The 72,089-nt window shown below is 38.9% G+C and overlaps 1 protein-coding gene across 1 annotated transcript; it reads right to left on the bottom strand.

Moving 5' to 3' along the window:
- Nucleotides 1-14,615: 14,615 nt before the first annotated feature.
- Nucleotides 14,616-46,360, bottom strand: OPRM1 (opioid receptor mu 1). The gene is made up of 3 exons (XM_037052918.1): nucleotides 46,037-46,360; nucleotides 15,888-16,240; nucleotides 14,616-15,151 (listed from the first exon to the last, which is right to left on the bottom strand). Exons 1-3 carry the CDS (start codon nucleotides 46,330-46,332, stop codon nucleotides 14,616-14,618), a joined length of 1,185 nt encoding a protein of 394 aa, XP_036908813.1. The 5' UTR covers nucleotides 46,333-46,360.
- Nucleotides 46,361-72,089: the final 25,729 nt, after the last annotated feature.

Here is a 72,089-nt window from a genome sequence, read left to right as displayed (position 1 = left end):
AGCTGCACAAATGGTGCCACGTTGCTCCTTGCTCTCCCATGAACTAGGGGAATAAGAGAATGCTCTGGGTCTTACCAGGTAGGAAATGCAATTGCACCTAGTCTTGAGTCAAAACTGGAACCAGCTGTATGATAACATACCTCTATAGTGAGTAGAAAGATGCAGGCCCACCGTGAAAGGGGAAAGAAGAGAGCTCCAGGGCATTTCGCTCAACAGACTGAAGAACTGTTAGGCCACATGGCTGGTAACGGAGTGGGGAAGGTTCTGCTCTTAGAGGGTAAGGGAGCACCTAGGTTGTCTGACGTTAGGTCCCGTGATGTAAGCCACTGGGTGTATAATTTAATTGGGCAGAATCATTTCTCACAATGAGGTTTGCTATTGTGAATTTCTGTTTTAATGACCACGTCGTGGCTAACCTAAAGAGAGTTTCTTGAGGCCAATAAAATCCCATGAATTCGGTGGAGGAAGCTGTTCAAAGTCTGAGAGCTGACGTTGCTCTAGACTGCATCTATCCTGGATGGAATGACAGCCTGCATATAGTTCTTATCTAGAAAATGACTGATGAGTTTTTAAGATCACCTCCTCTCCCCCCAAAGAGGTTTATTTCACCATCTTTCTTGCTGCAAAGCCCTGTGCTGGGAGCTGTGTTAATTCTGGGCCATTAGATGTCCAGGATAGCACTCCCTAAACTGAACAAAGCTTCTGAAATCTAAGACAAAGCCCAGGACATAAAACCATGAGGCCATGTGGAAATGCCTATTAAAAGAGAGGTTCCCAAAGTAGAGACTAAGATAACGATCACCAAAGATGTGCGGTCCAGATATGAGGCTGCGCTGGGCTCCAAGGAGGCAGGTAGCTGTTCAGACCGATCACGCTCTGTGTGCTGCTGTAGAAGTGATTCCTCCGTGGAGACCAATCTCTTCTAATGCAGAGACCAGAAAGCCAGGTGGCTGCCTCAGAATCTCTCCTGCCTGACCCTGCACTTGAAAGCCTTTAAGGATAAGGGGCACTGGATGAGGTCTCTTCAGAGACCTCTTCAGAGACCTCAGACCTCTCTTCTGAGGTCTCTCCTCCAAGAGATCTCAGAGGTCTTACACCTTACGGAGGACAAAATGGGGTAGGGGAGAAAGATAAGTGTGGGCAATCATAAAGTTTGTCTCTTTTTGATATCCATGCTCAAGTGACTAATATACCAGGCTGTCTTGAAGGGCAAGGACCGCTCATTCATTTAGCCAGACTTGAAACGGAATTAAATAGGAGAGGAAGTGATGGTGACCTTTGGGTGGGGCTGTTTGGACCCCTGTTTCTGTTACTTCTACTGCTCCCGAGGCTTGTTCTATGAATGCCCATAATGCCCAAGGGAGCTGTCCCCAATGTGGAAGAGCTACTCGTAGAGCGGTGAGGATGGGACACAACAGATGGCAATTTGGCTCCAGGTTCTCTCCCAATATAATAGCCCCATGAGGCCAGTGAAAAAAGCTCACAGTCTCTGGAAGCTCGTGGAGGATAATTGCCAACTGCATTCAGCTTTTGCTTCTGCAGTTCTGGCTGTTCCAGACATTGTGACTGTAACTCAATCAATTGCCCATTACGGCATCTGGCATGTGGTCTTGGACTTTGGCCATGTCTTTTTCTTAATCCCTTTGGCTTCCAAAGATCAAGATCCTGGTTCTGACTCAGCTTCCAAAACATAATCACTGTGCAGCCACAGTGATACTTGGGTTCTCCAGCTCTTTGCCACTAACGGGTGGGTCAGAACACTGACCAAGACCCTCTCTTCTTGCAAGTGACTTGGACCTACTGCATTGATGATTTTATGTTGATGAGCCCCAATAAATTTAGCAGATGCTCATAATTCACATGAAGGCCCAGAAGTGCTCGTTAATTCTGATAAGAGTCAGGACCAGCCACCCAAGACAAGTCAACATTTTGGAAGCAATGTGAGTTACCACTCAAACGTGGATCCTATCGACAGTAAAGAAAATATTCTCCGTGCTATGGGTGCCCACTACCAGGAAGGAAGCCTGCACTTCATTGCACCATTCAGGTATTAGAGAAAACATTTGTCCTGCCTATGTATGCGTTTTGTTGAGGTTGCAAAGTTAATCAGAAAATCTGCCAAATTCGAAAGGAGACCTAAGCAGCAGGTGACCCTGCAGGCAGTGCCTCGGGATGTCCCCGCAGCCCAGCTCTGGGACACTTTCAAGAGACGGATTTCTGTAAGTGGGGGTCACCTCCAGGAGGAGTGCCCCTTGGTACCTCCTTAGCATCAATGCCCCCTTCAGCTGAGGAAGGAATACTTTAGACCTGGGGGTGCTAGGAAGGGAACCGATTAACACTACCTTTTTCTCCAAATGCCAGCCCTGCCGCTGATAAAACAATCGCATGCTCCACCGAGAGGGGCCATAGCTCTGCCTGCCACCCTGACCTGCTTCAGGACTCATCGCTTCAATCTGCAGGCTGTGGGGTCAGAGAAGCTCCCATGGGCTTGGCCAGCCCCGAGTGACTCTGCGTGCCTGATGTTATCAAAGGCGGCTCCTAATGGGAGCACAAACACACAGAGGCAGTCTCATTGTAGTTAGGCTCCTACCAATTCATGTGCTTTTCCCTGACATGTGGATGCCCTAGGGTTACACCATGGATGGCTTTCACGGCTATGACTACTTGGTGACTATCCAAATTAATGTCATATCCAAAGTAATGTAAAGGTGATCCAAATTAAGTTTACTGACAAACCCCAAACTGAACATGTCCCCTTCAATTGTACGTTTTCATATGGGCAAGGGTGGGCCACAGGATATCCTCACGGGGGCCACAGCTTGACTCATCTCTGTCCCCTTTGCATTTATTGGCTATAATGCCACCCCTTGGATCACATTCCCTTCGTTAGGTCTCCAGGTAAAAGCGCTGTCGTACCTAAGGGACACATGGATTCCTGTTTCCATACAGCAGTGTGAGCCGTGTTCTCTGGCATCAAAGTTCACATTCGACTGACAGGTCAGGAACCTGTCCGTGACTCTTAGCTACAGTAGCCAGTAAGTCGGAACAAGCCATAGGAGGTCAGTTGGTCAGGTTGAGCTCCCTGATCATACATGGATCATCGACTGGCCTCAGAGTACACTCCGGTTCATTTGGTCACCAACCCCTCCTGTTGTGTTCTAATTAATGCCACCTGTATGGTGGCCCAGTCCATGGATTCCATGAGAAAGGAAGCTAAGAGGCTGTCTGAGATCAGAGCTATCAGTCCTCTCTGGGACTAAGTCACTTGAACCTCGGATCCTGAAGTGTATGGCTAAGGTCAGTACTGCCAGTTAATCTGATCCTGTGGGTGGAGATTCTGTGAATAAAAATTCTAATCAGATATTGATTGAAATAAATGGAACAGATTCATTCCTAGCCCTTGTCAGTATGTCTAGTCCAAATTGCTAATGGGGTGACATAGACACATGCAAGTTGAATTCAGCCAAGAATACGTCCAGCTGACAGGGGAATTATTGGGAGAAGCAGTCCACCATGTGTCCCTGCACATCGCTGCCTACTGAGCTGAAATGCAAAGTCTCACTATCTTTTGATTCTGAGTTCTTTCTATAGTCACACAGTCAATTAGGAACCTTTGCTGCCAGACCCCATGAGGACCTCAGCACGCTCACTTGGTGACTGCCTGCTCCAGCTCCCCGGGGGAGAAGGATAGGTTTGCTTACTGCTTACTGCAAAGGTGGTGAACCCTAAGCTCTGGGCTCTTCCGCAGCAGTACCACCCACGGTCTGCACAGTGGCAATCTGGGCTCATTGTGTCACACCATGGGACAGCCTGGCAAGGGGTCCAGCGCTCTCGTGCTGATGTTGCTGCTGTTTGCTGTGCTATCGGGAGTAAAGTAGTCTCTGGTCCATTGAGTCCTGTTGTTTATGTTGTCATCCTCAGAGTCGTGGCCAGCTGCCTTGCTTGCTTGCTGAGATCTCTTTGGGAGCTTGTAACTCCCTACTGTTTTCTAAAGCTGGGCTTCTTTCCTGACAATAACCACAGCACTGTTATGAGTTTCAGGAAACTTGACATTGGGCACAGATACAATATTTTAATCTACCATCAGTTCCCAGTTTCGTCAACAGTTTTCCAAGCTTTTATTTTTCCAGAAAGTCAACAGACAAATCCCTTGGGGCTATCTCTTAGCCCATTTTGAAAAATAAAGTTTTGCAAAGCTTTCAGGTTCAAAGTAAAGCTTATTTAAAGCACTTTTAATTTCTATCCATACAATGACTGGAGTCTGTTTTCTACCCCTGGAGAGAGTTTAAGAGACTGTCTCTTCCAACTTTACCAATCTATGGTAGGAAGCAGAGGCTTTTAGGGGTGAAGTGACATGCCCAGCTATGCTGGTAGAAGAAAGCTAGCTTAATATTTTTGTTTTCGCTTTTTAGAGCTGCTACTCATTTCCACTTCAATTTTCTCCTTCCTATTTGTGGTGCCATCCAAAGTTGCATGTGAAGCCAGTAACAGTCTTGAGTACTTTTGAAGTCGATCAAGTTTTCAGACAATAACAGGTTTCAAAATTTCATTTGTTGCAGAACCATAAAAGCAGAGCCACACAAAATACTTTTTTGGAGTCGATGACTCAGAGGCGAGGCTCCCCATTTATCTAAATCACAGAGCGCTAGCCCCCCCCCACCCCCACCCCTTCTTCCATGCTCCGTTGATGGAATCAGATGTATTGGGCTGCAGGTATTACAAGAGGTCAGGCTTGAGTAAAGAAGAACTTAAAGAGAGGTAGAATAATGTGGTAGTTCAAAGGATCCAGACTCTATATGCTATATGTTGCCATCTGCTTTTAATATGGGTTTATTTTTTCAATATATCTTTTTATCTTGTACAAGGAAGCTTTGGTGGTTACTTTTGATGTTCCCTGGAAGATGTCAGCCCCGAGAGTCTGCATGGGGAGACCAATCAAACCCAGAAATGAGTCTTAATGTTTGTGTGCGCACTGCCTCTTTGCAGCTATATATATTGTTGCATTTTGTTTTTTAGCTGGTGTTCTCCGACTTATCTGAGCGGAGGCTTATCTCATCTGAGCTGAACGCCGGAACCTGTGTTCCCTGGCTTCCAGTCTGTGCTCTTCCACAAGGGAGCTTGTGATTAATTGTCCAACATTTGGTATGCTTCTCCCAGTCCAGTATACATAGCTTTTAAAAGAAAGCTATTTTTCTCAAGGAAGTTTCATCCCAAACAAAAGAATGTGTCAATTATAAGGCTTATTCTTAGCAATCTATAGTTTAAATCAGTGAAAACCTATCTGAAAGTTACATAGATTTGTCCCCCTTTAGCATTGTAACCAGAAAGTGGCAAGCTTTAAGACAAAAGAGAAAACCCAAACAAAGCACAGCCTGTTCTGTTTTCCTCGATATGCAGTTTCAGTATTTTGATTTATTTAGACTGTACATTTTCAAAGAGCTCAACAATTTTAGAACACCGGTGAATGCCTGGCATTATGGGACGTTACCATTTATTCCAGTACAACACTGAATTTTGAATAGATCTGTGCCCAATGGCGACCAATAGTCTCCAGTGGGTGTTAGGACACTGCTCAGTGAAACCTTCACTCTGTGAGACATTACAAGGTATCCCCTGAAAAACTGGGCCTGTGCTCAGGTAAGTTCGAGAACTTCAGCTTAAAAGTCCCCTCTCACACACGCAGTAGGGCTTTTCAAAGCCTTAAAATACTAATGTAGAGTATCAACATTTGCTAACATTTGTCTAAAGAGCTCTTTTTTTCTATTGTAGATCACATATTAACATTTCACTGCAGTGATGTTCTGTAGGAAGCTGGTAGAACTTGGGAGAAACTAACATGTTATTGGGAGAGTTATCCCCTAGGATTCCCTAAGTATCAAATGTTAACTTCCGAATTCCTATAACATCTCTACCACATGGGCAAAATGCTGATGCTTCAACAGTTGAGGCTTCTAGTGACAAGGAAATCCTCGTATGCCAAAGCTTAGAAAGGTCCTTCTTTGGTTGTGTTGAAATTCTTTTCTTTCCCTGTAACTTCCACCCTTCAGCTGTCATTATTAGAGTCATACTGGATAAGTCCAATTACCTATTTGTAACCCGTTAATTATACAAAGATAATTATTTTGCCCCGAGTTCTCTATTTCCCAGGGTAGACATGTGCACTTACTTCAACCATTTGTCATACTGAGGAATTTTAACTCACTTCATCTTCTTAGTTGCTCATCACTGAACACAACCGAATTTGTTCATTTCATTCCTGAAGTGTGTTTTCTGTAAGAGTGAAGCTAATTTTTCTTTGGCTCTAGACACTAGGCTTCTGTCGATGCTGTAATGGCGACAGTTGAGATGGATCATATCAGATTGTTAATCTATGAAAAAATCTCTGGGATTTTTTGTTCATTTCTGCTGTCATTTATCATTTATATTTCTGTAGTTGGATTTTTGGACTTAGCTTTTTCTCTAGTAATTACTACAGCATAAGACTGGTGCATTATCTTATTATCTAGATTATTCAGTGTTCTTCCACTGACGGGATGTTTCAGATGGCGCTCAAAGTTTGTGAATCTACCCCATTGTGCCATTATATACAGATCGTAATTCGACACAGCAAGGCATTACAGAAATTAACAAAGGCTTGCCAAATCTCTTGTTAAAAATACTATTGATACTAGGTTAATGTGATTTTCCTGTCGGGCAACCCTCTAAGAGAATACAATTAGTTTTGCCGTAACTAGTTCTTCTTAGAGAACTCAGTTGCCTCTTAGAAATTACTACTTATTTTCTAAGTGTTTTCAAAATATATTTTAATAATATGATCTAGGTTCTAAAATCAGCGCAAAGGTAAATATTGTGGGGTTTTTAGTTGCCACAACGTTCCCATTAAAAATAGGACTCTCCCGTACATTTTTAGGACTTCTCCCTTTTTTTGTTTTTGAAGTTATGATTTGTGGTTCGTTTAAAAGTTCTCACTGTTTTAAGATCACCAGGAGATTTGATCTCATTCAGAGCCTCCCAGCATTTTCTAATCATTATCTTCACCTTTATCGGCCTTAATTCTTTCTTAATAATGTTTCAGGACAAAGATCATTTGTTCTGAAAGAGAAACTTGAAATAAAATGACTTTTGAAGAAGTGTGCTCTCCTTTTTGTTTTTTATTAATATTGTCTTATTCTTTGCAATCGATTGGCAGTAGAGAAGGAGACTCTCGTTTGAGAAATCGGTGTGCCATTTCCGAGGAGATTTAAACTAAACTCGGGGCACCTGGGACCCGGTTTCAACTCTCAGGTGCAACTTCATGGATAGCACAGCTAATTTGGATGTTGATGTTTTTCATCTGTTGAACATGGGTGATTGAGTTATATTAGTGGTTGTCAACTGGGTTTTTTGCAACATCTGGAGACATTTTGGCTGTCGCAATGGGAGGTGGGTGGATAGTACTGATAGCGGGTAGAGGCCAGGGATCTACCAACCCTCCCCCAACGACAAAATTTATCTGTCCCAAAATGTCACTAGTGCCAAGATTGACAAGCCTTGAGATAAACCAACCTGAAAATTCCTTTGGCCCCATTATTTCACTTTTTAAAAACTTTTCTTTACAGGAGCTGTAATTCAGTTGCTTGCCGGGGGGCGGGGGGAGGTGGAAAGGGAGGAAATGAAAAAAGTAAATCCATATTAAGTGATTTAGTGATATTGGCTCGTTGCCTGGTGCTGTGCCAGGAGCACTTACACCACATCCATATCCAAACCAAGTGGTAGCTGCTCTAGTCATCGCCGTTCTTACAGACGAGAACACTGAAACACAGAGAGTTTTGGAAACTTGCCCAGGATATTTAGTTGGTCAGTGGTGGAATCTGAATAAATGAGCCACCTAAAATTTTAGGGTTTTATAATACACCTGCTATTCTTATGCAAATATAAACTTTCCCCTTACCTGATGAAATTTCAGGTCCAATGTTCTAAGAACTGTGAATATTTTGCATCTGCTTGATAAATCCAATCACACTACTGGGATTTAAATGTTGATATTTACTTAGAGCGGAGCCATTTGGAAGTTTATCTGTCCCACTGAATTTCTGCGGTAACCATACAATTTCCAGTTGAACTGTATGTTAGTGATACTGTTCACTCCCATCTGCAGCATTTTAAAGTTTTATGTGTGACATGTATCTCTTTGATTTCCAAAGAGTAGCTCAAAGGCAGCGCTTTTTTAAAGTTGATGCCTCGAATTTGAATCAGCCCACATATAACTGTATTTGTTTTTTTCAATCCTATATATTAAAGCTATATAAGGTTTGATAGATTTAGTAGATTTCTAGTATTCCTGGGACTTCTTGTGTCTACGTAGAAAACACCACAGCAGGAAGAATGTAGCTGATTTTGGACAAAAATGTGCTATGGGGGTCAGCTCTTTTGCCTCCTCCCTTCCCTTCCTTCCTTCCTTCCTTCCTTCCTTCTTTCCTTTTTAATAAATACCGTGTTTTATATAGACAAAAGACCTGTAGTATTTTTATGTATTCATTCTTATACTGAAAGGGGTTGTTATTTTAAATTATGATGAAAACTTTTAGCTTATATTTATTGGATATTTGATGACTATTCTATATAGGATAGAAAAATACTGACATCTTCCAAACCACTAAATCCCAATAAATGAGAATTTTAAAATTATAAATCATTATAATATAGCCATTTACCTCTTAAATTTAGCCCAATAGAATGACATCTTATTTTAACTCAGTTTTTCAAGAAAAATATGTTGCTGTATTTTATCAGGTAGTTACATTAACAGAAACAACAAGCACAAGACAATGCTACAGTGATGAGATTAGTCAATCCAATTATTAAAACTCAAACTCCCTAAAAGATCAGAGTATTTAGCCAGGGATGTCTCTAGGCAAGTCACTTTATCAATGTCTTTTGCACAGTTTTGTTACACAGAATAATCTTCTGGTTCAATGGACTGGTGTGAGAGTTGAGAAAATTGAGTCCTTACAAGATGGCAAGGTTTGTTTCATCACGCACTCAGGCAGAGGGTGACAACCAGAACATTCACCCGACTCACTGCCCTGATTTCCTCCGGTGCCACCACCCCACCCAGCTGCTTCCTCTAGTAGGACGGACGTGATTGCAATCATAATCTCAAAGGGCAACCAATAATAACACCAAATGAAACTCTCTGACATTAATAAAAAAAACTGAACTTGTGAAAAAGCAAACACTACCATTCAGTGAGAGTTAATATGACTTTACTGCTGTCAAAAGATTTTAGTTCAAATAATTTGAGCCCATATAATGATCACCAAGATCCTCATTATTAAATTCTAATTCTCCATGCTATTCATGAACCTCTCTGAATGCTTATCTTTACACCCCGACACACAAGGACTCTGTAAATACATCTAACAAACATACATAAAGATGTTACAGCTTTCCCATTGTCAGTAGATAAAGACTGATATTTACTTCTAAGAGTAACCACTGAGAAGAGTGAACAGTAGGCTGGAGGGACAGTGGGACATATCGATTAAGAAACTGAGTCATAAGATCAAATTAAATGGATTCATTCCTCAGCTGCTACATTTTAACTATGATCTTGAGCAAGTTAATTCCTTAAACATTGATTTTCTCAATTGTAGAAATAATCATACTTCATACGATTAGATAAGATATTCTGGGCACAAACTAGTCAATAAATGTCGTTATTAGTAGTCTTAAAGTCGAATGTTTTTCTGGGAATAAACCTATTTCCAATGAAACGAAAATTTTTCCTCCCAGCCAATTTATGAAAACACACCAAGGTCTGCTATATATGAAAGACATTCTTCATTTTAAACCCAGATATACTATAGCATCACACGTGCACAGAGGCATACCCATACTATGCACGCACACATGCACTCATGGCTGGGACCATCTCCTTTTTAAACCATAGGACTAGAGTAGTCATTTTGCTTTTATTAACAAAAGACATATTAATATGGTCAAGCTCTGCGATTTCATGAGCTGTTCTCATTTAGAGTTTTATCATGAGACTTCAGTGCTTCCGTTCTCAAATTAGCTCTTCACAGATGTTTTATAAAAGAAACCCAAGACCCAGCTCTTGAGAGTCGTGTGGTTGACTTCTCTAACAATTAGGCTTCTGCTTTTAGTTTAGCTGGTGATAATACAGTTTTATAGTTAGTACAAATACAAAGTATCTCCTAATGTTTTGACTTGCTGCTTGGATTAAAATATCAAGAAAGGGCTTTAAAACTAGACTTGCCATACTAGTGAGAAGGAGCGAGCAGGAGGTACCACACTGCCAGCTTTCCCACTGATGTACTACCTTCTCCCATGAGACTTACTGCTTCGTATAATAGAAAGTTAAGGCTTTGTCCGAGAGTAACACCATCATTTTAGTAAACACAAAGTCCATTTACAGCAATCAGCTTGATAGGAATGGTTATTCAGATTAGCCACGAAAGTGAGTTTGGTAGTCTTTGGATAAAGCTATAGTTTAACATTTTATTTGAAATACAGACTCTTGGACTTAACTTCCACCTGGTGAACTAGAATTTCTTAGAAAAGTTTTTCAGAACTCCTACTTTCTGGAGCTCATTATAAAGCTTGGGAACCGCTAGATGAGACCGTACCATTTATACTTGAGTGCAAAATGGTATTTTGCATTGTGTGGGAAGGCAGAGGAAAGCTTTGGATTCCTATTAGAAGCTCAGACGTTTACCTGGGTTCTGCCTCTTACTGGTGGTGTGATCTTGTTAACCAGTGAACCTCTCTGAGCATTTAGTTTTCCCTGTTTACCAATCAGGGTGATTACAGGAAGCCAAGGCGGTGGTGCAGGTGAAAACGCTTTATTTTGTATCCCGTGATACAAATGTAAGGTGGCATGATTGTTATGGTCATAGCTAACATGGACTGTAACTAATAATCCAACTAATCTAATAAAGTTGTTTGTTTTCCCATGTAACATTAAACACTATAAATCATAATCTAGGTGTCCAAACAGAACACGCATTATGGAATGTGACTGGGGTGGAAGACAAGCAGTGAAGACAGGTTACAGAGGCCAGCATCTCAGATCGAAGTGTTCTCCGCAAGTGGAGTCCAATAAGGACCACGGTAGGGTGGGCCATGCACAGAGAAGTCCGACTGCACTGAGAGCACATGGACCGTGAAAGCCCATGTGAGAGTCTACTTAGCAAAGAGCCAGTAGCTATGAAGATCATAGCTGAACATAAACCAGGCATGGAGTGCTACAGCTGAAGCAGCGGCTGAGCCCTGAAATACTCCTACAACATGCCGCCATTGTTGCTCACACTTAGCCAAGGCAAGATCTCCTTGGACACTGACAGCAGTTCTTGGCCTCCTCATCAATAGCACCAGTTAAAAATAAAACTGAGACAGCACAAGCACAAATAAACAAGTCTTTGAAAAGTATAACTTCTGATCAGAGGATCAGCCAATAGAAAATACTCACTCCCGTGAGTATTTTCTAGGCCCTTCTGAAGGGTGAGCTTGACGTTGCCAGAACCCTTCATATCTCCTGAAATATTATGAGCTTTCTGGTTATTCATTTCGTCAGCAGATCTTTCTGGTCTGATCTGTAATGTGCCAGACACCGTGCTCGGTGGATACTGGAGACGCAAGAAGGCACATGCGGCTCATGCCCTTGGGAAGTGGTGGCCTGCCTGTCCCATGCGGCATGCACCTCCCTTAGAAGGTTAGCAAAAGTGGCTGCAGTTACTTCTCTCCCTACGTCCGTACCTTTTTGTGACGTGACAGCAGCTTCTACCTCCAACAGGCAGAGTCTGTTTTCTACCCCTTGAATCCCGACCGTGGGCCCCCCATGCAAACACGCTAGAGATCGCCATTCTTGCTGCAGTCATCCTAGACCCGCTAGTTGACAGCACACCTGGCTACGGCTGCTGACCACAGAGTGAGTCCGGCTAAGGCTGGAGACACTGCCCCACCCACTCCAGTCCCAGTTACTGATCTATACAATCTCAAATTCAAAATTGGCACCTTTATGCCCCTAAATTTTGGAATGATTTGTTATGCAGCAAAAGCTAACTGAGTAGCTCTTCACTACGTGATTATGATTCGGGCACGGAATTTTGTCATGTGGCTTATCAAATTACCTTGATAAGTGCCAACTCTCCACTTCACTTTGCGCTGTGTGGACTGGGCCTCAGTGTACAGCTGTCAGAATACAGACACCCTGGGAAGGTTTGATATTGGATCTCTGATCTGCAGAATATGAAGTGGACTAATGTGCTTGAGGTGTGACATATATAGTATAACACATTTCTTGGAGAAAACACAAATACACAAGCAGACCTAAATATTTACAAAAATACAAAATCCAAAGAAGCATTTAAAAAGCTAATGTGAATCCAATTAGCTTGTTTTTTTTTGTTTTTTTTTAGCATGATGGCTCATGCTGTTAAAGAAACACAATGAAAACAACCTGTTTGTCAGATGCCGAATTCGTACAATGAATCAATTAGGTCCTACAGACACAGACATAAAGTCTCCGATTTTTCCTTCAAATAATTTTATTATTTTGATGTATTATTGAAACTACCACCGAAGGCTGATGTATCGTCCCAGATGTCAGTGTAACTGGCTTGATTCTAATGATCACATTAGCGGAGATTAGCGAAAGGATCTTTGATTTATCTTAATTTTCAAATATGTCAGAGTGTCTTTTCCTCTTTTCCTGGCAGCCGCTCCTGTTTGTCCGGCTCTCCCAGCTGGGCGTTTTGGGAAAGCAGCCAATTCCCGGGCTAATGCGTTTCTGCTGTGATCTGACACTGATGTTGCTTCACGGAGGCAGCGATGAAGATAAGCGCTAATTGGATGTATTTTTAAAGCAAACCTTTTAGTTACTTAGAACAGAGCTTCCCCGATTAGCTTCCTTGCTCCTCTCCCTGGCTATGCGGGAACCACACCAATGGGAAAAAGCTGCATTTGGAAGGGAGTCAAAGGCCCGGGGCATCTGAAGGGCCACCAGGCTGAGGTCAGGAGAAACGCTAGCAGCGGGGGCTGGGGGCTGAATTGCCAGGAGAGCAAGGCGAGTGAAGGATGCTGGGAGGATCAGAAGTGACAAGAGGTCCAGGGAACACTACCTACAGCCACGCCCTACAGTGCCGGAAAGCTGGGGGAAGGTGTGGGTAGGACTGAAGGAGAAAGAACCAGCGCTTTATAATGGCCATTCTGTGCTCCAGTGGAAGTATTTTGCTGCAACGCAACAAATTGTAACTTTAGTTTAGAAGTGAGACTTTTAAATTGGATTCTTTAATATAGTGCCCTCAGGTTGAACAAAATCTACTTAAATCCCTGTCCTCTTCACGGTACTCACAAGCTTCTGATAACTGCTGAGAAGGAGAGCTGCTTAGTAACAGGGGAAGGCTCTAAAGCCTTGATGTGGAAAAAAATAGAGAAAAGAAGCAGGGTAGAAATACATTTCTTTCTGGCTTTTATTTCTGAGATGGATTTAGAAGTGAGACAGGATAAGTTAATTTCCCTTTGGTTGGAAGTGGGTCTGCCATCATTATACTTTCTAGGAGAAGCCAGTTCCTTTGTTCATTTCAGCATTATTTAATATCAGGGGTATGAGGATTAATGACCCCGGTGACCCACATTGCATTAGTCCTGTGGTCAATTAGAAAGTGACTCTGGGCTCAGGCTGGGTGGCTGCAGTGGGGGACAACAAGGTGGGGCGTGGTGGAGGGACAGCAGCAGCTAACTCTCCCTTTGCCTCCTGGATTTTGCCTTCCAGTGATTTTTATGGAAACGTCTGCCCCACAGACTTAACCCCTGGTGCTAGGAACTGCATCTAAGCTTCTGACTCAAGAGTTAACCGTACAGGAAGTTTAAATTTGGGTTCTGGGTTATGCAATTATATAAGCTGTGATTTTTGGATGCTAGCATTATTTGAAAATTTACTTAAATTAACATTCATATTTTCTCTTTCCTCCTTTTTTGATATATCATATAGTTACCATATTGTGTGTAAATCTTGAATAATCTTTCATACAGGCTATGCTTTGTACTCTTCTGCGCATAGAAATACACCTTCCAACAAATCATCATCCTCATGTTTTTCTTCTGTTCTTTTTGCTGTAACACCAATTTCTGGGAACAGCTTGTACCCATCACTACAGTCAGCACAGTGCTGACTTTTTCTCTTTGACCATAGAATTGGACCAGGACTGGCATTTGAGAAGTGACCCTTGTCATTTTAGAGTGATATGCATAAACTACATGACATTGAGGAGGGAAATGAGAAGAATTCTGGATCAGGATAACTTCCAAAGTATGCTAAATGTTATTAGTTTTGCAGAGAAGAAAAGGCCATGAAGATAATGATTTTTAGAGGCTTTATAGATTTCTAGCTGGTGTATCTCCACCTCTAAATGTCTACATACAAATAAATAGGGCTCAGTTTATAAATAAAGTGCCTTTCCAACACAGTGATCAAAATTTGCACCCCTCCTCTCTCAGCCCTCACGCTGAACCTCAATCCCTGACTTACTGATTTCTTTCTGATGGATTAAAATCTTGGATTCATACAAAGCTCTATAGTATCATGCCATCACCAGTAGGTATAATTAATTCTAGAAGCTACATACCTGGTGGTTAGTCCTGTCCACTGTATTGGCTGTGGAGGGATGATCTCTAGTGTTCTGACGATTTCGAGTGGAGTTTTGCTGCTCAATGGTGGAGGAAGTTGGGATACAGAACTCTCTGAAGCATCGTTTGAAGTTTTCATCCAGAAATGCATAAAGGACTGGATTCAGGCAGCTGTTTGTGTAACCTAGAGCAATACAGAAGTGCCAGGAAACAGTCTGAAAAGTAGTTTCTGGGATTGTTATCAAGGCTTTAATGATGACATAAATGTGAATGGGAGTCCAGCAGATGATGAACACAGCCACAACCACCAGCACCATCCTGGTGATTCTTCGGAGATTCCTGTCTTTTTCTTTGGAGCCAGAGAGCATACGGACACTCTTGAGGCGTAGTATCATCAGTCCATAGCACACTGTGATGATGAGGACAGGCATGACGAAGGCAAAGATGAAAACACAGATTTTCAGCAGGTTTTCCCAGTACCAGGTCGGGTGAGAGAATGCTAGTGTGCAATCTATGGAACCTAGATGAAAAGAATTATAAGGGAGAATTAGCAGCAACATTTAATTATGTCATTAGGTATTAACATGCCATTTTACTTACTAATTTGTCACCTTGATTTAAGCTAACTTAAGGCTAGTAGTACACAGGCCAAAATATTTGAAGAATCTGTGGGAGAAACTCAGCTCTTTGGTGATCTTCAGGGAGAGTTCGTTTTATTTTTTCTAAATATCTTATTCTGCTGTCCACTTTGACCACATTAAGGTTGCGTTCAGCCAACCTTAAGTTAAAGGCCTCTCATCATAAACTATATACTCACTGCCCGAAGTCTTCAGGACTTCCTAGCTAATGGGTGTTTTCACTTCATTTTGGTGGGGTGGTTTGTCATTCTGATAAGAGGTCTAGAAAGGTAAATTTTCTATGTAGGCAGCCACTTGAAATTGTAAAACAGGTCTCCACTTAATGCTTTTAGGTTTAAGCTCTAATTACTCTGGAAAGAGCTGTATTTTTATTTTCTCATCATCTTGATGAAATGCAGAGAAATCAGGAACCAGTTGATTATATTCTCTTGAAATGTTTACTGGGCTTAAAAGGGAAATTTGAATTTAGAAGTACTCAAAGGCATTTGGCTAGAAAAACAATCATTAAAATCACAGTTTGACTAAGACTTCGGATATCTCCATGAATCCTACTTAGTTTATGAGCTCACTGACACACGGATCTGTCTCCTCAGTTCTCAAGCCCGCAGCGCCCCTCACCATGCCTGTACTTTGTGGTCGCCATGAGCATCACGGGCAGGCCAATGGCCGAGGAGAGGATCCAGTTGCAGACATTGATAATTTTGGCATTGCGGGGAGTGCGGAAATCCAGGGCCTTGACGGGATGGCAGACCGCGATGTAGCGATCAACACTCATGGTACAGAGGGTAAATATGCTGGTGAACATGTTGTAGTAGTCTATGGAGATCACGATCTTGCAGAGGATGGTTCCAAAGGGCCATGTTCCCATGAGGTAATTGACACTCTGGAACGGCAGGGTACTGGTTGCCAGGGCGTCTGCCAGAGCAAGGTTAAAGATGTAGATGTTGGTGGCAGTCTTCATTTTGGTGTATCTAGGAAATGAAGGAAGAGGCCAAGTCAGAAAAAGATAGCAACGTGAAATACAGATCAGCTTCCAGTAATTTTTTTAAAAATCTCGGGATTAGCAGAAAGCATCTGAGATTTGTCATGGATAAGCTCTTTTCTAATACTAGATTGGCTATTTATAGCCATGTGCATATAGGCTAAATATGTAATTTCTCTACCTATAAGTTTTCTTACCTGCAAAATGGGTATGACAATAGGTGCCATACTGATTTATTTATTATGTGTCAGCCACAGGAAGCTCTCAGTCAGGTATCCAGACACTGAGTAATAATTCATTTTGATCCTAAATACATTATATGTATATATATATGCTTAAAATTGTGGAGTAATGTAACTGTAAAAGAACGTCTGGAAAAAGTCCAGCCATTGTTAATATAATGAAAATGGTTTGCACAACATCGATGTAACCTGGCAGCCAAGGAGAGTAGATCAGAATGCACATGTGTGAACAATGATGACTTCACTGTAGTAGTCACTGAGGGCCATAGATGCCATTCAGTGAGCATGTGTACTGTGTGGCTATCACATTCAAAATGCCTGAGTGAGTAGAGCAATGCACCTGTCAAATTTTGCATTAAACTTGAACATTCCTCTGTGGAAACTATTAGGGTGATTCAGAAGGCTGCAGCTATGGGTGACTGGTAGTTGGCAGCTTCATCATGACAACGCACCTGTTCACGCATATCTCATGCAGACTTTTTTTGGTGAAACACAAAATCACCTGGGTGACTGAGCCCCCTTATAGCCCAGATTTGGCGCCCTATGACTTCTGACTTTTTCCAAAACTAAAATTGCCTTTGAAAGGAAAGAGATTTCAGACCATTGATGAGATTTAGGAAAATAAGATGAGGCAGCTCATGGTGATTGGAAGAACTGTGTGAAGCCCCAAGGTGCCTACTTTGAAGGGGGCTAAGGTGTCATTGTCTTATGTGTAATATTTCTTGTATCTTCTTCAATAAATGACTGCACTTTTCATATTATATGGCCAAATACCTTTTAGATAAACCTGTATATGTATGTACGTATATACATATGTGCATACACACACCAACTATTATGGGGGCATAGAGATGAGGCAAAGAAACTAGATGGGTTAAGACAAGGAAAGAAGGAATGCATCCTGGAAGTGCAGATGCACAAGTCTGCCCTTATAGTTGCTAGGTAGAGAGTATCCAAACAAAGGCACAGAGTTAGTTGAAAGGGCATGATGTCTGTTCGGCACAGCTAAAAGGTGAAATCCCAGCAGGGAGTGACAATGAACTTGATCGAGGAGAAATACAGAGGCCAGTTCATGGAAGGACTTGTATGCTGTGGTAAAAGAATTAGGCTTTATCCAATCTATAGTGGGGAAGCAAAATTTTTTATTTTGTATTTATTTTTAATAGCTTTAGTTATTGTATAATTAAAGCATACAATCTGATAAGTTTTGACATACATACACATTTGTGAAACTGTTACCATAATCAAGATTAGGGATTGGCAAAATGTGGCCTACAGACTCAGTTGAATTGCTGCCTGTTCTTGTGAGTAGTTGTATTGGGACACACTTCCACCATTTAATCACTTTCAATCTATAGCTGTTTCAGTGATACAACTGCAAAGGTGAGTAGTTGCAAACATGACCGTGTGATCTGCAATGCCTAAAATAGTTATTATCTTGCTTTTTACAGAAAAAAAAGTCAACTCTTGATCAAGGTCATGAACACATCAATTACCCTCAAAAGTTCCTTGTGAAGCTCTTTAAACTTTCCCTCCTACCCATCCCTGCCTTAAACCCCACCCCCCAATGATCCTTAGACAATTACCGATCTTGATTTGTTTTCTGCCATTATTGATTAGTTTGTATTTTCTAGAATTTTATGTAAATAGAATCACGGAGTATATCTTTGTGTGTTTTATTTTTTGGTCTAATTTCTTTCACTCAGCATAATAATTTTGAGATTCACCCACATCGTTGCATGTATTAATAATTCATTTTAACTGCAGAGTGGTATTTCATTGTGAGAACATGCCATAACTTGTTCATACATTCATTTAACAACTGGAATTGAGTTGGGTCCTGTTTTTAGATATAAATTAGTGGTTGTGAACATTCATGTACCAATGTTTGCTTGAAAAAATGCTTCCTTTCTCTGGGATAAGCCTCTAAGAGTGTTGTATGTGTTTACAGCTGCAGAAATTAGAACTACAACATGCAACGTGTGCCGACAATACTAAGACATTTTACCCAATGGTAGAAGAACACCTTACAAATATATTGTCAGATGTATTTGACATTTCACATCTGTTTACCCTCATTTTCCACTCTCAGTCCACATGGATTGCAATGGGCTCTAATACTGGTTCAGGACATAAAGATGTAAACTGCTCGGGACAACGGGGGATGTTTAGTGATGCTTCAATGTCTCATGTTTCAAACAGAGTCAGTGAGGTTATTTGAGTGCTTCTGGTGAAAAAATGTATTATTTTTCCCACAGGACCTAAACCTTAGATGATGGAAAGTATGCGGTTCTGGAAGGGCCTGTCTGAAAATGGATCCAGCTCCGAGCACGCAGCTTTAACAGAGAGAGAAACCCACAGTGGACGCCAGGTTTTCCTTGGACGTTTTATTTCAAGGTGCAATGAGTTTTATTTAATCTCCAGTTTGTATTTATTGTTTTTCATTCACATAAAATTAAGAGTCTAACCCATTCAGCCCAAGATGTCTGTTGGTTGGAAAAGATGGTGTTAGAGACTCATTTGTTTGGGACCTTAATTCTTCATGCCATTTCTCCAACAATTACTACTTAAGAAAAAACGTTGATTTTGACTTATTTGTGCTAAATCAAGACATACTGAATAAATTACTTGTGTATGGTGATGGGGTTTGAAAATATTTTGTTATTTTACTTTTGAGTTAATTCTGGAATTGCGATGAGCCTATCTCTGTCTAGAAATAAAACTGACCAACAGAGCTTAAAAAAGAGGAAGAACAAATTCTAGAATCCAGTTTGCCAGTTTTGTATCAAGTCAAGCCCTTTGCATGGCTCTACTACCTTTTCTGGGAGTTCACAATGGAGCCAATTAGAATGCACAGAAGACCTCCTCCTTTTGGGCTGATTTTCTGCTTTTGAATGTTTTTGCCAAATGGAGTTTTTCTTCCTTTTGCTAATATAATGGAAGAAGAAAGCTATGTAATTCAGTAAGGATTCAATCAGCACTGTGTTTAGGAAGATACCTGTCTTGCATCTGCTACAACTTTCATGTCCACTTATACTCATGTAAAGAAATTTACATTTTTATGGAGGAAAGCATTCCTTGTAATATCATCTGTTTTTTTAAAGTAAAATGGAAATTTAAAAAAATTAAAATTATGGTTGTTCAATTTATGGTTGTTCAAGTACAGTTGTCTGCCTTTACCCCCCACCACTCCCCCTGCAGCCATCCCCACCTCCCTCTGCTGCTCCACCCCCCTGGTTTTATCTATGTGTCCTTTATAGATGTTCCTGAACGCCCCCCCCCCCATTATCTGCTCCCACCTCCCCTCTGGTTACTGTCAGATTGTTCTTAATTTCTATGTCTCTGGTTATATTGTGCTTGCTTCTGTGTTTTGTTGATTAGGTTCTACTTAAAGGTGAGATCATATGGTATTTGTCCCTTACCACCTGCCATATTTCACTTAGCATAATGTTCTCCTGTTCCACCCTTGCTGTTGCAAAAAGTAGGAGCTCCTTCTTTCTTTCTGCTACATAAAATTTCATTGTGCGAATGTACCACAGTTTTTTGATGCATTCATTTACTGATGAGCACTTAGGTTGCTTTCAGCACTTGGCTATTGTAAATTGTGCTGCTATGAACCTTGGGGTGCGTAAGTTTTTTCGGATTGGTGTTTCGGGGTTCTTAGGATATAATCTTGGCAGTGAAATTGCTGGGTCAAAAAGCAGTTCCATTTTTGTCCTAGCAACAGTAATCAGACAAGAAAAAGAAATAAAAGGCATCCAAATCAGAAAGGAGGAAGCAAAACTATCATTGTTTGCAGATGACACAATAGTGTACATAGAAAATCCTATAGACTCCACCAAAAAACTACTCAACCTAGTAAGTGAATTTGGCAAAATGGCAGGATATAGTCAATATTCAGAAAAAAAGGCATTTTTGTATACCAACAATGACATAGCAGAAGCAGAAATCTGGAATATCATCTTTTAATACCCATGATCAATTGGATAAGTCCAATGAAGTAAAGGCACTTTTCCTAAATTTCAGGTTTTATTTATATTACAAAAGTGATCATGTGAATAACTACCTGAATTTCTCCTTTGTTAGTTATCTACTCTATTTTAATATTCCAGGCAAGTGCACGTGCACGTGCGTGTGCATGTGTGTGTGTGTGTGTGTGTGTAAGAGAGAAAGAGAGAGCTCAAAAGCAATAAAAACAAAAATCAAAATCATTGATATTCTCTTATTAGGTATTAACAAAGAACTGTATATTAGTTTATTCTCTGGTATGTTCTTTACTAGCTCAGTGAACGAGGACATAGAATTTCTAACTTTTCTATAAAATGTTCTAAAACATTTTACTTACATTTATTTCAAAGTAGTTTTGTGTGGTCAATGAACAAATTTATAATGAGCTTATACTAGCAAAAGGCAAGAGTAGCAACTCAGACCTCTTAGTCCTGCCGAGAGAAAAGTAATGATTGTTTACTAGATTTCCTCAAAGGAAAGGACTAAGAAGCTTACGGAAAATCAAACAAAGAAGCACCTCCTTCCAGACGTCAATTGGCTCTTTCTGTCTCTATGACACCAGACTGTAATGACCATCTGAGTCTTTTTGGTTGAGGGTTGCTCTCTCTTTATCTACAGAAGAGATAGCTTACTGAAGTTTATCTACAGAAACTTCATTTTTCTGTTCTCTTTATATTCTCACTTTCTTCCTCCTCCCTGTCCCATTAATGACAACTCATGAGATAGGCATTTTTTAGATAGAGCAAGGAAAAAATCTGCCTTCTTGAAGCTACAAATAAACTTTACTAATAGAAAATGTGAAATGAATAACTGATCATATTTTTATTTTTGCATTTGGTGCTATGAAAACTTAGAGTAAAATGTGTGTCTCCTCCTAATAATTGTGTAGAATTCTAATGCCATTAGAATTTAACACATTTCTGTAGTACTAACTTCTCTGTTAACCTTGTTATTTCTCTTTTGGTTTCCTATTTCCCTTTTTCCTTTCTATTTCTTATATTTTATTTTGTGCCTTTTTGTAAAGCTCTTCAAATTTTCTTTTGGGAAAGATAGTGGAAACCGAGGTGGAGGGTGGGAGAAGAATATGGCTTTATGTCCTGCCATGTGCCATTTCTCTGGGCAGAGAACAGGACGTGAGCAAGAGATGCTTCTCCAAGGCCAAGAGACTTCGCTTAAGCATTTTTAAATTCTGTTTTTTGGAAGTGCTAACTTCCTGCTTAATTTTACTCCTGATCATTTTATTTCAGGGCATGAATAGCATTTATCGTATTAAAAGTTTATATTAAAAATCATGCCTTGCTTTCTTGATTCCTGTGTTCTGCAATAACTAATATTTATGTAGAGACCATGAAATATATTAATTACTATGCTAAACCCTCTAGTGCATTTAAACCATTATTGTAGGATGAAATATTCTCATTCGTGACTTTATATTTTTGTTTGCAGATGTATAGATTATTCATCTCTTTAGACCAAATGACTTCAAAAACAGCACCACAGTATCTATCTCAGGAGCTAGTGCATTTCGTTTTATAGAAAAAAAAATTTTTTATGAAGAATTGATTTGTAGAGCTTAGAAATTAATTGTTTTCAAATTTGAGGGTTCTAAGAGAAAATAAAATGTCTTCTATTTTAAAATCTATACTTTTCTATGTAAAAAATAATCAAGTATGTATTACCACTAACCTCAAATAAAAGTATATCATTTGGTATTTCTTAAATATTGAAAGAATAAAAAAGAAGATGACTTCAAAATATAATAAAATGATTTTGTCAATACTAATAGTAGAAAATTGATTTCTGAAGAAGCTTAAAACTTAGATTATAAATTTTTAGAGGGCATAGTAAAATTATAATTTATTATACATAATACAATGAGTATAAATTTTCATCATTATTTTTGGTGATGATATTGTCCATATAATCACTCACTATAAGTAGAATATAAAGAAAAGCATGAGCATAAAAGTTAAAAGAAGTAAATATAGCACTAAATAATCCATTCAGCATAGAACCCAGCACAAGATGAACTCAGGCAAATGCTTGTTGAAGGCAATTTAAGGGTGGAGGTAGGGTTTGGGCGATTTTATATTTTTGTGGTAAAATGAAACAAACTTTTTGAAAGGAAATCACAAGCTCTTGAAGTAAAAGTGAACAGGGAGTATTCCTTTTTCTCTGGTCAATTTGTTGTTCAATTAAAAAGAACTCTGGTGACAGGTCACAAACTATTAGAAGTCGGGTCTGAAAGGCGCTTTTAGGACCACACTGTTTGATAGCCCTGCTTCAGAGTGAGAGGACCTCAGGGACAGAGGGAGGCACACACGTCTGTGATCCCCCCCAGAAACACCTGGCCCACGATCAGCCCAGACAAGATAAGCATGCAAAGCTTTTTCATCTTCTTTTCAAAGATGGCCATCCTGGGGCTACTAGAAGTCCTGAGACTTCTTTTAATATTGAATGGTATAACAGAATCATACTTTTTAATAAGAGAGCTGAGTTTATTCCATTTCTTTTGCTTTTTAACAATCCACTGTTTAAAACGATCAATTCTAGGTAGTTAACTCACCATTGGTCTGTTAAGTTCTTTGAGTACCTTTCCAACTTTCTTTTTTAAAAAAAGATTTTATTTATTTATTTTTAGAGAGAGGGGAAGGGAGGGAAAAAGAAAGGGAGAGAAACATTGATGTGTGAGTGAAACATTGATTTGCTCTCTTGCGCATGCCCCTGACCAGGGACACTTGGCTTGCAAATCAGGCATGTGCCTTGACTGGGAATCAAACTGGTGACCTTTTGGTTTGTGGCTCAATCCACTGAGCCACATTAGCCAGTGCTACCTTGCCAACTTTCTTTTGAACATCTGCACCTGCTATTGGCTTCTCAAATGCAGTACTTCTCAAAGTGCGGTTTTTCTTTGCCATTCACCACCACCGCTGCCGTCACCACAGTCAGTAACAGCAAAATAATCAGTCACAATTGTTGGAGGTAGGATTCGAGCTCAGGTTATTTGGGTCCTTAGCTGCAATGCTTTGCTAGTTAATAACCATCTCTTATTATTCCTAATTGCATTTTCTTGTTTCATGGAATACTCTCTTTCATTCCTCTGAAGATGTTAAGTAAAAGTCATTTTAAAGTTTTTGTGTAATTGCTTTTTAATTGTTTCCCCAGGTGTAAATTCTTTTGTTTGTTGTGCCCTCCCCTCAAGCCTTTCGTGGTATGGTCAGTCACTGAAAAGATGATTATATTGATTCTGACTTGACTCTTGAGGTCAATATTCCTTGGCAGATTATTCACTGCCTCTGTGGTGTCGCCTCACTGGGGCCAGGAGCTGGAACTAACTTCTGAGTCTTGTGCACTCTGCTTGTGTACAGTTTTATAAGCACGGAGGATGGGGTAGGCTTGAGGGAGATGCAGTCCACTGGTGGCTACCCTCTAATCCTCCAGAGCATCACTGGTCTCCCAGGTAATGCCAGTATCTCTGCCCCAAGCACCAGTTTTTAAGTGGACATCGTTGGTCCTGTCTAGCTTGCAGACTGGGAAACACACCAGGGCCAGCTAACATGGCTATGACAACTGCGGAAATCTAACCCACCGAGGAAACCTCTTTTTCTGAATTCATATTTCAGGAGCAAAGTCATCACTGTCTCTAACACTCTCGATCTCTCTCTGTTGCATCATTCATTCTTTTCAAGAGGCGGAGAAGAGACTTATCTTGTTTATATATTTAGGATAAAGAATTGGATTGGTGTAGCTCTATACCTTCCCTTGTTTCTTTCCAAGATTCAGCTGCTCAAAGGAAACACATATTAGATCCAACTACTTCAGGTTCTAAATTCTAAAGGGTATGGTCCCCATGTAAGGAGGCCACCAGTGAACCAGTTGTGTGACTAGGTGTGTTCATGTATTTCGTTCTACGATTAGAATTAGGCAGCCATTGTTACTGCACAGCTAAGTGACAACTACCAGCAGAGTATTTACCAATAATAAAGATGATATTTTTTGCTCCATCGTCCCATTAATTCTGTTTTATCTCTCAGATGGTCTGAACATCGTCAAGGAAATAAGCAGTGACATTTAATGGGGCCCTTTAAATATCCACATTGCCCACCAAAAACTTCGCTATGATTTTCACAAATTTGTATATGGCTTTTCACTGATTTGTTGCTTTAGTTTGTGTTCTTTTTCTAAAAGTCACGGTAGAGTTTGGCAGGCTGGGGATGGAGTCCTGTGCTTATTCTGAGTCAGCCATCCTGAAAATGATAGGTTGCATAGTAATTACTTTACACAAGTTTTTTATTTGAGAATTGAATAAAAGGAGATGCTGTGCTGTTACTGAATTTGAGAAAAAGTTTCAACCTTTTGTATGTTGCACATAAAATCTTAGCCTTTGTAATAAATATGATAATAATATTGAAATTCCATTGGTCTTTTAGTCTGTACACTTGTGGAGTATAGAGACATGATCAGTCCATACTGTATTGTTCTGCCTGCTTGGCTGCATGACACGATGAATTCTCTCAACCCTAAGCCTGCTTCTATTTCTCTCTTTAAATAAGACATTCCTGTGCATCTCATACCCTTAAGGCATACGCTTCTCCCTGCTGCCGTAGAAGTAAATTCTGCTTTTCCATCTCCTGTCACTCATCTTACTACTCCCTACATTGATCCCCATTTTTATCTTTCCCTATTGCCTCAAGAGAAGAAAGGGTGTCGTGCAGACAGTGGTGAGGTTGAGTACTGGTGAGATAGAAGAACTCCCCAGAGAGCCTTCAGGGAGCGAGGTGCATCCACCAGACTGTGGTATTCTTTTTGGAACATAATTCTTTACAGTATCATCCTCAGAGGCGGACTGCAATGCAACGTGACAGAAAGAAGGCATCTCCTGAGCAGAGATCAAATCAAATGACCTGAACCATAAAAATGCCAAACATTTCCCTCTCCTGGATGACATTGAGTGACCAGTGCTTCTTATTCAATGATAGCTTTAGCCCTACTCTCTTAGCTCTGCCTCCTGGGTAAGAAAATACCGATGCCCATGTTTCTTGCTTTGAGACAACACGCTATCCCGACAGACTTCTGCTTCCCTGAGACGGTTTCCTTGAATCTTCTCCAAACGTAAACTAAAACCCCCGTGGTGTTCTCTCATCGCTCCTTCAGCAAGCTTAATAAGCTTAATATTTTTTGGTTCCAAGTCCAGTCAACTGGTTTTTGGCTGGTCAGCACTGAGAGCAGAGTGTACCTGGATCAGAAGGTTATCCCAGCAGCAGCTGGTCAACAGCAATCAGCAATTGGAAAGAAGCATTAGGAATTTTCCAGTGATGTCCACAGATGGGCACAGAGCTCTTGGAGGGCACAGTAGCTACAACAGCTGCCTGTACTACTGGACTCTTGGCGAATGTATTCACCTGATGTCTGTCTGTAGCAGGCGGGACCCATTCCAGATGGAACTGTGGGCTATGAAAACTCATACTGGATACCATATTATTTTGGGGGGCTGCTCCTCTTTCAGAGCCCATACCATGCACTGCTGCTGTAGTTGGAGTCTCACCACCCTAGGTTAACTCTCTGTACCTCATTTGCATTCAGTTCCTTCAATTAGTCATTTAAAGTGGGTTTAGCATAATGTTCTCCAGTGGAGAGAGCATTAAGTGAAATAAGCCAGGCTCTGAAAGACAAATACTGAATGATCTCACCTTTAAGTGGAACGTAATCAACAAAACAAAGAAGCAAGAAAAATATAACCAGAGATGTTGAAATTAAGAACAGTGTGACAGTAACCAGAGGGGAGGTGGGAGGGCATAACTGGGGCAAGGGGGGAAGGGTTTTGAGGAAAAAAAACAATACAGGACACATGTACAAAACCAAGGAGGGTGGAGTCAGGGGAGGGAGGTGGGGATGGATGGGGTGGGGGAGAGTGGTGGGGGTAAATGCAGACAAGTGTACTTGAACAATAAAATAATAAAAAAATAAAGTGGCCTTTAGTTTTAGAAATCATTGAAGCAGAGAGACCTGTTTGCTCAATTGTAATGAAATACTTCCTATTTGCAGCGCTTATTTTCAATATCTTCTATAGATATTTCCCTTTTTAACTATACGTGTTAGGAGATTCAGGAGCAAAAATTCCACCTTTTAATGTAGAAACATTCCTGGTGATTCTTGAGTCATACCGACTGTTTACTTGATTTTAAGAGCAAGGCCACTTCCACTGAAGTGCTGTGAACCTACAGAGTAGCGAGCAACTAAAACTACCTTGATTTTATTGATTTCTCTCTGCACAGTCTAGTAGAAAAAACACTGGGTTTGGACTTAGAACACATAGGTCTGAGCAAAGTTTCATGACCGTGACCAAGTGACTGAACTTCAATTTTCACAGTTCTAAAGAAGTGATTGTATTACCCCTACAAATTATCATTAGAACACATTAAATGATGATGGTGGTAGATGCTATTTTTGTTATGTTATAACCCTAGCCAACTTTTACTCAATGTGCACCAAGCATTGCCGTGGGCAGTTTACTTGGGTTTTCTGACTTAATCTTCATTATAGACTTCTGAATTGCATCTTGTCCCTCTTTTATAGCTGAATAAACCGAGGTTCATGGAGGTCAGAGAGCTTATTCAAAAACAACAGTGGCAGAGGCAGAATTTAAATCCACATTTTCTTGTTATAGTTTATGTTCTTCACTGTTACACCACACTGTGACAATATACACCATGTAATATAAGCTATCTGTGTGATAAATTATAACTGGATACCACCATTATCCCCCCCCCCCCCCGCCCCAGCCCCTCTGGTCACTGCCAGCCTGTTCCACATTTCCATGCCTGTGGTTCTATTTGGTTCATTAGTTTATTTTGTTCATTAAGTTCCTCTTATAGGCGAGATCAGATGGTATTTGTCTTTCACCGACTGGCCTATTTCACTTAGCATGATGCTCTCCAGTTCCGTGGGACAACAGCGTGGAAACTGACTGTGGGAGCGGGGGCGGGTGAGAGGAGGAGGACAAAGGGGGAAAAATGGGGACAACTGTAACAGAAGAACAGTAAAAATGATAAATAAAACAAGATAATAGCATGAAAGAAATTATAACTTTATAAAGTGCCGCAAACACTTCTGCATATATTTGTGTAAAATGCTGCTCCCCAGAATTCTATTAGTAGCTACAACTGTGGTTATGTTTCTTACAACTGTGGTTGTGTCCCTATTTTACAGAGAACCAAGGATTAGGACAATTGCGAAGGACAAAAATGTTTAGCATCGTAAAGTTAAATATCTGAGTATTTGTTACTATGCAGACAAAATGTCTAGAGGATTTAATTTGGGGGGAGGTGGTGTGTGTGTGTGTGTGTGTGTGTGTCCTGTAGACATAATCATTGCTAATGATTAACACTAGCATGACATGTTGGGGAGAATCATGTATCAGGATGCTGTGTAAGAAGTTGAAATAAAAATGTTCTTACTGCTTTCAAGTTTTGCAACAGAGATTTTTAATTAATGTCCATGGAGACCTTATTTCAAATTTTATTTGTCAAAACTGTGGATGAGCATTCCTTGTTTATCCTTTTAATGTGTCACAGAACCTTCTGATATCAAATATTTTGGCATTCGATTAATTCCGGCAATAGTAGCTACCCCAAAACTTCAGGACCAATTGAAGGAAAAATAAAGATTATGCAGTTACTTCCTGTCGATCTTGGCTTATGTAAAATTATGTATTTATGACAGCTGTTTTCCATCTAAGAATTATACAAATCTTTATAATGTAACTACCATGCTGACCTGGGATTTTTCTAGGAAACAGAAAGCAGTTTATTAAGATTTTTTTCTAAGTAATTTTAGGCAGAGAGATTTTTGGAAAGTATTTCTCTTACCCTGTGGAGAATTCAATAGCACTTGTTAGGAGAAAATATGATTCATGAATAAACCAGTAATTTGGCAAAGCAAATAAGTCCCATTAGTTTTTAAAATCTGAAATTTTAGTCTTACGGTGCAATAAGAGTTATTAAATCAATTAAAATTGTCTTCCAACTTGGAATGGACGCACTTGGCACTAACAATATTTTTAGTCAAATGTGACCCTGATTTATATTTTAGTGAAAAAGCCTCTAGCACAATATTTTATTGCCTTTTAGGAACATCTGTTACTTTGGAAACTTTCTCCTGTTTTATTATCATATAATTATATATTTTTTACTATATCACTGCACATCCATTAAAAAAACCCAAATACAAATATAAAAAGTAAAATTAAAAAGTTAAATGTAAATATAAAAAGTAAAATACAAATCACCATAACCTTAATATGTGGAGACAAAGTGATAATATTTTATGTCAAATACACTAACTTCATGATCAAAGTTCGACATTTCGAATTTCTCCTAGCCAAAGGTAAAAATTTTACTGAACTTTATATACGAAACTGAACATCTAAAGAATTGTAGGCATGTTCTTAATTTTCATAGAATGCACTTATACTTTAAGTTGCTTTTTTCCCACCGAGTCAAACGTACATTTAGGCAAAGCCTTTTTAATTTTGGTTTTTGTCGACTAAAAGACCGTGCTAGGCAATTGTTCTCAACTGTTTCATGTCCCTGCTGCCGTGGGTGAACCTAGGTCTCGTGAGAGAACACAACCACCCGTTTTCAGAACAGAATGCTAGCTGTTCTGACAAGGCGGGTGCTATGACAAGGGTGAAAGGAACAAGTAACTTGCATTTTAGTGTCAGTGGCAATTATTCAAATTCAGTTTCATTACATGGAATGTGCCCATGAGAATATGAAACTTGTCGTGGAGTTCATGACTGGTTCCTGCTGCTGAGGATTTTGTCTCTGGTGGTGGCAGGCAGGACTCAGTAGAGGGCTGACCCCCAGATAAGTCTATCTATTCTGTTTTCTAGAAATAAATGTAAATACAGTTTCTCCAATTAGCCTACCCTGTACTGTATCTATTTTCCAGAGACAAAGATGAATCTCTGTGAAGTCCATTTAAATTGGTACATTTTACTACTCGTTTTATTGGTAGCGATTATCAAAATTTATTGCCAATTTATTTTTTGCTTTCTGAAGTTGAACTTCTTTTTTCTGACATAACCTTTGTACTTTTCAATGTCTACTGAGTGGCTGGATGTGGGAGAGGCCAACGAAGCTCCTGGGGTCACCTAGGGTAACGTCCTGGGCCATACGTTACTAAGATGAATCTGGACTCCTTGGTCATTCATTGTCTTGTGATTTCTTCCTTCCCATCTCCTGGGGGAAGGACCCCCACTCATATTGTGCCCCTGATATGATAGCTATGGTCACCTCATCTTTCTTCTCTTGGGAAGACACAAGTCCAGTGGTTTTTTAGGGGGAAAAAAATCTCACTTCCAATGCATATTAGTTTTCAGTCTCTCATGATTCAAGACTAGTTTCCATTTATTGGTAATCTTGGAAACTTCATGTACTCTCATCTCCTTCTAGGGCATGGAAGTGGAAAGAACTGGGGAAAAATTGTCAGAAACGACTCCATAAGCCATTTGAAAAGCAAAGAAAGCGTTCTAGGCAGGAGCTGTGAGTGCAAAGGAAGGATTTCAGTACTTCCGGCACCAGGTTACTTTATCTCGGCTCTGGAGTCACACTGTGCTGACTGGCTACTCCGAGTTGGCAGTAATTCCAGGCTGTCCCCTGCTCTGTCCATCTCCTGTTTTGCTCACTGGGGAAACAAGGGTAAGAAGTAGGATGACGTTCTTTGAATTAAATTAGGCAGATCTTTAGCAAAATCCTTGAGTGAAGGTGTATTTTTTTTTCTTTCAGATTGATGCTTCTCAGATTCTTCCAAATTCTTTTCTTTTTTCTTGAGTCACTCGTCTCTTCAAAGCTTCTCTCCCGTTGATTCCTTGATACAATGAAGTGGGTGGAGGATACAGCAGACACTTCGTGAACCCAGCTTCTACTCTCAGCTTGAATATTTAAAATAATCATGTAAAATATCTTTGCTCTCACATTTACAATAGCTATTCCTTTCATAGAAATTTTCCTTTTTGGAATTCCAACTTTCTTTCAACCATTCACTCTCAGAAGAACAATGACCTGAAAGTCATTTTCTCAAACTGAAAACGAGATGCGGAGACACAGAGGGCTGAAATGAATCCGGCTGTAACAAATAGTTTAACCACTTCAAAACGCCGAAGCATTCCAGGTACATTTCGTCCTAGGACCACTTGTTACTTTGTACTTACCTGCAAAAAGCTTACATCCCCCACATTAGAAATTTCCTTTACTGAAAAAGGAAAAAGGATCGCTGATGTAAAGGGAAATACGAACATGGTACTTAGCTAAATAACCTGGAAAGCCCAGTTCAATTTGTACCACTTAGCACTGGGCCTGTCACACTGGCTGTTTCTCCATCAGTTTGTTGATACGAATTATTAGCATGCACGCATCACAGGATACAGTGTTTGCTGTTAGGGATGCAGCATCAGCAAAATTTTAGCTGATGTGTAGCAGCTTTCAGTAAATGGTTAAGGTGAGGATGACAGCGATGATGCTGATGGTTATGATCCAATTAGGTTTCAGATTTAAGGAGGCATGATCCTCTGAGAAGACACAGGTTAAGTGTTTACATTCATAAAAGTGTTACTTTTGTTTTGCCTGTGCTAACATGGTTTCTAGCATGGTTTCTGTTATGTGCTAAAGAGAACTGATCCATCCTTACCTGTAACTGTTCTGAAAATGCAACCATTTTACTTGACCAATTATCCCCACCAAAATATTTTGATTGTTAAATTTCACAACTTCATCCCATTTAACTGCAGTGTAGAGCAATCTATTATGTTTCTAACATCAACTGAACTTCAAAACACTGAGAACAAAATGTCTCAGCTGGACCAAAGCATGGTTTCTATTTTTGTACGAGAGTTAGAATATTTTTTGACAGATTAGAGGACACATATATTTTATGTAACATGTCTTAAAAGGCAATTAAAGCAAGAGTATATAGATGAGCATGTTTACTTTTAATGTGAGTTTCTATATTGTTGAAAAATAATACTTTTTGTGGAACTTGTCATTTATATGTTTTATTTCTTTTTAAGTTTTCAATTACAGTTGAAAGTCAATATTAGTTTGAGGCATATGCATAGTGGTAAGACCTTCACATAATTTATGAAGTCATCCTCTGACAACTCTAGGACTCACCTAACACCCTTGTAATTGTTACAATATTACTGAGTAGATTCCCTATGCTGTACTATTTAGTTTCATGACCCCTCTGGAACTCCCAATTTGTACTTCTTAACCCCTTCACCACTCCCCCCAGTGCCCTGTACCCCATCCCATCTGGCAACCATCAGGTTGTTCTGCGTCTGTAAGTTTGTGTCTGTTTGTTTATTTTGTTCATTTATATGTTTTAATATCTGCTTTCTGCCGCACTCAAGTACCAATGCACCGATGTCTTTTGTGGAAATGTGACATACCTGTGAGTAGGCAGAAAGATCTGTTTAGAGTGGTCGTCCTTTTTCAAAAGATGGCATGGATTTCTCCTTTGACATGTAGACTTTATTTCCACAGAAGGACGGTGATTTTAAAGGACAGATGGTGGTCTCGGGTCTCGCACTCAGCTCGCACCGCTGCTGGCGGTGACGGGGCCTTCAGACACAGACTGGCTGTCGTTGCAGCCAGTGAACCAATGGTTCTTGGAGTCCCTTGTATTCAAGACTCCACCACTTCATCACATTGTACTTACAGTTTGTAAAATGTGTATATTATATCTGCTTTGAGAAACACTTGTAAATTACAGTCAATAGATTTCTCTTTTGTTATTTTTATGAAAATTAACCCCAGGCCCTCTCCTCTCATGTTTTCTTTCTCTTGTCTCCGAGACATAAATAGCACCTTTAGTGAAATTTGGAAAATTGGATGGAGACAAATCATAAGTTACCCCATTTCTGGGCTTGGTGATGGAGGAAGCTGAATTACAGTAATTGTGCTAAGCCATGGGGACAGTGTTTCTCTAACAGTGTGGTTAAAGAACACTAGGTTAGTTATTATAGTGCGGTCCTTGACACTCACCCACTGGTGGAGCTATTTAATTTTCTTCTCCACCAGACTGTACTTCGGGGGAGAGTTGGGACAGTACAGCTGGACCTTCTAGGAAAGTGCTTTGTGTATGGTTAGTGTTCAACAAACACAGCAAAAAAAGAATAAGCCTCAGGCTCATCTTCTTTAATATTAGTTTGATTAACATTTTTTCCTGTCTACACTCAAAGACATTTTATGAATATCAAATTACTTTCTGTAATGAACAGCTAATGTCATAATAAACTTAAAAGGCATGATCTTTATTCCTTTAGATACACGTTTTGTTTATTTTACAAATAAGTAAAATAAGCCTTCTTTTGTGGTCAGAAGGAAAGGCCATTTGAAAGATCTCAACTATTGTCGCCTGCTTTCAGTGGGACATCTTACTCTGGTGGCCTTGGGTTGCCAGCATCACGAGAAGCACACCCGGATTTAATTTCATTCAACCCACGTGCTTGCATTTTCAGAGACAATGGGGGCTGAGTAAGTACGAAATTTTAATGTCGGTAATAATTCCCTTTGTTCTCTTGGCAGGCACAGTCAGTCTCTGATGTTCAGGTTACACTCCCAGCAGCATTTTCCAATTCATATTTAATACACCCCCACACAACACTTAACCTTTCCCTGGCACCGAACCCAGTGTTCAGTGAAAAAAATGCTCAGGAGGATGAAAGGCCTCCTTCATTGTCCTTGTTCTGCAGGCTTTCTATCCTGGGGATACGCTCAGTTTTAGGGAACACTTCGAGCCTCAAGGATGTTATTTTGTATCTTGCACTTGTTTTATTTTCGAGGTTACTACTCTGGTTTAGGAAGTCAACAAACATTGCTTTGCAAGTCCTCAAAAAATTCATAATGAAAGTGTTAGTCATACACACACACAGAGACTCACTGTATCATCATTAATTCATGCTCTATCTTTGTAGCCAACTTTACTGTGATGAGTATTACTGTGACAATGGAACCCAGGATGAGTCATGGGGATGGTATTTTTCAAGCCTGAGTTTCCAAAGTTAGTGCTCAGAGAACATCATTATTATGAGTTATTTCTTCTAATTCAAATCAACTATTCTGCTGAGAAAAAGACATGTTTTATCACATGAGGTCATTATTTAGACTTAGATTCTGTTTTAGATGCTTTGAGTTTTAGACCTAGAGTCTGTTTGAGATGCTTTCATTATAATACCAATTTAGATGAGAAACACTTAAGTAACAAAAATAGCATTTCCCCCCCAAATAATTTTTTGTCTTTTCTTCTTCGCTGGACTCACTGGACAATACAAAAAGAACTTGTGGAGAGGGAGCCCAGTGAGTTGCAGTTATCCACCCTTCAAATTCTGTTCACGTCACTCTGGCTGCCAGCAAGATGATGGGACGACCCAGGGCGCTGGGAGAAAGTGGACTGGAGTGAAGAATGACAGCGGCGACACCCAGGCAACGCTTTGCTTTGCTTCTGCAAAACTGTGATTCCAGAAGGATAAACTGTGTTTCCAAATACGAGGACAGAAAGTGTGTGGATCCTGGGGAAAGGCCAAATCACTGGGCCAGTTGTGGGATCCAGCCTACTGACCGTGCGAGCCCGGTTGGAGGGAAGATAACTCCCAGTGGGAGAGAAGGCAACGGAAGTCCTGCTATGATGTAGCACTTTCAGAGTGAGCCACACACATCCATAAATCATATCTAACTGGGGCCTAAAATCCCTGTGAGCTCAAGCATGACGATTACTCCTTCAGTGCAAGTGAACCTGAGATTTAGGGAGGTTATGTGATGACGGCAAAGATGCAAACATGAGTCTTCTTGTTTCAGGTTTAGCTCGCTGTTCACTCCCTTATGCCGACGGCACAGAGGGCTTGTTGGCCAATTGGCTGGTTTCAAGGAAATTGTGAAAACCCCTTGAGCTTTAGTTTTTTTTGTGACAAAGAGTTTAATTGACTACCTATTCTATAAACAGCTTCCTAAAGTTTAGAGGAACAAAACACTGGGATAAATCTCTTAAAACTCCTTGCCAAACAGAATTCAGTTTTCTTACCCACAAAATGGATAGTCTTGTTCATATCTGTGCTCCTCAATCTTGGCTTCACGTTAAAATTACTTGGGGAGGTTTTAGATCTACTTATGCCCAGGTGCTACCTGCAGAGATTCTGATTCAATCAGCCTTGGGCCCAGGTGGGTTTTTATCTTTTATTTTTTTAAGGCTTCCCAGGTGATTCTAAGGTGCAGCCAAGACTGAGAGGCACTGAAATGGAAGGTCTGGGAGGCCTTCTTCTGGCATCAGTGTGTTGCGAGGATTTATGCAATAGCTAGATGCTTCATGAGTGCTCTGGGAGGCAAGTCACACTGTGTTACTCATTTTACCGTTTATTGGTTCCTGGCTAGAATTTAGATCCAGTTCTCACTGCGGAGATTTTGTAAACGGTAGCAATCTTTAGTGGGACTACCTACGATCTAATTAAAACTCTCCTTAACTAGGCTCTCCTTGCAAAGTTAAACCTGGTGGCAATCTGGCTAATTTAAAGAATTCTTGTATGTGCCAGAAGGTTTTTTTCTGAGTACCACCCATCAAATAGCAGTCCTTTGAGACAGATAGGCTGAATTAAAGATGTGAAGTCAGGCAGGAAAGAGACCAGTGAGTGTTTAGGAAATCACGGAGCAAAAACATGGATAAGAAGCCAAAGGGCCCTAAACACCACGGGACACCTTGGCCAGCCCCAGTGTTCTTTATCCAGCTGGACAGTCTGGTTGTAAAACACAAGAAATAACATTTTTCAAAGCAACTTTTGAAAACTACAGAAAACACTTTTTAAAAAACAAATGAGCCACTTATGTAAGTTGTAAAGAAGAGAAAAAAAATCGAGTTTTTTGTGCTTGGAAGGGCATAAAGAAAGGTTGAGTGAAATGAAGCTGCCAGTCACCACCTGGGCTCAAGGGATTGGTGCAGGGTGGCTGGGATGCAGGCATAGGTGTGTTTGAAATCAAATTTTATCTTTGCTAAGAAGTTAATATGAATTTGAAGGTGATGGTTAAAATTTTTCCTGAAAGCTTTAAGTGATTGAAGATGAAAATACTGTGAGAAAGTCTAGAAAATTGCACTGATATAAGATAACCACAAATCATATCAAATAAAGGAAAATTTTCAGAAATGCTCCTCTCTAAGCACCTACCCTCATCACTGACTAAGGGTGGTAATGAAAATTGTGAATCGTCTGGGTCCAATGAAGTACTGGGAATTGAAGGTGGGGACCTGGGGTGGAATAGAGACAATCCTGTGTGATTACGAATTTAACCCAACTTCAACATCAGTTTCAGAAAAGTGGTAGCCCCTGTCACGGTAATCTAAGATGACTCTCCTTGTTTGTGTTGAACTTCATATCTGTATTGCAATATTCTCCTGTTGAAAAATTCTGTAATTTGGTAATAGGCTATTTTTACAAATGCTTCATCTCTGTCTATTAAACAACAACATACAATCAAATTTGCCAAAGAAGGCAGTATGTCCTTACTTCATGCCCACCACAAAGACATGACTTTTATTTATCACATTCTATACCAGAATTTGGCCAATACCTTATGGGCCAGATTTGGCCAACCACTGCTTTTAATAGCATATCACCTAAAAATTGTTTTATATATGTAAAAACAATTTTAATATTATATATATGTAGCTTGGCTGTTTGTTATTCCCAGGCTGTAAAACTGAAGTAATTTAATAAAATATATTATGGAATAATATACATTATATAGTCAAACACACCAAAGTTAAGATTAACATTTTTGTACTGAATCATATCATTCTTATAGAATAAGTTAATAATGATTATGTTTTGATAATTAAGCACACAGATTTTCCTACAAATCAACTAAGAAATTAGGCAGAATTATAAAAAATACTAGTTTACTAGTTAGAAAGTCAATCATTTTGTCATTATCATTAGTGAGAAATATTTTAGGAGCTGAGTGTTCATGTGTCTGCTCTTCACATTTCCATAATGCCAGCATCCTGGTAGAACAATGGCAACGATCAATTTAGAGAAATCACAGTGACTTTATAGACCATAACTACTATGAATGATGAGAAACAACCTATTAACCTTGTAGATTTTCAGTTTTTTAAATATTACTGTTTATATTTAAATTATAAGAGTAACAGTCTATTCCCTGTTCAAAGTTTGCATATAGATGTGTGTGTGTGTGTGCGTGTGTGTGTGTAGAGAGAGAGAGAGAGAGAATGTGTGTGTGTTTGAATTCATCATTTGCTGATGTCAGTCCACTGGCACAGCTCAGTTTTCCTGTCTCAAGTCATAAAGGCTCAATGTACATAAACGAAGCAGTGAATGAAGGGATTGTCTCACTCAGGATTTACATTTGAAGAATCTGAGGCAACTTTGAAATGCTGAACACTCCAAATTACACAATTTTACACAAACATACGGTCCTGGTGCTGCGCTTGGAAAGTCTGAATTTCTCAGCTGTCACAGAAAGAGCTGTGGGTCAAGGCTTCAAGGATCGCCGAGTGATGTTTTGTGAAGCCAGGGGAAAATGACAGATTTTAAAAACAGTATTAGCAAATATTAAGGCTTCAAAAATGTCTTATTGTTGTACATTATTCATTGTAATGAGTTTATCTTTTCCTGATGACTAAAACAATTTGATTTTAATTAAGCCTAAAGTGGAATACCAGAAGATGTAACATTTTCTACTTCCATGTGGAAGGTCCTCTAAGATGGTCAAAATCCCAAAGTAAACATCAACCAGCATTTGTCATGTGAATGATATTGTGAAATAAAAACCAATGATTTCTTACATCCCATTTAGAAGTAGAAAAATAATTTCTTGATTATGTTTATGAACATAAAGCTTATGTAGCAATTGCTGAAAAATCCTGAATATTATATTTACGTATTAATAAAATATTAATTAGCTTGGGAAACAGAGAAATATTTATAATAATTTTAACACATATTGGGAGATAAGTGAAAAGGATTAAGGAAAGTTAATAGCTTCAGTTTCTGTTTGTTTTTGTCTGTTTGTGGTTTTGTTTGACATCTTATTTCTGTCCTTGACTGATCTGCTGGAAGTAGAACAACTCTGGGCAAATAATAAAGCTAAGTGTATTAACATTAATGTAAGATATAAATATTTAATATATATACTTTGATGAATATGTTTAAAGAGTATATGTGTGTGTATATATATATGTGTGTGTGTGTATCCATATATATATCCTCCCCTGAGGCTTATTGATATTAGAGAGGGGGGTAAGAAAGGAGAAAGACAGGGAGAGAAACCTCAAGGTGGGAGAGAAACCTTGATCAGTTGCCTTTCAATGGGGGGCTGCACCTCAAACCTAGGCATGTGTTTGGACCAGGAACTGGAACTGTAACCTTTTCGTTTACGTGATGATGCTCCAATCAACTGAGCCACACCAGTTAGGGCAAAGATAATATTTGGTTTGGGGAAACACATGTGAAAAAAAAGTTTGAAAAAATGCATGTGAACAATGACTGTCAAATTTATCATAGTGACAGTATTTGGACAGGGAATATGGAGAATAGAGAAGGCTTCTTTAGGACGGCTGGTCAAGATGGAGGCAGAGGTGGACACCCTTCACCTCCTTGTGCAACCACAGAGTGAATTACAGCTAAACAGTCAAAACAAATAACACCCAGAATTGCCAGAAAATCGAACTGTGTGGAAGTCCAACAGCCACGGATTTACAAAAGCCACATTCATCTGGATGTGTGGGAGGGTGGAAATGTGGAGACACGTGGAGAGGCGAGGAGACACACGTGGTATGGCACGGAGAGGCAGCAATGGCAGACCAGGTGGTCCCGTAGTCCTGTGTGGTGGGTAAAAACCAGGGGGGATATCTTGGGAGTGAGTCACCCCAGCCCCAGGCCAGACCACACAGGCCAGTTTTCCAGCTCTGGGCAAATAAATCCCCATAACTTCTGCCCATAAAATCCAGTGGGAGTTGGGGCAGTGGAAAAAAACTGTTGGATTTTCAGGAGACAGTTTTGAAGTCCTGCACAGTCTTAAAACATGTGCAAACCCACCCACTCTAGGATTCAACACCACGGGAACAGCTGGAAGGGTCCCCATCTCATATGGGAAGTGGGGAAAGTGACTGAAATGGGACAAGTGCTGGGCAAACCTCTAGAAGCCAGGCAGTGACACTGTCTCCTCTCTGAGCCCTCCCCCTACACAGAGCCACAAGTGGCCAGGCAGGTTGTTCTTCTGCCCTGGTGATTACCTAAGGCTGCACCCCACACAACTTACAGGCACCTTTTCTAATAGGTCATGTTACTAAGACAGGGAGTCAAAGCAACTCTACCTCATACACAGAAACAAACACCGGGAGGTTGCCAAACTGGAGAGATGAAGAAATATGGCCCAAGTGAAAGAACAGAACAAAACCCCAGAAAAAGGACTAAACAAAATGGAGATAACCAACCTATCAGATGCAGAGTTCAAAACACTGTTGATCAGGATGCTTAAAGAACTCATTGAGCATGGCAACACATAAAGGAAGAAATGAAGACTGCATGAAGTAAAATAAAGAAAAATGTACAGGGACCCAACAATGAAGGGGAGGAAGTGGGATTCAAATCAATGACATGGAACATAAGGAATAAATAAGCATTCAACCAGAACAGCAAGAAGAAATAAGAATTCAAAAAAAAATAAGGATAGTAAGAAGAAGCCCCTGGGACATCTCCGAATATACCAGCATCTGAACCATAGGGATGCCAGAGGAGAAGAGGAAGAGCAAGAACTTGAAAACCTATTTGAAAAAAATAATGAAAGAACTTCCTTAGTTTGCTGAAGAAAACAGAGATATAAGTCCAGGAAGCACAGAGAGTCCCAAACAAGTTGGACCCCTCTAAGATACATCATAATTAATACGCTAAAGGTCAAAGATAAAGAGAGAATCTTAAAAGCAGCAAGAGCAAAAGCAGAGAGTTACCTACAAAGGAGTTCCCATAAGACTATGAGCTGATTTCTCAAATGAAATTCTGCAGGCAAGAAGTATTCAAAGCGATGAAAAGCAAGAACCTACAACCTAGACGACTCTATCCAGCAAGCTTATTTAGAATGGAAGGGCAGATAAAGTACTTTCCAGGCAAGATAAAGCTAAAGGAGCTCATCAAGCTCGCCAAGCTACTATTACATGAAATGTTAGGGAGACTTATTTAAGGAAAAGAAGACTAAAATTATGAACATTAAAATGGCAACAAATTCACAACTATCCACGATAATCCAGAAGAACAAACTAAGCAAATAACCAGAACAAGAACAGAATCATAGATCATTTGGAGTATTATCAGCTCGATTGGGGAAGGAGGAGAATGAGGGAAAAGGTACAGGGATTAAGAAACATAATTGGCAGGTACAAAAGAGACAGGAAGATGTTAAGAGTAATATAATAAATGGAGAAACCAAAGAACTTATATGCACAACCCATGGACATGAACTAAGGGGGGTTTGCTGTAGGAAGGTGGGCTCTCAGGTCAGGAATGGTATGGGGGGAAATTGGGAAAACTTTAATAGCATAATCAATAAAATATATTTTAAAAAGAAGGCTTCTTAAATATTATAAATCATATATTTATATATTGTTATGTAATTATCTGTTACATATTACATATGTATATACAAACAATATTATACAAAGTCTCTCTAAAACATGTCCAACCATTTAATATGAAAAATAGAGACACTTATCAAAGACATACAATTCAAGAAACATTGTACATAGGACAATGGCACCTAAGTCCCCTTCAATGTAGGCACCTTGGGACCTCACCCAGTTCTCCCAATCACCATTAGCTGCCCTGTTGTATTTTCCTGAATCTCACTGATGGCCTGAAATCCCTTTCCTTTCAAAGGTGATTTCAGTTTTGGGAAAAGTCAGAAGTTGCAGGAAACCAAATCTGGGCTGTAGGGTGGCTGTCACCAGGGTGATCTGATGTTTTGCCAAAAACCTCTGCACAAGATGTCATGCATGGGCAGGTGTGTTGTGATGAAGCTGACAGTCACCAGCTGCACATAGCTGTGGCTTTCTGAATTATCTGAATAGTGTCCTCAGAGGAATGTTCAAGCTTAATGCAAAATTTGAGGCAGATTTATTGCTGTATTTTTTCAGTCATTCTGAATGCCGTGGCCACACAGTACACATGCTCACTCTATGACATCTATCACCCCTACCAACCCGTACAGTGAAGTTGTCATTGTTCATGCACATACATTCCAGGCCACTCTCCTTGGCTGCCAGGTTACATTGATGACACGTAAACCATTCTTATGATATTAACAATGGCTGGACTTTTCAGGACAGACCTTGTATATTGTTATGCTATATATTGCTTTGGCTGAAAAGTTTGTTTTTTTAAAAAAATGTTTTCATTAGGTGGCTCTAATAGCACTTACATGTCTTTAACTTCATTTGAAATACTTTTGTTAGGTTGTATTGTGATAGCTGTTGTATCAGCATGCATTTAAAGAAAAACTTATCAAAATTGGTGTAGCCATTTTAATATTGAAAATGGACAAAAATACACATTTTCAGCATATTATGCTTTATTATTTCAAGCAGGGTAAAAATGCAACTGAAATGAAAAATAAAGACCAAGTTCTGCAGTGTATAGAGAAGGTGCTGTGTCTTGTTGAACATGTCAAAATCACTCATGGACACGGACAATGGAGAAGGGAGTGACTGTGGGCAAGGGGGGTGGACTGGGTAAAGGAAGACAAAAGAGAAATAATTGGGACAACTGTAATAGCAAAAACAATAAAAAAGAAATAAAAAGTGTAGTTTGTGAGATTTCATGCTGAAGGATTCTTACTGGATGATGCTCTGTGGTCAGGTGACTCGTGATCACACTGGTCAAACCAATGGTGATCACACCGAGACATTGAGAACGACCAACGTTCTACCATGCGGGAGATGGCCAACACACTCAAAATATCCGAATCAATAAAGTTATTAGTTAAAATGAAAACGTGTCCTCTATTTCACAGAAAAAAACTAAATAAACTTTTTGGCTTACTCAATATATTGTATATTACAAAAGGACATATGAGTGTGTGTGTATACATATATAAGTTGGGATATAATTATATCCTACTTATAAATATCAAGTTTTAAAGATGAAGAGTCTCCTATTATTCTCTAAAAATTTCTTTGTGCTGGGAATACTTCATAAAATATAAGATACCTCATTCTTTCAAAAAAGAGAGAAGGAAAAGAAACTCAATAACTCTGTAAAAATGACAAAGGCACTTTTTTCAATATGAGAAGTTAAAAGCAATTTAGTGTTCTCAGGACAGGCTGAGGAAGAGTTGTTCCCAGCAGCATTAGCAACTGTATTGTAGTGAGCAGTTAAAGTTTAAATTGTAATAGTTGATACTAGAAGCTCTCTACTAAGAAGTAGTAGGTATCCCATTAAATTTTTGTTTTGATGGTAGGCCAGTATGTTCAGAACAGAATTTTATTTAGTAGTTATTTTTCATTTATATCCACCCCCTAACTTGGCTTTTTTATAAGTATTTAAGTTTCTAAATGAACTATTAACCTTTTATGTTTTATAAAAATCACTAGTGACCATATTCAGTGACATATGCATTCAAATTAATCATATGTATATACAAATACATACATATCCTTAAACTAAATAAAATTACTACTTCTTATTTTCTCAGCTACTTGTATCTGAATTGAGTGAAAAATTTGTACTTCTGTTTCAATCAGGTATGACTGATCATTTTGTAGCTTAAACCTGAATCAAAGATTTAGTATATATAGCAAGTATAAGTTCATTGAACTCGATTTAAAATCAAAAATATTTTTTAGTGAAAGAAAAATTACAATAACATCATGCATATATTTAAGTACTCTTCTCTGTTAACTAGTCATATAAAGAGTTCATCTAGTCAAATTTAGAACCAATCTTAAAAATGAAAGCAATTTCATGTGGTGCTCTTTTTTAGAGCTTCCAGAGAGATGTAACGCTTTTTAACTCCTACTTTTTCTCCAACAGTGTCTGCATACCATGGCCGTGACTCCATGATCAAATCATTTTGGAAAAAAAATCTCACAAAATAAGCACACGTAGGACTACATCAGTTTTACCATTATGGTTAATTCTATACTTTAATTAGATATTTTCAATAAATGAAACACTCCTGGTAACTATAACTTTGTGTATTATTTGGCTTGTTTAAATATTCCTGATGATAATATACTCTCATCCCATTGTAAATGATTGCTATATCCAATAATATTTTTATCACCATGTTTCCCAGAATCTTTGCAGTAGCTTTTATAATATTGTCCTGCAAAATTTTTTCTTTAAAACAAATCAAAACAAAAAAAACCTTTCAGGTGATGAATAGTTATAATATTCCACCATTTAACATTTTGATTTGAACTCTGTAGGTCAAATGACACTATCTTTTTTTCATTTTTTAATATATTTTATTGATTATGCTATTACAGTTGCCCCATTCCCCGCCCCCCTTTATTCCTCTCCTCCCTGTATACCCCCTCCCACCTGCATCCCCGGCCCTTTAGTTCATGCCATGGGTTGTGCATGTAAGTTCTTTGGCTTCTGCCTTTTTTCCTTCCTTATGTTTCTTTGAACAGCACCAGATAAGAATCCTACTTGTTCTACTGTTTTAAAATATTGACAAAATGATGATGGTGAAGTTGAGACACAGAACAGAAAAGCATTAATTATGGCACCTGAATTTCCAGTCATTTTTGTACTAAATTATTCTAATGAATATTGCCTTAATCTGGTTAGAAAACTGTAACTACTCCACCATTTAAAAGTACCTACTGAATTTTAAATAATAACAGGAAGTGAGCATTTTATCTCAACTTTAAAAGATGCAGCATTATACTCATATTTTTCAAACAATTTCATAAAATTTATTGGAATGACATTGGTTAATAAGGTTATGTTTCAAGTATACAATTCTACGGTACATTATCCATGTATCTCATTGTGTGCTCACTGGACCACAAAAGGTCTAGTCTCCTTCCATCACCATATATTTGACCTCCCTTAGCCTCATCTTTTTAAAAGGGATAATAATATCCCTGAAATGATCATTTTGTGGAGAAAACACCACAGCCTGGAAACAGTCCAGTTGAATACCCTCAGCTAAACAGACATACTTTCTGCAGTTCCCAGTTACTTTCCTCCTCACTTCATCCATCTCTGAAACGTCTTTTTTTTTCCGTTCCACAGTGAGACTCTCAGGGGGTTACCGGACCTTGGATTAAATACTTGACTTGCCACAGGTTGGTGTTTGGGGGGACCTTTGAAATCCTACTGGCATTTTGGTAGAACTTTCAGTACAGAGAAGGAAAGCACAATAACTTGTTCTCAGTGAGCTAAAATGTCACCATCATTTTCCAAGTCATTAAGAGGTCAGAGGCAATCCTTTTAAGACAAAGTCACCAAACCAGAAATCTGTTAAACTCTAGAATAAGACCAACTTGCTTACTTCACAGCCAGGTGATGCTCTATTGGCTGTCTCCTTAGTGAAAAGCATAAACTGGAGGCGAGAAAAATGATGCAGGAAAACACAAGAAAACCAATGAAGGAAAAGAAGTATAATATTTTAGACAGCAGAATTTCTAGAGGCTTTGGTAATTTCTCCTTGTCCTCTATCCTGCAGAATTCCAGAGACAAATATGGGGAAATTTATTATTTCCACATCACTACTGCTCACTTAACCTACTATGTCAATCTTTTATATAATTAACCAAAATCATGCTTTGCCACTCTAATGAACAGAAAATTATACTGGCCAAACAGATTCAGTGGTACTGAACTGGTAAACTGTCTGTCCTTGGAGAGATCATGTTTTCTGTGCCTCAGATGACTCACCTAGCCTAGATAATCTCTAGGGTCCCTTCCAGTCCTATAAGCTTCTGATTCCATGACTTTTCTTAGGAAAATGGGAAACATATCCTCTTCATGAGGTAGACCTTTAATTATGATTTTATTATCATAACTTCAACATGAGACAGGTTTTATCTTTGACACAAATCTTTGTATTAGACTACATGAGTAAATAAAATGTTTATAATAACAAAATTTTAAAAAGTCCATGTCCATAAAAATGAATTCTTCCATTGATTGTCTTCCTGCATTATCTTCTGTTGTTAGCTTTCTTCTCAATAGATGGTGCTGTTTTGTCAGAGACACTACTTATCTTACGCTTCATCAAAAGATCAGGGATATTAGCATTACTCTTTAATAATCATTAAAGGAATCAGATTTATAAGTGTAAAGCATTGATTACAAGCTACATGCAGTACATAGATAATGAAAGCAAAATGAGTAAAAGAAATTGTTAAGTGATTAAAAATTCCTCCTAAAATCTGCAATATTTGCTGAATAGATGAAGCAAATATTGTAGCTAAACACAAAAATTTCATGTTCACTACATACATAGGACCAATAGAACCTCTAGTAGGAAGAACATCTTAAATCAGGGACCATTTGAACATGTTTAATTCTTTATTGACTCTAACAGGAGTGACAGTATGGTAGTCCAGATTAACCTGGAGGATTTGAGTACACCCATCAACACTAACACGATCTACAGCAATCCCAACTCTTGTGGAGAGCCGGCACACTCTTTACCAAGTAAAACTGGAGCACCCAGGAAACAGAAAATGGGCCGCAAACACCTTTAAAAGAATTTCCCTGGATAAAGACACTATTTACTTTTTAAGAACAATCATTACAATTTCCTAGATAACAGTTTGATGATGCTTAGAGGCGCGTCTACCTGGTCCCCCCTTTGGAGGCAGTGCAACAGTGCCTGCACCTCTTCTGAACCCATTTCAGTTTGTGACGCCCCTGGCTGATCCACAGCTGCTCACCAAAAACGGGCCCAGGCCACACAACGGTCATATTTGTTACAACAAAGCAACACGGTGAAGAGACACGCAGGCGAACATCCTTTAGGAGTGTGGCCACAGGGCGGTAGGAGTGGGGTATGGCCAGGAAAGAGGAGGGTGGGGACCTCGTACAGCAAGTGCACGGAAAACAGCGGGAACACAAAAAGTTGCTAAGGTTCGTCTCTGAAAAGGACTGAGAAGGAGACTTGGCCTGGTCCCCCAGTTAGAGGAGATAAACTAGGTTCTTTCCCCATTATTCGCAAATTACTGTTTCCATAGCTTCTGCCAAAGGGGCTGTGGAGTTGTGCCCACGGCCCTTTCGGCGCAGTATAAGGGAGCTCTAAGAGAAATTCCCCCCCCCACCCCCCCCCGCCCCCGAGCTTTCGAGCTTTTACCAAAGCAACTTCTCGTTTCTGAAATTTTGGATTCTACTTCACCCGTGCGGGGAGGAGGGAAGGAATAGAAAAGTAGGATTTCGCCGAACACTGTGCCTGGCGGCTCAGGCGCCCCTTTGCGCCGCTGTTAGCCACCGACGCGCCCGCTGGGAGCCCCGGCGCCTTTCTTACCTGACAATCACATACATGACCAGGAAGTTTCCGAAGAGACCCACGACGCACACGACGGAGTAGAGGGCCATGATGGTGACGGCCGTGATCACGGAAGGGCTGCTGCTCGAAGGGCACAGGCTGTCGCCCCCGCCCAGCTCCGTGCGGTTCGGACCGCACGGGTCGGACAGGTTACCATCCAAGAGGGACAAGTTGACCCAGGAACCGGGGCTCGGGGCTGCGGCCGTGCAACTTGGCGAGCGCGCCAAGGGATCCGCGCAGCCGCTGGCATTCCCGGCGCCGGGGCCGCTGTCCATGGTGCTAGCGGCCGGTAGGACAGGCAGGGAGGTAAGTGCGAGCGCACCGACTTTTCAGGCTCCGTGCGTCTCAGCCGCTTCCTCCCGCCGCTGCCAGGGCTCCGGCTGCTCTGACAGAGCCCACCCCTGGCGGATCCGGACGGGAGCGTCAGGCAGAGGGGGAGCCCGGAGCATCTGACGTTATCCTCTGCTTGCAGCCCCCTCCCACCCCAGTAGTACAGAGACTGGTCCCCCACCCCACACCGCTAGGGGCCGAGGAGGGAGGGCAGTGCAGGACGCAGAGGCTGGAGGGGAGGGACGGGAGAGAAGGGGTGGATTTTGCGCAAAACGATCCTACGAGTTGTTCTCCCGCCCTTCCTCGGCACTCCTCTGTGCAAACACCTCTAAGGAGGAGCAGAACGAAGAAGGGAGTTGAGAGAAAGGGTGGGCAGTGAGACAACCAGAGAGTTAGTTTTTGACACCAGAAACGCGTAAGAAAGAGGGCTGACATCAGTCTGTGTTTCCAGCACAGATTTCTTTGTATTTAATGTGACGGGGCATTGGCCCCAGGCAACTCGAGCGACCCCTACAACCCAACCGCTTAGGTCCCTCCTGCTTTCCGCAGTCATTTGAGGCCGAGGACATCAATTCCTGTTCGTTAGTCTTCCTTCCCACACATCCAGGAAAAGACAACTGTGTTTTGCATGTCACAAATGGAAATTTACAACCCTTCACACCTGCCTGAAACGACAGTGATCTTTTCTCCGAAAAAGAAATGAGGAACGTATCAACTTTCGTGGATGGAACCTATTAATTTTACCCTCTAGTTCCTAGCTTTCTCCTAGTGTGGAGCTCCGGTTGCATCTGGTTTCTGTCCTTCGGGCAAGAGGCACCCAAAACGAGTTTGCAGAAATCAGGCGTTGGTTGTGGCATCCAGGAAAGTCAGCCAACAGTGATGGGTAACCTCCACATCTTAAATCTCACAGATCCATTCGAAATGATGGATTATCCGTCTTCTCTGCAGACTTCTCGCATGCAAATGTGCTTCTCAGGAAAATGGTGTCAAAAAACCAAACAGCATTTGCATGAACTCGGTCTGTTTTCTTGTGCAGAGATTTCAGGAAGAGCCTCGAAGGTTATCTTAACTGCAGTGGCCCACACAAGTTGAAAGAATATTGATATATTTTAAAATATAATACCTAATTTCCACGTACATAAACACTTCTATTTTAGAAATAAATGTGTAAATCAATCCAATTAGACTATTTTGGGGGGGTAAAATTAATACTAATTCCGAGGTAGTTCTCATTTTTATACATGTGTATATTTGTGTATGTATACATGTTTTAACAGTAAGCACTAAATGCCCCCAATGGGTTGTAGGAAGTTACACTCTCGGGGATCAGAGAGTGGGGTAGGTTAGGAAGTTTGGAAGGAACGTTTAATCCTAATATTATTTTTATCATTTTTTAAAAAACAGATAATTCATAAGTAAAAACACCTTACCAAATTTTGTCCTATGAAATAATGTATCAGTTCACTCACACTGAGCTGAAATCTGTCTGCCATTGTTGGGTTTCTTGAGGACACAGAACCCCAGTCTAAATGTACATCCTGTGAACAACAAATGGGTGCAATATAACAAGACCTGGCCTTGGAGTCCAATCATTTCGTGAATCTTAGATTTGAAACTTTTTAGCTGTATGAGTTTGGATGCGTTACATTACTTCACTGAGTGACAGTTTTCTTACAGTTAAAAAAATGTTGATAATACCTCACATGTCGGTTAGGATTAAATGAGATAATGCAATAGTAGTTGTTTAGTAAATGACAAACATTATTATTACATATTATGTATTTGAAAATAATGCAGTAGTTTTTTCTTCAAGTTAAACATTAGCTTCCTTGGACTGTTCCTTTTTTTAAATGATTTTATTTATTTATTTTTAGAGAGAGGGGAAGGTAAGGAGAAAGAGAGGGAGAGAAACATCAATGTGTGGTTGCCTCTTGCACACCCCATACTGGGGACCTGGCCTGTAACCCAGGCATCTGCCCTGACTAGGAATTGAACTATCAGCCCTTTGGCTCATAGGCCTGTGCTCAATCCACTGAGGTACACCAGCCAGGGCCTTTTGACTGTTTTTTATAAGATATAGTTTTGGGTTTTTGTTCCAACAGTCTTGTCTTTTTTTTGTCTCTTGTTCATATTATAGTTGTCTATCTGCTCCTAAATTATGATTCCAGGGGTAAAAATAGCTGTTCGATCGGACGCATAAAAACTGAGCAAGACCGTAAACTTCTTTCCACCAATATAACTATTGGAAGGTCGCATCACCCCCTGTTTAAAGTTACATTGGTCTCTTGACTCTTCCTCAGACGTAGTATTGACAAAATTCCCTAAACATGACCCAAGTTGGTTTGACAAGCACTTATTAAAGATCTACTCTGGACCAGGTGCTGGAATTAAAAACGATAGCCGCAATTGTTTTTGAAGAAAGGAGCTTACTTCTTATACGTGACGAGTCACGTTTTCCTTGTCCTATAAACATATGGTTGTTTTAAAGGGATCTCAGTGCAACGGCATAGGTTTTTTATTTTAATATTATACCTTGTTAGATGCAGTTCCTGATTGAAATCTAATGAAATCTCTTGGCCTAGCGATTGTCATCTTTTGTACACATGCTTCCTGCTTCGTGTGTCTTACTTACCTTCCCAGCTGTACATACTCTGAGGTTCCTGAGGGCTGGCCTGCTCACGACATAGTGCTTAATACACAGTGGACTCCCTTCCTTTTGCTCTCTGTATGTATGATATAATATTTTAATTTAATTGAAAAATAATTAGCGTACTTTTTACAAGAGCCATGGACTGAATATTTGTGTCTCTCCGAAAGACATGTGTTGAAATTCTAACTTCCAATATGATAGCATCAGGAGATGGGGTCCTGGGGGAGTAATTAGGTCACGAAGGTAGGGATTTCATGAGTGGGATGATTGTCTTTATAAAAGAAACTCCAGAAAACTCCTAGCTATCTTTCCACCAAGGGTGCAATCATCAGACAGCCGTCTGCGAGCCAGAAGAGAGCCCATGCCAGAACCTGACCGTGCTGGCGCTGGGATGTCAGACTTCCAACCTCCCGACTAGGAGAAAGAAATTTCTGTTGCTTATAAGTCACTCAGTTTATGGTACTTTGTTGTAGCAGCACAGGCTGACTAAGATAGTAACATCATCTAAATTAATCTGGGTGATCTTAAAAAACAAAACACTTTTATGGATACTTTAATGATAACACTTAAAAAAACCTTTGTATATTCTGCTAATCAGCCAGGACTTAAATGTACAGACAAGTAGACTGGCCTTGTGATTTTTCTTCTGGAATTAGTCAACAAGCAACCCAATTCCTACTGTACTTCTCTGGAAACATTATTTGTTTTTTTATTCTATTTTGTTAAAAAATATTATTGTGGGCATTAATATTATTATTAGGCATTTGAACTTTGTGCTTCAATTATATATTTTGAACTGAAATTTGATGTTTTCTATTTCTATTATTCTTTCTTAAGTTTCATTAAGGGTAACTATTTTAAATGCAGGATTTTCTGAACACTGTTGAAACTATTCCCTTAAATTGTACTAATATCTGTATCTCAGTATCTCACACCTGTTCAATATAGAATTTGGGAATATGCAGAACAAGTTTAATTTCCCTTTCAAATATCTTAAGACAGCCTTAGGAAGCCCAGGGAAGAGCTATGAAGGAATAAACAACTTATACCACTTAGTATATTATACAAGACCTCAAATTCTAGCTTCCATTCTAGTTGCCATATAGGATGTTCTCTCTTTCCATAATTGCACATTTTCTACTAGAGTGATCTCAAGTCTGCTGTGAAGTCTGAGGTCTCTTGTGAAAGGAGGCGAGCTAACTGTCAGTACCTGAGTCAACTTACTACAAGCCTAGCTATTTTAGGTAATGTGGATTCTAATCAAATGACATTTAATTTTCTTTATGTATTATTTGCATAATAGAAATCTCTGCCTTTGTGCAGAGAGTTCTCGCTTAACAGAGATTTTCTATTTGAAAAAAGAAAAGCTGATATGTCAGTCAATATTTAACATTGATATTAAGTCCATGCCATACTTTTTTTCAAAATAATACTTGCTGCAAAGAAATGCTTGTAGTAATAGCTAGCACAGATCTAGGCAAATGCTAAAAGTTAGTCCTTTTTCTTGAATTTCAAAATATGTTGATCTTAGTTATTCATGTAATTGCCATCATCCCACACTTATTTCAATAGCTTAGTTTTGATTTTGTTTTTGAGACTGCCTCTTAATGGAACACATTACTAACAGGTATTAATGTAGACTATAGACATAAACACTATGCATGAAACTATTACAATGGTTTCAAGTTCAGGAAAAAAGGGGATATCCAAGAACATATTATGTGTTTGTTTGCAAATATTTTCTGTTATTAACATCTAAATTTATATAACTAATGAAAATATAAACAAATTAGGATATAAAATTAGCCTTGATCACTGTATTGTTGCATAAAATCCAGAGAATTGGAACAGCTACCCTTATTTATAAGGTAAAAATAAAACAAAATAAAAAGAGAGAAATTTTACAACTACCTCAACCTGATAATTGTGAAAGCAAGACATCTGGGATAGAGTGGGCATAAGCCCTGAATTTTTTTAAAGCAACTCAAAATCTATGACCTGCTATTTCCTTCCTTGTGATATATGTATGCATGTATGTATATGTATGTATGTATATATATATATATATATATACTGATACTTGGTTTTATCTTCTGTAAAATAAAGATATAGGAATTAACTTCAAAGGAGCTTGGTGGGACTACTTTATGTAAAAAAGAATTTATCCTTTGCCTTTAGCTTTGTATATCTTGTTGTATGTGGCCTGGAGATTAAGAAGAAGAATTATTGGAAGTATTACATTATATTTCATACTGGTAGAATGGACCTTAAAGGACTTGAGTCTCTTAAGGGCTGGATGGCAGTATCTAAGACTCTGACTCAACTCTTTTGAATAATTCATCCAAGGGCTAGTTTAAGTGATTCACAGAGCTAAATATTTTCTTAAAATCTGGAACCTCATTTCTATTTGGGTCTTTCTGTTCAATTTCAGTTTCAGATAACTGTCATTACTCTAATATAGTCTCTTATGACTTTCTATTTGGGCAAAGATCTGTCATATTTTTCAGTCTTAAGATGATACTTTTAAAAATTATTGAGAATTCAAAAATCTTTTATTTTTGAGGGTTACATTTATAACAGTTTATCACACTAGAAATAAAAAATAAAAAACATTTCTTTATCAATTCATTTCAAATAACAACATTAAACTTATTGCATGTAAGCATAATTTTTTTGAAAAAAACCTTCATTTTTTCAAGTTGAAAAATTTTAGTGAGGAGAGTGGCATTGCTTCACACCATGTAACTGATTTTAATGTTTAGTGTGACAATGTGGACTGGCATAGTAATGGAATATAGCAGGTCTTTTGTAAACATTTTGGTAGCAACTGATTGCCAGGAAAGCAGCAAAGACCAGATAGTTAGATGCACTCTAGATATAGAACAAAGGGTCTCGGAACTTAATGCACTTGTGTGAGACAATTGACTGGCCATTGCTTTCCTTAAGAAGCTTTAGTAAAAAGATTTTTACTAAATATTTTATATTAAAATGAAGAGGTTGTATTTTTATTTTATTTATTTATAATTTGTTACAAACTGAATTTGTTGGCAGTGACATTGATAATAAAATTATAAGTTTAGGTGCACAGTTCTATAATACATCATCTGCATATTGTATTGTCTTTACTACCCCAAGTCAAGTCTCCTGCCATCACCATTTATTCCCCCTTTACCCTCCCTCCTTACCTTCCTACACATACCCTTTCCTCTGACAGTTCCATACTGTTGTTTGTGTCCATGAGTCTTTCTTTATTTTATTTCTCTTTGTTTAATTCCTTCACCATTCCCACCCAGACCCCAATGCTCTTACCTCTGACAGCTGTTAGTCAGACTCATGGATACAAAAGAGGCTGTGTTTTTGACAAAAGATTAAAGAGACAATATCCTGACTTGTGTGGCTCAGTTTATTGAATCCTGGCCTGCCAACCAGAAGGTTGCCAGTTTGATTCCCATCAGGACACTTGCCTGGGTTGTGGCCCAGGTCCCCAGTAGGGGGCGCACAAGAGGCAACCGCACATCGATGTTTCCCTCCCTCCCTTTGCCTCTGTCTAATAATAAATAAATATATTTTTAAAAGATGAAAGAGACAAGCCAGTTAGTGAAAGACAAACACCATATGATCTCACCTATAAGAGGAATCTAATGAACAAAATAAACTTACAAACAAAATAGAACCACAGGCATGGGAACATGGAACAGACTGATAGTGATCAGAAGTGAGCAGAGGGGGATAATGGTGTAGAGAAGGGGAAGGGACTAGGTAAAGAGCATGTATGAATGACCCCTGGACATGGAGGACAGAGTGGGAATTGACTGTGGGAATGGAAGGTGGGTTGAGTGGAGGAAGGCAAGAAGGGAAAATGGGACTGTAATAGAATAACTATAAAAAGATCTTTAAAAAATAGAGACATAAACTCCTACTTGTAGAATTTTTATAGGATTAATAAGCTTCCATGTATTTTTTCTTTTGTTTTTTGCTGTTTTTCTCTGATTGATTTTAATATAAAATGAAAACAAATTTATGATAGCCTTAGCAGTAACTTACGTTTAGCTTCTGTGTGGGTATAAGTTTTACCCATTACATTGGACAATATGCTCTAGCTTTCCATTGCATCCATTTGCAGCTTTAGAAAGATGTATTAATATAAACTTGCCTTAGTTTTCTCTTGTCTGTGACTCTTTTTTCTATAGGAACAATAAAAGCAATGTGTACCATATGGTCTCACCTAAAAGTGGAACATAATCAGTAAAACATACAAGCAAGTAAAATGTAACTGGAGACACTGAAATGAAGAACAAACTGGAAGTAACCAGAAGGGAGGAGGAGGGGCGTTATGAGGAAAAAAAGGGAAAGAGTAGTCAAGGAAGATGTTTAATGGACACATGGACAAAGCCAAAGGGGAATAGGATTGAGGGTGGGAGGTGGGGAATGGGTGGGGTGGGAGGAATGGTGGGGGAAAATGGAGACGACTGTACTTGAACAATAAATATATATACATAAAAACAACAACACCAACAACAAAAATAAAAGCAATATGTATATTTTAAAAGTTGCTCTTAACTCTGGATCCTTCCCATCTTCATAATTTTTTCTCTTTTCAGTGTAGAATGCATTTGGGTGTAGGGCAATATCTATCACACCAATTGCTCCTCCAATCTCTCTTTACTTTCCAAATCCTATGGGGACAATATCCTTGAATTTTCTTTCCTAAAAACAAATTTGTTAGGGGGAAAGCTGAGTTCATGTCTTTGATTAATATCACTTAGTTGTCTTTTTGTTTTAGCTTATAGTTTTACTTCCCATTTCCCTAGGCATATAGCAAGACTTTAGATTCAAGAAAACTCTGACTTCCAAGCTCATTCTTGATAATATGCTATTAAAACTGTAATTTTAGAAGGACCATAGTCCTGTTTTGAATTTAAAAAGTTTTCTGAACCTAAAAATTCCAGTATACCAGGGTCTCCATAGTGCCTATTTATTTTATTTCCCTAAACAAATGTAAGAACCTCAAAAGCAAAAAACAAGATTTACTCTTCTTCACATACATATTCAAATATCTTCTTCTTAAATATAAATGGATGCATGACCACCTCCAGAAAGTTCTCAGCAGGGTACAATATACCAAGTGTTTCTTATATTTTTAAGGAAACTTACCTAAACATGAATATAAATGGAAATGTGTCTCTTAAAATATTTCCTAGTTGGAAGTCACAGAATTATAAATGGTAACCCATAATATTTCTAGAACAATCTTCTCTGAAACTGTGCTTCTTTGTAATTATTGACATGTTCTCCAATATAGCTGCAAGTGTGCCATTCTCCATTATTTGAGGGTAAAATTTATTTTCTGAAATAAAAAAGGTAAAATTTAGAACGAAGAGACTTGTATAATTTTATTTCAAGTTTAAAAAAGATAGCCTTAGAATATACCAAGGAATTTAAAAAAAACGATCAGTTTGTACATTTTTGAAGGCTATTTAAAGATTAGTTCTTGAAAAAGCAAGTATTTCTAAAAGTGCACAATCTCACAAAATTACCATTTTGAAAAACTAATTTCATTGAGATTATCACGTTCTAAAATGTTTAATTTTTTAAAAAAGAAACACTTAATTTTCTGTCATATTACATGCATACTAACTTAGAAAATACCTGTCTTATATACATTAAAGTATTTTAAGGGGAGATCAAGGCATAAAGGAGAATTTTTATTCATTTATTTTTTATTTTTTAAATTTTAAAGTTTTTATTGTTGTCCAAGTGCAGTCTCCATTTTCCCCACACAACTGTCTCCCATCCCCCCCATCCCCACCTCCTTTCCTCAATCCTACCCCCACTTAGTCCTTGTCCACGGGTCCTTTATACATGTTTCTTGATGACTCTTCCCCTTCTTTCCCCCATTGTGCCCCTACATGCATGAATTTATATTTGAGCTCAGTGAAGGCCCATGGATGGGACATAGAGTCCTGTATAAAAAGAAAAAGAAGCTAGACGCTGGACTAGATAATATGATAATATTGTCAAATAGGTGGTGATATAATGAAAAAATTGGGGGAGAGAAATTACATGTTCAGAAAGAAAGAAAAGGGATATTAATGGTGTGGAGGTGGTGTGTGTGGAAGAGCAGCTTTATGCTGGATCTAAGGAAGAAAGACCGTGCACTCAAATAGAAATGTCTTCTTTTCCCAAGGATATGTGAAACCTGAAGAGAAAGGTTAGGCATTGTAGTATGTTGGGGACTTAAGTACTCATTACTGGGCCTGAAGATTGGACAAGAAAATGATATTGTGCTTAGAAGAAAATGTAACCCTTTCTCCTGGGACAGTGTCAGTGACCTTATATATTTTTATGATTTATGAGAATTATAATAGGTTTTGGACTCTTATATTTTCAGTGAGAAGGATCAGAAAAGATAGGAAAGGGAACTGCTAGAGAACAATAGAAAATGAGAAAGGACATTGAACCCAGGGCTGTGTTCTTCACGGAGCAGAATTCTCTTCTATGTTTATATGTGGTTGCTAGCAGCTGAATGTTAAACAAAAGTCAGAACAAATTATCTTGTCTTTTTGTGGTTTCCTTTGGTCATGGCATGAATAACTGCGTTATTCCACGTGGTGACTACTTCAGTGCTTTGCACAAGGTGTATGATCATAAATATGGACTGTTCAATTGACTGATTGATTGACTGAGCAGTTAGTTGACTTGACTAAATGGTGTGAGTGAATGAATGACAAAGGACACAGCACAGCTATGTGATAAGATAGCTTTCCACTTAAGTAGTCTGATCTGATTTTCCAAACAACCCAGGTGTAGTGTGTTGAGTAGGAATTATTTTATTTCCATCTTACTAATGCAGAAACTGAAGTTCAAAGTATTTCAACAACTTAACAATGGTCATCTGTATGGAAAATAGTAGAATGGTGACTTGAGGAAGTTTGTTAGGAAGACACTATGATCCCTTCATTCTTCTTTCCTCAACCCCTTATCACATGTGAGTATGAATAAGATATTTTCTGTGAGCCCATTTTATGCCAGGCACAGTGTTGGGTGCTTCACTTAGAATAACTATATGAGATAGGCCCTATCATGAATTGCTCACTCCAGGTGAGTAAGCTGGGCTCTGTGAGAAGGTACAGTGAGTGACTTTGGAGATTATGAAGTAGCTACATTCTGACCATTGAGCTCATGTGCACCTATGCACCCATGATGGTAAAGTCTAGAGGTGATGCTGTAACCACCTGGGTTTATACACATGGCAGAACACACTATGACCATATCAAATGTTGGGTAGATATTAAGCCAATAAATAATATTAACATATTCATTGATTTAACAGATATTTATTGAGTGGTACTTATTGCCAGGCACTGGAGTCAGGTGCTAGATTAAAAGAGTGACCAAATCCTGCTTTAATGGAACTTACATGCCAGAGGGAGGAAGTGAAGGAGTTGGGGAGAGTAGAAGAGAAAGAGAGAGAGAGAATGCACAAATTAGCCTATGAAATAATGTCAGATGGTGGGCAGTAAAGGAATAGGAGAAAAAAAGAGTCAATTTTGTGTCAAAATAAGGTTGATAGTACAATGAGGACCCAAACTAAGGGGTATACTGAGATATTTGTATTTGTTTACTATATAAATGAGATCATAGCCATTAAGAGAATACACCCCAACCATATTTTCTTTGCATAATTATTAACTATTGGCTTTTTATTTCCAAAGAACTTTCTTTTGTTTGATAAACTGATCCCCAATGGCTTAAGTCTCCCCCAGGCTCAGTCTTTTCTGTCGAATCATAGTGCACCTTTCACAGAGAAAAACGCAGTCTGTGCCTACCATGTCCTGACACGTGCCAACGTATCTGTCCCATTTGACTAACTAAAAGTGATTTAATGTTATGTTACAAATGTTACTGGAATCTGGACTCGAAAATGACTTTAGTATAAAGTTTTCAAATTCAGTCCTGAAACTTACAATAGATATTTTATCAGTAAAAAGTCAATTTAAATTATTAGTATGACGTATACAAAGCAAAGTAAGTTCAAAAGAAGTTTAGCTGCTTATAGCCACCAGGTTTTTTTCTCCTTGACTTAAAGATGGTTATTTAAGAAAGTTATGTTTTCTTCATAAATTCTTGTCATAAATAACTATGTATATATAAATACTGCCTCATTTTGTTCTTAGGTAATTATTACCACATAATGCATTTTTCTCCTGTTTTTAAAAACATTTTTGCATTTTAATTTTTATAATCTGTTGCTTTAATAAGTTTTACTGGGGATAGCACACAGTGAGATGTAGATATATCATCCACTCCATGGTAGAGCCGTAAGCAACCCTTTGTGTGGCTCTACTAGAGTTTATTCGACCAGGCCTTTTTTGCATTGACCTTTGAGTTACTTTTACATTATCGCTGTTAAACTGTGAGTGCAATGACTAGCCCTGTGCTTTTCATACCTTTTGCCAGCATGTTGTGAGGTAGACTCCAAGAGTTATTGATCCATTTATGACGTTGATGTCTCCTAAGTGCATGATACATCCTTTCGTTTGTTTACATGTATTCTTGTGTCTTTTAAGAATGTTTTATAGATTTCCCCATGGAGGTGGGGATATTTCTTGGTAAAGGCTAGCCTAGGAATTTTTATTACTGTTATTATTATGTTTGCTGTTGAAAATATGGTGTTTCTTCTATTATATTTATATAGACATATCAAATTATGTTATGTTAGCTTTTAAAACTTGCTATGTTATTAAATTCCCTTATGTTGAATGGAATATTTTATTTTAGGGAATTTCAATTCATTTTTGTATGGAGGTACATATTTTATATCATTGTAATGGTAAACTTGCTTTATTTTAAAATGTGAAACTTCAGAAAATTGCAGAAATGCATGTGTGGCATAAGGTAAGAGACATCTGTGCTCAATGAGCCATAACACCTCAAAGGCTTAGAGTAACATTTTGCTTAGCTGGATCATTTTCTAAATTCAGCATAAGCAAGTTGTAAACTTCCTCACCTTGAATAGCTGTTAGATTTTCTTTAAGGTGCTATATATATATTGTTTTGTATATACAGTCCAATGTGTAGAATTGACCGATTCCTCTTACTGACTGTAAACACATATTTCTCCATGGTTTTCAATTAATCTTCCACTTTTCATGACAATCATGAGTTCACTCAACATTTTGTTAGTTGTAGTAAATCCCTTAAACATTAAGATATATTTTGTCTTTTTTGTAACCTTAAGTGATTTCTCATCTTCCTTAGAATATAATCAAAATTGTTTCAGGGGTCTACAAGGGCCTGTTAGATCTGTACCCCAATCCATACTCCACCGCCTCTGTCACCTCATTTTCTACTACCGTCCCCTTCTTCCCTCCGTGTCGTCTCATGGTCACTGCACTTGAAATATCACTTCTGGATATCCCAATGGCTCAACCCTTCTCCTCAAGGAGTCTGATTAATTGGATCAAATAGATCAATAACTCCTTTCCTGACCACTCTTTTCCAGGAGCCTTCGTACTGTGGTAGATGGATCATTGGCCCTATTTTTCACCCTCCCTGTGTTTTCACTCTTTACTATTACTCTGCAGTTCTGTCTTTCAGTAGGTGGGGTAACCTACACTGTTCTTGGAGTCTAGATTTGGTAATATGCCTTTTTGTTACCAGCCGAATGAATTAGAAGTGACAGTATGCCAATTTCAAATCCAGGTCTGAAGAGCCTTGACTTAAGTTACATGCCCAACAACAAAATGAATACTTCCATATGAAGCTAACCTTATAGATATGAGATATTTTAAAACTAATGGTGGGGAGTGATAGGGACTGGAGAGTTGGAAAATTCGAGTTTAAAGTAAATAGTTATAAGCCTAGTAAATAATGCATATATTAAAACTTTGTTTTCAGAAACTACAGATGAGGTCCATCCTGACTCCTGGGAGAAACAGCTGACCTCCTGGGGCATTGCTAAAGATTACCACCTGGGGACAAGTGGAGGCATCTGGGCCACTGTGTTCCAGGGAGAGACAGATGAACCTGTTTTGGGGAACAGCTAACTGCCCTGGACAAGAATGCTGCAGCCTCTTTCACCTGACTTGCCCTGAATTTCAACCCCCCTCACAGCATCTTGTTTATTACCTGTTATAAAACGTTGGCCTGGAAAGATGTAAGATGGTCTGTCAGGGTGTGTACCCTCCATCTTCTCAGATCACTAGCCATCTGAATAAAGCACCCATAAAGACTAAAAAAAAAAAAAAAAAGGAGGCAGCTTGCCTATTTCCATTTGTACTCCCACTTCTCTTCCAAGACCTTGAGAGCCTGCCTAGACTGGCCTGCAGACGGCTGAGAAACACTTGACTTAGAACTGAGTTGCCCCAGCTACCTCAGGAAACCAACCTTGGTCATCCCCCAGCTGGCCACCCCCAGCTGAGATTAGCATATGCGACACACATGCCATTAATACTCACCACTGAATGCCACCATTTGGAGGTAAAAATTGATACACNAAACGTTGGCCCAGAAAGATGTAAGATGGTCTGTCAGGGTGTGTACCCTCCATCTTCTCAGATCACTAGCCATCTGAATAAAGCACCCATAAAGACTGAAAAAAAAAAAAAAAAGGAGGCAGCTTGCCTATTTCCATTTGTACTCCCACTTCTCTTCCAAGACCTTGAGAGCCTGCCTAGACTGGCCTGCAGACGGCTGAGAAACACTTGACTTAGAACTGAGTTGCCCCAGCTACCTCAGGAAACCAACCTTGGTCATCCCCCAGCTGGCCACCCCCAGCTGAGATTAGCATATGCGACACACATGCCATTAATACTCACCACTGAATGCCACCATTTGGAGGTAAAAATTGATACACATACCCTTGACACTTAATTTTGCTTCATTGCACTAAGCTTTACTACGTATCAGTATCCAATCTATTATACATTTTACTTGTGTGTTTATTGTTTTCTACTATTCAATATTAATTCCATGAAGTCAGGGACTTTTTTCTTGCATGAAGTAGTTTCTCAAAAAACATCTGTTAGATGAATATACCCAAAACATATTTTCATAGATTTTGCCAACATACATTGATGATTTCAAGCACCTGAATGATATTGCTAATAGACTTTCTCAAATGATTTAATTTTTCTCTCTCACACACTTACACAGATGATCTGAATTAAACACACATAACTGTTTCTCAACTCTTCTTAGAATTTCATACATTATTCTTTGAAAGTGTCCTGGTCAAAACTGGTTGATGCTCTATACAAAAACTCTATTGTTCTTGTTTTCTCTGGATTATCAGCTGCCTTAAAAAGGCAGGAATCAGAATGTTTGGGGCTCAAGGATAACACCCACTTGAAAGTCTTGTCCCCTCACTTGCAGGCCTAAGTGATTAAGAATATCAAGGAATAAATATTACTAAACAAACATTTGTTTTAGGGAAATACTTCATAGAGCCCATTTTATTTTGTTGAGGATGCATGCAGATTGTTGAGGACGAATTAATTTAAAGACAGAATAAATGTTTTTAGTTTATTGAAGTATAATGAAAAACAGACCAATCTTGACCAAAACTCTGCCTTTGAGACTCCAGGATACATTTCCAAGTGCTGGAGTGTGGCATTATTTGCAACGTTAACTCTTTGGAAGCATGATACCTAAAAAGGCTCTGTAAATTGGATGTCATCAGAAACACCACTGCTGTGCCAACAGTGGGCCCCCCAAACTTGTATTCTCAGCTTCAGTTTACCCCACAGCTATCAGAGGAAGAGGTGTGTCTAATGATGAGCCAGACCAAAGGTTGGTAATATTCCCACAGCTCCCGTCTGAGCAGTGTGATTCAATAGTTTATAAGTGGTAGGAACTGTCCACCATGACAGTAATGAGTAGACAAATGTTTACTTCTGTTCAGTTTTACTTGCTTGAGACTCCTTCAGAGGTGTGTCAAATATTCAAACCTTATCTTTATAAAAATCCTAGTCTGTTATATTTTTATTATTTAGATCCACATTAAGCCACTTGTTGATGTAATAACTGTAAATTTCAGTTCCATTGGTGTTATTGAGTTGTTCTCATCATATAAATGCTGAATAGGCAATTAGTTTTCCCCTTCACCTGTGTTCTTGAGGTGACTCCATGGCATACAGGAAAAAATTAAAGCAGATGTCCAAGTTTGTACATTTGGAAGTGGAAGTCCAATCACTTAAATTATTTTGTCAACAGTTGAAATATGGCTTACGTTATTTAGAAGTATGTCTCATCTTGAGTATCAAAATATCACTCTTTTTAGTTCTGAATAAACATTTTTTCATCTTTGAATTAATCTCAGAGCTTATTTATTTAAAGCTACTAAAAATATTTTTTGAAAAAAATACATTCTCAAATAATCTACACATGATTAAAGTGGAAAAGTAAAATAATTACAAAAGCTTTTGTGGTCAGAATATTTTTTTTTACTTTTTCTTATAGTATCCAGATAACTGAGACATGTGTTGTTTAAGTTCAACTTTCTTGGCCTTAAACTTTTTGTGTGTGACCACGTGTTAATGAATGCACACACATGCACACATACAAACATATTCATAAAGTAGTTTATATTTACATTGAAAACCAACACTTTTATGAAACTTTTCATCTGTTGAAGCTCTTCCCTTTTGCCCTTAGCTGATTTTTTTTCTAACTATTTAATTCCTGTAACCAGGGGGCCTAGGTTTCTGTATGTTTTAAAAGCTTCCAAATGCATAATAAAGTTAAGAAGTAACCATAGGTACTTTAAAATGATTTTTACAAAGCTATACTTTGGCATAAATATCATTTATTCCATAGCCACCCTGGTAAAACACAAACTTGCACACATGCATGCCTTATCATTTAATTCTCAAAGTTGTTAATTGCTCTGTGTTTGCTGTCCCTCATGAGTCTCCTCTCGCCTCTTTCATCAAAAGGATAAGGCAGAATGCAAAAGTTCAAAAGACTGCGGTTAAATATCTCTTACTCCTGCGTTTTCAGCAATTCAAGAAAAAAGCTGCTACAATGAAACGAGCAAACCCTGTCTCTCCTGGACCACGCTATTTCAGCGGTGTGTCCTGTGCTGCTGCGTTTCTGCTGCGATGTGAGAGCATATCAGAACTCTATGTGCCAGGTTTCGGGAAGGATTTTGACGAGATATTAAGGGCCACTTCTCGTCATAGAATGACATTTACTGTCTATGACAGCCGCAAGAACAAAGGCTGCAATTATATAGAAGTCAGGAGTTCCTCTCTGTCATCACGGAGTGACCCAGTTCTGCCACATCTACCTGACTGGCTTCTCCTGTTCACAGGAGAAAGGACAATCTGTGCAGGTTGAAGTCATGACTGCACACTGCCTGGCCCAGCTGCTCCTTCGGGGTTGCTTTCCCTGTTCCCCAGTGAGTTTTCAGAATGCAGACTTCGTGCAAGCTTACAGTGGTGTGACAGATCACACCTCCCCCCAGCTCTGTGGAGTAGTCTCCAAGTGAACTTGGAACCTTTCCCAGCTTTGGTGCTGATGGGGTTAGTCATCATCCTTCTCTTCACAGGAAGAGAAAAACTTACTGGGATGTGGGTGGAGGAAGTTTGAACAATAAACAAATATATAAGCAGTGAAGGGCCAAATATGTTTTTTGTCAGGATTTTTAAAATTAAAATCCTGGTCTATATGTCCAGATATGAGATCAAAAGTGGTCTAGAGTGATGTGACTGTGAAGCACCTTTGCTCACTAAAGTCACTAGGAACACTGGATGAAAAGGGTGACCTTACCAAGTAGAGAAGACGGCTTCTTCTTAAGAGATGGCAGCATAATAATGGCTGTCAATCACTGAGGCCTATGGTCCAAGCACTTTTTAAATTCATTTAGTTCTCATCACAATCCTATGAAACCAATATTATTATCCCCATTTTACAGGTGGGAAAGCTTCGACGGGGTAGTTGAAATAACTTGCTCAAGCTCACAGAGTTGGTATGGAGTGGAAGCAGGTGTCTAACTTAGGCAGTATATGATTGCTAGGTTAAGTGGTTACCCACTCCCCTCTACTGCCCCTTGTTCTTTTCCTTATTAGCACCCAATACCAAATTCATATTTAATTATTTATTTGTTTATTTGTGTGGCATCTATTTCTTCGCTAGATTATATACGTCATTAGTACAGAGACTATTTTTTTGTTTTGTGTATTATAAAAATAATACACAATAGTGTCTCACCCAGTGCCTTAACTCAATATATATGTCGTAGGTAACTATGTAAGTTAAATAAAATAGAAAATTACTTGGAGATATGAGTGTGTGCCAGCATTCCTTAGAACAAAGCAAAATAAAAAACAATTACAGTTATAGAATTTGGGGTATGGTTTATGAGCTTCTTGGGTTTACATTTATTAAAACCTTTATGAACTTCAACCCACGTACAATATGAAGTCCACAAGCAGCAGTAAAAGGGAAACACAACTGAGCGCTCTTTATAGTCTCTCCTTCCCTAAATGATTCTCAGAGTGATTTGAGAATCACTGTTAATATTTTTCTCGCCGCAGAAAAATGTGTCCATAACAAATGAGAGTTATCCTGTCACTTCATTTTGTGAAGCGCTCTTCCTTCAAGGTAGCTGATCAGAGAATTCGTAGACCGTAGCAGTTGAGAAAATAAAGGAATGGACTGACTCAGATGCCTTTTAATGGAAGAAATATTTCTTCTTTTCTTTTTCCATGTATAAATTGAATAAATATTAATAAAATATCAATCCCTACTATTCTTAATAGCCATCCATACCCTTTCTCCAATAGTTAAATACTTGTGCAGAATCAGAGCATAATATATCATACTTGCATCCTTTTCTTGTTGGTAATCAGTAATTTGTAAATTGACATTCCCAATTCTGGGATTTCTGCTCCAAGTAGAGATGCAATAAAAAGAACTAAAGCTGACCTCTTAAATAACTATAAATATATAAAAGTAGTTTTCAAAATATTGGACATAAGACAACAGAGGACAGTGATGCCTGGGAAATGGAAAACAAAGAAGGTGAACTTGAATGTTGCTCCAACATCTTGAGATAGTTCCATCTGGAGAAATTTCCAAGGCTGCATGGAGATAAAACCCAGATAACATCTGGCAGTCACCTTTACCTGAGAAAGGAGGGCTTGGGGTCCATGGAGGTAACTTGAGTTGGCAGAGCAGGGTATCAGAGAAGAGAGAGCTGCAGAGTTCCCTCTCAAGTCTTTAGGAACATACTGATAAGTACTTTCATGCCTGGGAACTATCTGGAACCACAGGAAGAACCACTTGAAAGGATTAGAGAAAACAGTACTTGGACTAGGGTTAAGAATAGGTCCTATTCCCACCAGCTAAAGGGAAACACCTCTGAAGGCATGGGGCATCAATAAAAGTGCTCCAAGGGCTTTCATCTCAGCAGTGGGGGAAATTCACCATAGACTGAACGTTGCTCTGATCTTGTCTAACAACGTTTAAAAGCAAGATCCCAAAGAATCATATTGTTTCCAAGTAACTTACCTCTGCCAGAATAAAGCTGAAGAGTATTTATAGAAAAGCAAATATGTCCAACATACAATGAGGTGAAATTCATAATGTTGGCATAGAGTAGAAAACTACCTGGCATGCCAAAGAGCAGGTAGTATGATCCATCATGAGGAATAAAACAAAGAGTCAAGTAAAACAACTTCACATGACAAAGTTAGTAAATCAGGAGGTTAAAATAGCTATTGCCATTATAATTCATGTGTTCAAGAACCTGGGGAAAGATTGAATATATAAAGACATTGAAAAGTATATATCTCCCCATATCAAACTTCTCAAGATGAAAATTACAATGTCCAATATGATAAATACACCAAATGAGATTAAAAATAGATTAGATATTGCCAAACAAAGCAATTGAGGACCTTGCAGAGATTATCAGTAAAAATACTCAAAATGAAATTGGGGAAAAGAATGAACTAAGTAAACTTGACATTAGAGAATTGTATGAAAACTTCAAGTAGATATATACATATATATTTATATACATATACAAATACATTATAATATTATATTATATATAGCACACATATAATATATTACAGCATATATGTTATAATACAACATATTATATTGTATGTTATAACATATAGCATAATGTATATATTATGTTACGTTTTTATATAATGAAGTCATCGGAAAATAAGGTAACAAGAAAAAAGCATGAAGAAATACAGAAATGGTAGAAATAAATTAAAAGTAAAATAATGAGAAAATATACCCTAACACTAATGAAAAAATTTGGGGTGGCTATATTAATATCAGACAATATATGTAGGTTTTAGAATAAATATTACTAGCAATGAAGAAAACAATTTCATGGTGCTCAAGAATCAATTCTTTAAGAAGACAACAATTCCAATTATTAATGCATTCCAATATAGAGACTCAGTGTATATCAAACAAGAACAAAAAAATTCAAGAACTGCAAGGAAAAATCCACAATTATAGATGAATATTTCAACATCACTTCTCAATGTTAATAGAAATTAGACAAGAAACCAAATTGATGTAGAGAACTTTAACAATATGCTTGACCAATTTGAGCTAATTGATATTTATGGAACATTCCCTTAACTAGACTAAATTGCACAAATTAAAGCAGTACTTAGAGAAAAATTTATAGCGTTCGGTTCCTACATTAGGGGAAAAAAAGAGCCTCAAAGCAATGACCTTCAGCTTTCTCTTCAAGATACTAAGAAAAAGTAAACTAAATCCAAAGAAAGCAAAAGAAAGGAAATTATTCATGTAGGGGAGAAAATCATTGAAATAGAAAACAGGAAAAACAATAGGGAAAATGAATAGAAATAAAGGCTGGTTTTTTAGAAGAAAAAAAAAAAACACAAGAAAGTCACCCCCCCTTCCAAACCCATGTAACTCCATGGGTTTCTGAATATTAGGTAAGAGGAACTTCAGAATACTCTGATACTCCATATTATATATTTGCCATTTGGCTGGTGGTTACACTTTGCCATTTGGCTGGTAGGAATGAGCATTGTTTCCAGTCTTGGGTGAGTGTCAGTTACGGTTTCCCCTGAGCCTGTTGGATGGTTCTTCCCCCAGCCTCTGGGCTTTTCTCACATGCACGGTTCAGTACTATGTCAAATACTCAAGAGGGCCTTCTGCAGCATTCAGGGTTCTTTCTCCGTGCGGTCAGTTATCTCCTCTCTGGAATGACGAGTATGTTTGGTGAACTGCGGCTGCATTATTTTAGCTGGACTCTTATCTCATCCCTTATCACAACTCAGACTCTTTGCCTAGGTTTTCTCTCCTGTATGATGGCCTGGAAATTCTCTCCAGGCAGCAAGCTGGGACAATTGCAGGGCTCAGCTCTTTCCCATTTCGAAGGAATCACTGCTTTTTTTTTAACCATTTGTCTAATGCCTTGAGACTTTAGTTCTACATCTTCCATCAGTTATCACTATTAATATGACTAACCATATATCAAGTAGAGAGGTTGTATAAATAATTGGATACCAGCAGATATGTTGGCACTAAGGGATAATAATGGGATCACTATGCATAGGTAAGTCTAGCCTATGGTTTTGGGTGAGGTCACCTTGAGACGAAGTATAATCAGAGAACAGGAATGGACCAAGGTGAAGCTCTGGTATTTATGCTGACATTTAGAAGTCAGGAAGATGTGTAAATCCAAAACAAAGAGGCCAAGTGGAAATGACCTTGGTGAGAGAGGAGGAAGTCAGAAAAATAGGATGTTCCTAAATCCAAGAGAAGAGGTATCTGAAAGAAAAAAGTATAGACAGTATGGTCAAATGCTCCTGAGAGATCATGTAAGAAGAAGGCCAACCATGACCATGGATGTGACATGATTATCATCACTAGCCAAGAACAAGATTAGTTTCAGTAGAGTGGTGAAGAGGAAAGCCTGAAAGGGTGAGGTCAAGAGAGAGTGGGAATGAACAATTGGAAGCAATAGGGACAGCAATGGTTCCATTTCTTTTTTCTTCTAAAAGCAGCCGAGAAATGTGCTCAAAGTTGGAGGTATATAGAATTGCAAGGGAATTTGTAAGAAAAGGAATGTCCCACTTTTGCAAGGTCATGAGAATAATTCAGTGAACAGAGAAAACTGTGGACAACGGAGATTTTCTGCAAAAGTTTTGTTTGGAATTGTTCTAAATTAGTGTTGCCATAAGACTTACGTAAGCTGAGAGAATTGCCTCGAATGCCATACCTGATGGCGACAGATTCAGGACGGGTACCACTGTATGAGATGAGACATCAGTCAGGACACTTCACTAGAGTCTATACAGACAGACTGTGGAAGTACCTGTGCCTGTCATTGTGAAAGTCTCCGCAACACAATGTGGAAAACTTATTTCAAAGCACTTGATTTCGTTTTGGAGGTGGAAATGTAGATGTGTTTGCTGTGTTTGCTGTGCATTTGTGGAGTTGCTGAAGCCCTGCAGCTGGCCTCGGGATGGCTCCTTGTTTGGATAACTCTGAATTATTACCAGTGTGTTATTCTGCCTTGCTGTTCTAGCATTCTTGCCAACACATTTTCGTCCATCAACAAAGGTGATTTTTTTATTATTATTATTATTTTTAAACATTTTATTTATTTATTTATCTTTAGAGGGGAAGGAGAGGGAGAGAAACATCAATGTATGGTTGCCTTTCGTGCGCCCCCTGCTGAGAGTTGGCCTGCAGGGAACCGGTCTGCAACCCAGGAATGTGCCCTGACTGGGAATCGAACCAGGAGCCTCTGGTTTGAAGGCCCGCACTCTATCCACTGAGCTACACCAGCCAGGGACTTTTTTTTTTTTTTTTTAACAAAGGTGATTTTTAATGGTTTACTCTGTATTTATCAGTGAAAAACCACAAACTTACAGAGAGATTTTAAGCTCTTGAATACCATTGGTTAGTTATATCCAAAACAGCCTGGAGATACATGCACATACACACAGCAGGTTCTCAAATAACATCATTTTGTTCAAAGGTACTTTGTTATAATACAGCTCAGATGCTGTAGAAACTTAACTCTTATATATATTTTACGCCTATGATAAAACTGGTTTCATTGTAGGTTGTTTCATTTAAAGTTGCAGAATCTATTAACATTAGGTGCAAACTCTGTGTGTGTAAACAAAGGAATATATATATATATATATATATAGCAATAGTTATTCAGCCACGTGATAAAAATAGAGACATTTATTAAAGAAGATACAAGATACAAGAAACATTTTACATAATACAATGATGTCTCAGTCCCCTTCAAAGAAGACACTTTGGGACTTCACACAGTTCTCCCAATCACCATCAGCTGCCCCGTCGTCTTTTCCTGAATCTCATTGACAGTCTGAGATCTCTTCTCTTTCAAAGGTGGTTTTAATTTTGGGAAAAGCTGGAAGTCAAATCTGGCTTTTGAGTCAAAAGGGCACCAAAGTCAAATAGGGCACCGAATCTGAGCTATAAGGGGTCTGAGTCACCTGGGTGATTTGATGTTTCACCAAAAAGCTCTGCACAAGACATGATGCATCAGTGGGTGCATTGTCGAGGTGAGGCTGCCAATCACCAGTAACCATAGCCGTGGCCTTCTGAATCATCTGCATAGTTTCCATGGAAAAATGTTTAAGCTTAATGCAAAATTTGATGCAGATTCATTGCTCTACTTGCCCAGTCAACGTGATGTGATGGCCACCCAGTACACATGCTCACTCAACAGCGTCTACCACTCCCACTGACTAGTACAGTGAAGTTGTCATTATTCACGTATGAGCATTCCAGTCCTCCCATCCAATCTCCTTGGATTCCAGGTTACCATTCTCATTATATTAACAATGGCTGGACTTTTTCTGGCCAGACTAAATATCTCTATCTATCTAGCACTGCATCACTGGCTTTTAAAAATAATCATTCAATTACTCATACAGTGGTAAGTAAAAAATGCTAGTAGAAATCTAAGTTTTAAAAACAGACTAGTTACTGTATTTTTTTAAAAATAAATAGAACTATCCAACACTGTAAAAGAAACAAGTAGCAGTGCCTTACTGATGGAACCCAAGGACAAATAAAGGAAATAAGGTTTTTCTTCCCCAGGGGCCAAAAATAAAAATTAGGACAATCTAATTTTGAACCATAACTTATATAAAAACTACAGCTATATGAAAACAAAATCTTACTCATCAGAACAATAAGTAGTGATATGTCATAAAACACATACTGATACAGAGAATATATTTATAAAAGATATATTTTGGGAGCTAGTTCAGAATCTCTCTGTCTTTGAATGTTAAATAAAACCCTTTGGTTAATTTCAGGATGTTATTTTCTGCACTTTCTGCACTGTAGTGTCATTACAATTTTAGAGGAAATACAGGACTTAGCAATTGGGGTTCAAAACCCCTGACTTTGAGTCATTTAATTGCCTAATGGAATAAAGCAGTAGAAGCATTTAGAAGTGATAATGGGTATAGAGTTGAAACACACTCTTTAGCTTCCCTAGATTCTCTAGGGAAAAAATACTGCATTTCATTCTGTGGAATGAGAACGACCTTTCCAAGTAACAGTGAGAGCGGCCAGCATTTTCCCAGCCCTGTGTCCCCAGAGAAACTATCTAGCACAACGAATCGAACTGTTGGAAATGGGACTGGCAAATGCACACAGTCTGGGCTTCAACTCCAGCCAAAGCATGGCAAGAAGTTATTTGGGCCTGTAAGGAGATGGTGTAGCAGGGCACGGCCATCGGCCAACTACTGTGAGACATGGCTAAGGTAGCTGAGAGCATGTGAAAGTTGTCCACACACTGGACAGAAAAGCCTGGAGGGTTCCTGAGGATGTCTGCCAATGATGGAATAGAATTAGAGAGAGATACTCTGTCTTTCAGTGTAAATACTGAGAATGAGAATTATTACTAGAGCTGAATTCAGCAACATCAGGACCTAATTTGTATTTCCTTATCTATGAAACAAAGCCACATGATATTAACTTGCATTTTAACTGTCTTCAAATATTGCACCTTTCTCTTGACACATAGGATGGATGTGCTTTGGGTATGTTTCTGATCTGTTAATGTTGCACATGGATGAGGAATGCAGGCACTGTGTAACAGTGGTGGTAAGGATTTCACTGTGCAGGCCGAGCTGCTCCTAGATGTGTAATGCTCAGAAGGAGCCGTAGGGAGAAGGCTCTCAGAACGAATGTCTGCTGGTAGCGTGCCAAGGCCAGGTTTGTAAGGAGAGGGAAATATCTTTTCTCCCTGTACATGTGTTTTATTCAGAAGATACAGGAGTCTAGTTCTAATTCCATTCTGTCTGCCATGGCAAATAAATAGAAATTTCCTAAGATTTGGAAAACTTAACACTATTTAATGTACAAGAAACCATAAAGCCACAGATATTAACTGGTAGTCCTGGCAATTGTAGTGACTCTCCTCACTTGTAGTGCTTAGAGAAGCAATATCTAGAGGACAGAGGCAATAAAATTGGTCTAATCCTGGGGGCCATGGGAAAAGTTTTATAGAGAAAAAGAACAGCAATAAGAAAAACCTACTTCTAGACAATAAATGCCATTTTACATGGTTAAATAAGTCCAGCTATCAAAATATTTTTCTTGCTCTCATAAATAGCTGTATGAGAAACAATTCATTGAAAGTAAAGCAAACAAAAGACTACAACAATGGGCTGATAGGCAATTAGATACAAGGAAAGCTGCCTTGGGCTTCATGCGGAGACGTGCAGTGCCTGGAATTCTGGGATGAGCTGTGGAAGTAGAAACCTGGGAAGCACTTGCTTCAGGGAGCGTGGTGTGTTGCATCTGTTCCAACACCAAGAGGGTCAGAATAAGCCCCGGCAGGACTAAGTCATTCTCGTCCTTGAGACTGGAATGGTCCAAGATTCTGAGGAGCAGGGGGACCTCCTCCAGGTGCCCCTGCAGGAATATGCCCAATTCTGCATGACAGGTACTCAGGATACAGGCCGCTTTGCTGTTCGTTCACCATCCATGATGTCTGGGTAAAGAGTAATGCCTCTAACATAAAGGGGTCCAACATCTGGAAAAACAATCATCAATTAAAATGAATAGAACATTTGGTATAATAGAACTGATTTTTTAGGCAAATTAAAAAATTGGGGGAACACCCACCTTTTAAGGAGCTGTAAGTGCAGCACCCAAAATATTTTCCTGGAGTTACAAACCACGCTTTCCCAAACAGATCCAGTCAGTAGATGAATTGAAGGCCATGAAGTCACTGCTCAGGCCTGAACTAAAAGCCTTTGAGGTCAAAGAACATGACTTATCTCATGACCCAGGGTAAAGACAGGGATAAAATTATGAGAGAAGAACAATGAAAGATTTAGTTGGTAGGTCCATGAAATGTGAATAATACAAAGAGGAAAGAGAAAAACAGATAAAGAATATACATTAGTTTAAAAAAAGAGAAAAAGATCCCTGAGCTTGAAGAGAGTTTAATCTACAGACTGAAAGCATTTACCACATTTCTGCTAGGAGTGATGAAGAAGCGAACATGTCCAAACACATTCTGGTAACCTTTATAAACCTAAGGGTCCACCAAAAACTTACAAAAGTCAATATAGATAAAATATGTTAACCTACAAAGGAAAAAAATCATGTAGTAATTGACTGTTCATTAGTAACACTGGATGCTCTAAGTCAGCTGTAAACTGTCTCCTGACTACTGAAAAAAAAATGTGGCTCTGGAAATTATTGAACTGTCAGAGTAGAAGAATTCAGAATGGCCTTCTTAGAGTCAGTACCCTTGAAACAAAAGAACAACATAATTTTAGATGAAATGTTTAAAGAAACAAATAATGACATAAAAGCAAACAAAGCAAAAGTCAGTGGAAAAATAAGTAGGCAGACCTGAAAAGCAGCCAAATGTAACTTTTAGAAATAGAAAATACTAAGATAACTCAAAGGATGCTGATTAGACATAGCACAGAATAAATGTGCTTGAAGGTACTGAAGTAATGAACTAGAATGCATCCCAGAGAGACAGGAAATGAAACATAGGAGAAAGGTTTAGATATAAGG

The sequence above is a fragment of the Sturnira hondurensis genome, unplaced genomic scaffold (genome assembly GCF_014824575.4).
Source record: "Sturnira hondurensis isolate 20B ecotype Veracruz unplaced genomic scaffold, ASM1482457v3 Scaffold0000167, whole genome shotgun sequence".
Classification (NCBI taxonomy): Eukaryota; Metazoa; Chordata; class Mammalia; order Chiroptera; family Phyllostomidae; genus Sturnira; species Sturnira hondurensis.
The sequence above is the reverse complement of the archived record's forward strand: the minus strand, read 5'-3'. Positions and strand labels throughout refer to the sequence as shown.

What these genes read in the sequence shown, in the direction of transcription:
- OPRM1 (XM_037052918.1), bottom strand. Translation starts at nt 46,332, where the DNA reads ATGGACAGCGGCCCCGGCGCCGGGAATGCCAGCGGCTGCGCGGATCCC. An exon ending in GTCATGTATGTGATTGTCAG is followed by an intron (nt 16,241 to 46,036) that starts GTAAGAAAGGCG and finishes TTCATTTCCTAG; the next exon opens with ATACACCAAAATGAAGACTG. An exon ending in GACCACAAAGTACAGGCATG is followed by an intron (nt 15,152 to 15,887) that starts GTGAGGGGCGCT and finishes CTTTTCATCTAG; the next exon opens with GTTCCATAGATTGCACACTA.